The following is a 72,089-nucleotide window of genomic DNA, read 5'->3' as shown; positions in this document are numbered from 1 at the left end:
TATTTAGAAAATACTCAAAATAAGTTTTTCAAGGAAGTATGGAAGCACTGCAAAAACTTTTAAGCACTTTTATCCCAAACATTTAGCCTATTAAAACTATATGTTAGTAAAAAACAATGTATTCTTTCCTAGCGTTCATGGGCTTCGGAAAAACCTTTTTCCCAGTGAAAACATCATCATTCCGCGTCATTCACGTCACGTAATGTGTGAGTCAGAGGTCGGAAACTGGGGCTAGATTTTGCTAACCGAGAGTTGCCCAGTTAGGGGCTCGTCATCACTTTTGTCGTCACGTTGTAGTTCGTTTGTAGTCCATGTGGCCTTTCATGTCCAAAAGTTTTAATGTGAACTTGGGAATTTGCCGTTTTTGTCACTTGAAAGCTGCATATCTTTCTTTCACAAGCGTCTTACACCATATTTTAAGCAAATACAGTTGTTTATTTAGGATTAGTGAGTGTATGTTTTAACCTTTGTTGTGGCATCCGTGTTTGTCACACATTCCGACGGCAAAGCACATGAACACTTGCTGTGGGAAAGACAAAGTAGCCATGGGGACAGTCCTTGTCATTCCAAAGTGCCCTGAATGCACCATTTCACACAAACATAGGGGTATTTGTGGCCGTTTAACAGCGTTTTTGGAAGGTAACCAGGTAGGCTACGCCATGCTTTTGGAGGTGCAAACAAACGCTGCATTGCCATTGAGATCACATAGTAAGGAGCTGGCTCAAGGGCTATAAAAGTATTTTCTCGTGTTTAGTTGTAAAATGAAGGCACAGTTTTTATAGCCATACATGCATGTTCACTTCTGGCTCCTTGGCTATCAATTTGGTAACGATAACGGGCTATTTGACATCTTTAGAACACTAAACATATCGGAGGCGTCATATGTTGAGTTCTTCCAGTCTACATTTTTTGATGTTAATCACTCCTATGATGTATTGCTATTGTCTATCCAAAGTAAAATGGCTGTGTTAAAGTTAACTGATGGTTAAATAACCAAAAATCTGATTGTTTGCACCTCCAAGTGGTGTGTGACGTAGGTCTGTGACCAGTGTTGGGAGTGATGCATTAAAAAAGTAATGTAATTACAGTAATGCATTGCTTTTTGCTGTAATTAGTAATGTAAGGCATTACCAATACAATTTCAGTAATATTTTACTCAGTACAATTCTCAGTAACAGAAGTTACTTTGCTTTTTAATCCAAAATTGAGAAATGCTCAATTGGCACCAGAGAAGATTATCCAAGAATAAAAAAAAAAGTCATCTATGCTGGTCCTGGAATTTGATTGCCTTGTTTAGATGACTGTAGAAAGGGAATTTGAGTTATCTCTGCCATTCATGCAACAGATCTAACATGGTTAGGCTATACTTCTCATTTCAAGCAGTGAGAATAACTAAAATGTTGCTTTTACAGACAAAGATCATAGCCATTATTCTCAAACTATTTGCAAGTCTACACCACTGTAAGTGAAAGGAAAGGCAACCACCAATGATGAGAACCATTTAAAGTCAACATACAATTTCACTATGGCTATATTTTACTATATTAAAGGAGAATTCCGGTGTGATATTGACCTAAAGTGTATTGAAACATGATACCGAGTGTGAACGTATGTCTCATAGCCCATCTCGGCTTGTCCCCCTGCACTCCAAAATCTGGCACTAGTTAGCCGATGCTACCAACAGCTTTTTCAATAGTGGTGCTTCGGCATCGGGCTAGGCATGCAAATAAATCACTGTTTTACACCCATTTAAGAGGCTCAATGTATCTCCACACTTCATTGGTAGACTTCCGAGGGCCCTGACATTTAAAACGAGACATTGAGAACTTTGAAAAAGCACTGGTAGTTTACTTACAAGACAATTTATACAGACAGTATCTTCACGAAGTTTAGCGTTTGCAGCCATCTTGAATTTAGTCACGATAAGTCGAGTAAAAATAATTCAGTGGAAATGCATGGATTCCAGTTTCTTCCAGTAGCAGCAACTGGAATCCATGCATTTCCACAGAATTTTTTTTGGAATCTGATCCCTTATCATACCTTTTCATTCATACTCGTCGCTCGACTTATCGTGACTAAATTCAAGATGGCTGCAAACGCTAAACTTTGAAGATACTGTCTGTATAAATCGTCTTGTAAGTAAACTACCAGTGCTTTTTCAAAGTTCTCAATGTCTCGTTTTAAATGTCAGGGCCCTCGGAAGTCTACCAATGAAGTGTGGAGATACATTGAGCCTCGTAAATGGTGTAAAACAGTGATTTATTTGCATGGCTAGGCCGATGCCGAGGCAACCCTATTGAAAAAGCTTTTGGTAGCATCGGCTAACTAGCACCAGATTTTGGAGTGCAGGGGACAAGCCGAGATGGGCTATGAGACATACGTTCACACTCGGTATCATGTTTCAACACACTTTAGGTCAATATCACAACGGAATTCTCCTTTAATGTCCACTGAATTATTTAATTGTGCTTTTGACATTAATAGTACAGCGGTTAAGGCCAGATTTTTACCCGAATCGTTCAGTTTTTGCAGAAAGCACGAAACTTGGTACAGGTATAGTACTACCCCTAGTGATCAAAAATTGAAATGGACCCCAACACATAGCGCCCCCTAGTGGCCCCTGTCTTGACTTCAAATATGGCCACCAAAATATGCCCTTTTTTTCTACATTTATAATGCTATGCTGCTTTTAATACATAATATGACGTGTCTATAGCCATCTTTCAGCATTATGAAATACATAATGAGACAATCATGCATAATTAAACTGGGGTGCATTTAGGCTATGTGTGAAGTTTCGACTGTGTGACTAAACTCTGCACTTGGCTGGGCTCAATCCTTCTAATTTGCCCCCTAGAGGCTGGCATGCTAGCAAGGAGGCTAAAACCCATGAATGCTAGCGTCTGTCAAGTCTCTTAAACAAGGATACAAGGATACAAGGAAGTTTATTGTCACATGCATATAGTTACTGGAAGGAAGAAATGCAGTGAAATTATGTCTGGTGTCAGCCTATTTGTGCAAAGTGGGGGGGTAAAAAGTGCAGTAGAAGTGGGGTTTAGTAGATTAAGTGGCAAGGGCTGCATAAGAAAGGTGGGGGAGGATTGGAATTGGGGGGGGGGGGCACCAACAAGGAGCACCCAAGAGCAACAGGGGCAAGGAAAAACTCCCTTACCAAGGAAGAAACCTTGGGCAGATCCACGGCTCAAGGGGCTAACCCAACTGCCAGGGGTCTTGGTGTGTGTGTTGGGGGGATGACAAGGGAGATGGGATAGTGTGCTGTGTATGTGGGGAGAGGGCAGTGTGCAATATGTGTGTTGGAGAAGCTTCCTCATGAGACAACGTGCTGTGTATTGGGGGGGGGGGGGGGCAGTGTGCTGTAAGTATGTTGGGGATGTGTGTTGGAGAAGCTTCCTGATGAAATAATGTGCTGTGTATGTAGGGGAGAGGGGGGGGGGCAGTGTACTGCAAGTATGGTGAAGGGACTTACTATTGCAAGCAGATTACTGTATGTATGATGTATGTGAGTGATGAAGATGTGTGTGTGGGCGGGAGGGGAGTGTAGCAGTGACTGTGTGTGTGTGGGTAGGTGGGGGCAGTGTGCTGTAAGTATGTAGAGGATGTGTGTTGAAGAAGATCCTGAAGACAATGTGCTGTGTATGTAGGGAGGGGGGGGGGGCAGTGTGCAGCAAGTAGAGGAGGCTTACTGTAGCAAGCAGTGTGCTGTATGTATGTGAGGTGAAGACAGTGATGATGTAAGTGTGTGTGTTTTTTGTGTGTGTGTTGGGGATAGGGGTGGGGGGGGCAGAAAGGCTAGGCAATCAAGGACATGGGTAGATGGAGGAGAAATCAAAAATAATAAGTAAAAAGTTCTATGGAGATGTGCAAAAGTCAGATATGTGTGTGTGTGTGTTTTGACGTGTGATGAAATAAGAAAATAAATAAAAGGTCTGTAGCATAGGGTGAGGGATGTAAAAGTGCTAAAAGTCTTGTAGGTGTGTGTGTGTGTGTGTGTGGGGGGGGGGGTCATGAGTGCTGAGGAGTGAATGAGTGCAAAGTCAGTATAGTGTGAGTTCAGAGTTGGGAAATGTTTGAGAGTGCTGAGGAGTGAATGTGTGCAAAGTCAGTATAGTGTGAGTTCAGAGTTCGGATGGCCTGGGGATAAAAACTTCTCCTGAGTCTCTCAGTTCTGGCTTTGTGACTACATAGGGGTCTTCTTGATTTCAGCGGTAGGAATAATCCATTGTTAGGATGAGAAGAGTCCTTCAGAATCTTTTGGGCTCTTAGGAGTACTCTTCTGGAATAGATATCTTGTAGAGCAGGGAGTTGAGTTCTTATAGTACGTTCAGCTGAGCGCACTACTCTCTGCAGAGTACTACAATCTCTAACTGTGGAGTTCCCATACCAGGTGATGATGCTACCAGTTAGAACACTCTCAACCGCTGACGTGTAGAAGGCCTTCATGATGGATGTAGAAACTTTGAATTTCCTTAGCTGACGAAGGAAGTAGAGTCGTTGTCTGGACTTCTTCAGAACATATTGAGTGTTAACAGTCCATGTTAGGTCTTCAGTAATGTGGACACCAAGGTATTTAAAACTTGTGACTCTCTCTACAGGTTGCCCGCTGATCATTAGTGGGGTGTAACTGTAGTTCTGCTGCTGCCTTCTGTAATTCACTACCATAAAGAAACATATGCTGCCATTTGGGAAATTAGCTATTTTGTCTTCTATCCTAGAGTTAGATAAATTAGTACATACACCCAGTCATAGTTAGATAAATTAGTACATAACCCAGTCCAACACATCCTACTGTTACTCCTAATTCAATTGAGGCGGGTGGGGCCAATTAGCATATGCTAAGTTTCTTTTAAGGCTTATAGTGATTGTTTGAAAAGGTCCATTTTGTTTTATTGTAGTTTAACATTTTGCATCCCATAAACTGATTATGCCTGTCAATGAAGCTAATTTAAATACGTAATACCTTATGAGTTTAGCTCCCTCCTGACACATTAGGGCTCGTGCTAGTCAGTGAACCAGCACTTTTAGGACACTGGCTAGTGTGTTCAGCGCCCAGTCCTTGGGTGTGCTTTGTGGTGGAAACACCAAAAGCTCAAGACAGGTTCAGTATCGTCCGCATAGCAGTGATAATCAAATTCATGGGAGCGAATGGTCTCACCCAAGGAAGTGAGTAAATAGAGAAAAGTAGGGGCCCTAATACTGATCCCTGAGGCCCACCTGTGGTGAGGTCATGTGCCCTTTAAGGTAGGATTTAAACCAGTCAAGGGCTTTCCTAGACATCCCAGTTCAGATAGTGTAGAAAGGAGAATGTCATGGGTAACAGTATCGAAGGCTGCAGATAAGTCTAGTAGAATGAATACTAATGACTTAGCAACTTAGATGAGGACTTAGCTACTCGCAATGCTTCGGTCACAGACAGAAAAGCAGTTTCAGTACAGACTGCATAGAGTCTAGCAGGTTGTTCTGATATAGTAAGTCCAAGACTTGCTTGAAGACCACTTTCTCCAAAAACTTTGACAAGAAAATAAGAAGGGAGATAGGTCTGTAAAAACAGGAATGGTTTTAGAGGTGGTGGCAAATGATACATTTTCCATCTTTATCCTCCTTGACTGAATTTTCACTAGTGTCACTACTGGTAGCATAAGCCAGTACCTGGAGCCTACAAACGTTGCACAGGTAGTCTAACTCCTCCAGAATGGCACACCAATACATTCCATTGCCAGAAGGATTGCTGTGTCTCCCAGCGCAGTCTCAAGAGCATGTAGAAGATTCCAGGAGACAGTTGCTCTAGGAGAGCTGGGCAGGATGGTAGAGGGTCCTTAACCCAGTTAACCCAGTATCTGCTCCTTTGTGCAACAACAAACAGTAAGAGCCCTGCCAGAGCCCTACAAAATTACCTCCTCCAGGCCGCTGGTGTGACTGTCTCTGACCACACTGTCAGACTTCATGAAGGTGGCCTGAGGGCCCGATGGCCTCTGGAAGGATGCTCACTGCCCAGCACCGTGCAGCTCAATTGGCATTTGCCATAGAATACAACATTGGCAGGTTCGTCATTGACGCCCTGTGCTTTTCACAAATGAGACCAGGCTCACCCTGAGCATGTAACATCTAAAGATGTCTTGGAGAATGTAATGCTGCCTGCAACATCATTCAGCATGACCAGTGATGGTCTGGGGAGGGATATCCTTGGAAGTACGCACACACCTCTATGGGCAAGGCAACTGCACCCTCACTACTCTTAGGCATCAGGATGAAAACTTCAGACCCATTGTCTGACCCTGTATTGGTGCAGTGGGCCCTGGGTTCCTCCTGGTGCACAACAATGGCTGGACACATGTAGCGAGAATGTGCAGGCAGTTCCTGGAGGATGAAGGCATTGATACCATTGACTGCCCCCCCTGACTTAAATCCGATTGAACACCTCTGGGACATTATATTTTGGTCCATACAACACTGCCAGGTTGTACCACCGACTGTCAAGGAGCTCAGTGATGGCCATGTCCACATCTGGGAGCAGATCCCCCAGGACACCATCCGCCGTTTCATTAGGAGCATGCCCCGATGCCATCAAGCATGTCGGGGCCATACGAACTACTGAGTACCATCATTAGTTGCTGCGCTGAAATTCAAGCAAAATGGACTAGCTTGCTGCGTCATTTTTTCCACTTAGATTTTCGGGGGGTCTTTGAATTCAGTCCTCTGTGGATTGATCATTTTCATTCCCAAATAACAAAGTGGCATCCTTTGGTTCCTAACATTTTACCCAGTCCATATCAGTTTGAATCCTACCTCATAGGTCGTTTACATTACATTACATTACATTACATTACATTACATTTGGCTGACGCTTTTTTAACCAAAGCGACTAACTCGTTACAAAGTTTAACGTATCATGGCTTGAACAGCTGTCCGCACCTCACCATCCCACCACAGGGGTCCCCCAGGGCTCAGTACTGGGCCCCCTTCTCTATGCTATCCACACCACTTCTTTGGGACAGATTATCTATTCGCACAGCTTCTCATACCACTGCTATGCAGATAACACACACAGCTTTATCTGTTCTTTCCACCTGATCACCCCTTTCAGCATGGACCTCGGGTTGCCTCCCAGACATATCTACATGGATGAAGGCACACCACCGCCAGCTAAACCTCTCAAAAACCAAACTGCTGGCTGACTGCCCAGCTAAACCTACTGCTCCCACCTACTCGAATGCCCTCATACAGGCATATGCTACCCCCCGACCGTTGCGCTCTTCAGACAAACTTCGTCTAGCTCTGCCACCGGTACGCTCAGGTCAATCCAAACTTTTCATCTGTTGTTCCTCATTGGTAGAACGCGATACCAGTTCTACTACAACTAGAGCAGGGACATCCCTCTCCATCTTCAAAAAACTCCTGAAGACCCAGCTCTTCAGAGAATATCTCCTCTCGTAGCACTACTTACAACTAGCTAATTTTAGCACTTACCACCTGACTTGACTGTATAAAAACAGCACTCACTGGTGCACTTTTCCCTATTGTACTCTACCTTTTTGAATTGTTTTAAATTGTTCTAGAATTGTTGAGAGAATTGTTTTAAAAGCGTTAAACTGTTTCCCAGGTTGTAAGTCGCTTTGGCTAAAAATACGTCAGCCAAATGTAATCTAATGTAGATATCCAGCATGATGTTTTTAGTTTTTGAATGATAGTTCTATCATGAATAACAATAGAGATGGTCTATATTTTCACATTTGGTATCCGCCATATTGGATTTCAAAATGGCCAACATTAAAGGGGTGGTTCAGGATTTTGGACATAGACCTCATTTCCAAGTAAGCAAGTGTGATATTTATCAGTGGAGACCGTTTTCAACACGTTTCATCCAGTCGTTCTAATTGCAGAGTTCGCAGGTGCTAGGCTAGCGCAAGTCAACGGTATGTGCTAGCCTGCCACTAAAAACAGTCTTACCTACTCCAAAGGACACTCGAGGCAAATTCCAGACAATCGATGTAAATGCCTGTGTTGATAGAATAGTGTAAGAAATACAACTACCCTCGCATCGCGTTGCAATAGTTATACTTAGTTCCCTGAAGTTGGTAGTAGTCATTTTGCATCTCAGCGGCGGACTGATATTACCAAGGCTACTACTAGGTATCCCCATTGGAGTGTGCTTTACTGTTTACTTTTTGGCACAGTACTACTAACTGGAGCAAGTATAATTCCGCCGCTGCTAAGACACTAGTCCCTCAAAATGTAATGCGATCGTTGAAATGCAAGGATAGAATAATGTTAGAAATAAACCTATCAATACAGACATTTACATCGATAGTCTGGCGTTATAATTTATTTGCCTTGGGTGTACTTTGGAGTGGGTAAGACTGTTTTTAGTGGCAGGCTAGCACATACCGTTGACTTGCACTAGCCTAGCACCTGCGAACTCTGCAATTAGAAGGACTGGATGAAACGTGTTGAAAACGGTCTCCACTGATAAATATCACACTTGCTTACTTGGAAATGAGGTCCTATGTCCAAAATCCTGAACCACCCCTTTAAGTTTGTTTGGAAATCATGTCAATAGCTTCCTTGATCCTAAAAATTAAGTGTTAGAACTTAAAAGACTTTTTTTATCTTGTTTAATTTTGAAGTTGTATCAACAATTCTATTAAGAATGGTAGCCATATTTGAATTCAAGATGGTGGCCACTAGGGGGCGCTATGTGTTGGGGTCCATTTCAATTTTTGATCACTAGGGGTATAGACAGGTCATCTGCTGGAAACATTAGACCTAGTTTTTGGTCAAAGTTTTCTCTATGGATTCCTGGTCAGAACCCCTATTGGAACAGATTAAAACTTGGGGCATGTTGAATTTTGTCCAAAAATCCAATATGGCCGCCGTATTCCAAAATGGCACATTTTTACATACTTTTTGCTATGCTATGGGTACCTTAACTTAAACGAATTAAAATATATGGCATTTAGACATTTTCCCAAACTCAATATGAATTCAATAATATCCCCAAAATGGCGAATTTTTGGGCCTACATTTTTGGCTAAGCTAGAGGTTTTTTCCCTATTAAAAACATTTTGACAAATGTTAATTGATATAAGAAACAAGATAGTTCCATAAAGGTGATGGAATTATAAAAAATCTATTTTATCACTCGACTAGATATATTGTTACTATTATTATATTATTAATAATAATAGTAATACTTAGAGCTGCTGAGAGAAAATGACGTAAATCCAGAGATGGAAATGATCTTAGTAACTACCAGTCTTTGCTATCACCTTTTCCATTCACTGTCATACACTTGCAAAAAAGACATTCAGAGCAAGATTGAGAGCGCAGCTGACAGTAGAAAACTTTTTTTAACTTTCAAGTCTCTTTTCAATCATCCACCAGTTATTCAGCTACTTCACTATCAGCAGATGACTTTGCAAAATGTTCACTTATAGTTGCTTAAATAAGTGCTCAGTTTGATGAGCCCATTAGGAGAGCTTTGCCCTATGAGTTGTTGGACTCTTTCTCTCCTCTTGATGAAGAAGAGGTTTCTCTACTGCTTCAGCGAAGTCATCCAACAACATGTTCCTTCTTTTAAAAAGGCAAGGCTAACAAAAAGTAAACTTCATACAATTGATGAAGAACTACAGACCGGTCTCCCTTCTTCCTTTTTTGTTGGCTTTGGAGGAAGTGTTCTTCAAGCAAGTCTATTACTTCCTGTATCAGAACAACCTGCTAGACCGTATGTAGTCTGGTTTCAAGAGTGGTCATTCTACTGAAATTGCTCTGTCTGTGACTGAAGCATTGAGAGTAGCTAATGTAACCTATGTTGTGTTTAACCTGCGTGGTTCAGCCCTGCACACGCCCGGACTCAAACCTGTAAAACAGTAGCACCTCAAATCAGGAGTCTTCTCAGTCATCAGTATTAATTCTACTAGACTTACCTGCAGCCTTTGATACTGTAAACCATGACATTCTCCTTTCTACACTGTCTGAACTGGGAATTTCTGGGAAAGATCTTGACTGGTTTGAATCCTACCTTAAAGGGCGTTCTTTCAGTGTGTCTTGTATCAAAGTATCATGACCTCACCACAGGTGTGCCTTAAGGATCAGTATTAGGGCACTATTTACACCACAGACAATTTGCTCCCATGGATTTGACTATCACTGCTATGCGAACGACTTTACCTGTCTTTACCACCTGAGGTCTGTTTCCCATCAGATTTTTGCATGCCTCATATTTCAGTCTGGATGACAGACCGACACCTTCAACTTAATCTCTCAAAAACTGAGCTTTTGGTGTTTCCAGCTAAAACAGCTATTCCCCAACAGATTACCATCCAGCTTGACTCCTCTTCACTGACCCCAACTAGATCGGCACGTAACTTTGGCGTCATAATTGATGACCAACTTAATTTCTTTGAGCATGTAGCCTGAATTGCAAAATCATGGTTAGTCCTTTACAACATTAGGAAGATCAGATCTTATCTGATACAAGATTCCACACAACTTCTTGTGCAGGACATGGTTATCTCCAAACTAGACTATTGTATTTCACTGTTAGCTGGCCTGCCTGATTGTGTAGTAAGATCGTTGCTACACAAAGAGGACACATGTAACTCCTCTCCTAGTTACTCTACATTGGCTCCCTATAATAGACCTTGGCCTATAGGACACTTACTGGATCTGCTTACGACTATCTCAATTCTATGATCCAGCTCTACATCCCCAACCACTCACTGCGGTCATCTGATGAGCATCTGTTATGTCGACCAGCCATAAACGCTAGATAAAATTCTAGACTCTTTTCCTCAGTGGTTCCTCGTTGGTGGAATGAGTAGCCCAGTGCTCTCCGTTCCTGTGATTGTTTAGGCCCAGAAATTCACCATTTTGGCGATATAATTGAATTTTTATTGATCGCTCCTAATAGGCTCATCAAACTGAGCACTTACTTAAGCAACTTTCGATAGATAGATACTTTATTGATCCTCAAGGGGAAATTCAAGACTTTCAGTGAAAATATTGCAGAATAATGACAGAATAATTGCTAATCTGCTGACAGTGAAGTAGCTGAATAACTGGTGGAGAATTAAGAAGAGACTTGAAAGTTGAAAAAAGTTTATTACTGTCAGCTGCGCTCTCAATCTTGCTCTGAATGTCTTTTTTGCAAGTGTAACAGTGAATGAAAAAGATGATAGCAAAGACTGGTAGTTACTAAGATAATTTCCATCTCTGGATTTACCTCATTTTCTCTCAGCAGCTCTATTTTTAATGCAGTATTACTATTATTAATATAAATATAACAGTGGTGATTTAATGGGGTCCGAGCAAAATGAACATGAGGTAGCATAGCTTTTTAGTTTACATATGCTTTGATTGTTTGGGCCCAATTGTTCAAAAAAACGTGATTGGATTTCGGTTATCGGATTTCAGTTACCGGATTTCGGCTATCGGATTTCAAATCTTGAAAATGGGTTGTTCAAAGGGAAACAAGGATCCTGAAATTGGATTAGATCACATAACCTATTCTTGGTTTTGATCTGGATAAAACCTTTGTGTTGTTCAAAACTTTTGAGTTGGATTGGAATAAATTTGATCCATAAAATTAGGATTACCCTGTGCTGTAACGTTATAGTGTGCTAACCTCCACAACCCAACAGTATTGTAACAGTACTGTATTCTAGTGTGCTAATCTCCACAACCCAATAGTATTCTAACAATACTCTATTCTAGTGTGCTAATCTCTACAACCCAATATTATTCTAACAATACTCTATTCTACAGGACTATGCATTTGTCGTGGATAAGATGAAGGGTCTGATAATGGAAGGCAGTCTTTCCCACAGAATTGAATTGTATTTGTGGTGGTAGGTGAAGGGGGGTGGGGGTGGGTTCTGTGTTGGAGTCAATAAGATGAACAGCCTATAATTATACAGTTATACTTGCCTTGCACGACAAGTCCTGACTAGTAGCTGTAACGTTATAGTGTGCTAACCTCCACAACCCAACAGTATTCTATTCTAGTATGCTAACCTCCACAACCCAACTAAAGGAACTGTAGGGGGCGATGTGGGTTGAGGTAGAGTGAGTATGTGGCGAGCAGGCAGAGCCTCGGTCAGAAGGCTCAATGGTATGGAGTGATGACACGGAGATGGCAGCCCAGTAAACAAAATAAAGTCCTGGCGACGTCCCCTAAAGGTCCTCTGGCGAACGCCACCTCCTCGACATTGTGTAGGGTTACCTTGACGTCCCGCGGACCTCTGTTCGGGAGGTCTAAAAGACGCCCCCGAGACTTTGAGGGGACGTCCTGTAAGGTCACCGCGACGTTATGTGCGCAACGTTTATATTTCCGCGATCGTAAAAAAAAAAAAAAAAAACATGAATCGTGAAATATAGCGGTATATCAATCTATAGGTTTCACCGCTGCTAGGAGAGAAATTGTCGTAACATGAACACACAGTTATGATTTGTAGGGCAATTACTCAATCAATTACACTTACCTCATGTTTTCACGTCGTCAGTCATGTATGAAATCACGTCCTCCTTGTGCATTACACTAATGATGAGTAGACATGGACCTATACCGGGCTAGGATGTGTTGCTTTCACATCTACGGTGTCTTTTTCTTCATAAACTACGTAACTTTTTAATGAGCATATTCCGTAGCATATTGTTCAAAACATCATCAGAGTAGGCCTAGGCTAGCCTAAGCTAAATTGTTCAAACCATATTGTTTCAAAATAAAAACTAATAGCCAAAAATACGTAAATGAATCGCAATGCATGCTGGGAAGCAAAACTTGACGTTATATCCACTCTAAGGCGTTTTCTTGGACCTGTGATCAAACAGGGACAGACTAAAAATAGCCTATCTTCCTGGAACATTGCAGATTAGGGGTTTGCACGGACGTCACGTTCTGGCCGGTAACCATGGCAACCCAGCACGCGCGGCCATATTGGCGATACTCAGTGAATGAAGTACAATGGAGTATTATGCACTTTGGATATGTTACGTGATTGTAGCTGTGTCTAAACAACAGAAAAGCTCATCAAAATGTGTGTAAGATGCAAAGGCATATAGGGCAGGACTTGGACCACAAGAAAAGGCGCGATATTTAGAGAAATTACGGTTTATTGGCAGTGCAGATCCATATGAGTTGGGTGAGGGAGACAAAGTACCAAGTTCAACCACAAGCGCCCCCCTTCCTCTGATAACTTCTGTCATTATTCTCCTTTCTCCCTGGTTTTTTAATAACTTTTGGAAGTCGATACCTACACCAGATGTTTTTCTCAGTCTGACTTATTGGTACAACCTAAAACACGGCAATAATTAACAATTTTCCTTGACGATTTTAGGGATTTACTTCAGTGCCTAATGCTTTCTAATGAGGCGAGTATCTCCAATATGGCGACATCCAGATCTGATGACACGCCGTGCAAACCCCTAATAAAGAAAAATGTATCGTTTTCTCTAGGCTATGAATGCTCTTTGTAGCCAACTTTAAGATGAAATAAATAGATTCCAGATGTTTCTATTCCATATCATTTTTTATTCATAAACAGTAAGGCAGAGATCTCGGGTAAGGCAGAGATGTTCTGCTCCTCGTCAGAAATCTCATCGGATATGTGCACTCTTCTTTGCTGTTTCCACAAGGAGCTGCTGTGACATAGGGGACAGCTATGCGTGACACTTTTAAACGCGAGCCTGCGTCAAATAAATTACAATGACATTTAAACAAGTCACAAAGAAGCAGTATCCTTAATTCTTCTGCAATGTAGAGCTAGATCGTTTTGCTTTACAAATTAAGTAGTCACTTCTTTTGCTAGGCAACCCTAAACAAATGCTACGTGATCTGTTTTTAACATTTCTCTAGTTTTATTGCATCGTATTCAGCTCCAAAAGTCCTCGGTTCAGCCCCAATTCGGCCGTGTGTGTGTTTCTGAAAATAAAACAGATAATAAGTACGTGACTAGGTTAGATAAACCACTGCCTATTTAGAGCATGTTACATGCATCACGTAATGACAGTTATCTGAAGAAATGCGCATTGTAAGCTAGAAGCTAGAAGCTAAGAACAGCGACTTTGCTAACGTTACACCAAGCATCACATCAGCTAACATGAATTTGATAAATCCATTTCCTAGTTTGTAACGTTATACATTAACGTTAAACTCCAAATGTATGTGCTACATAATTTACATATCTGCAGTGAACCTAGCATACTTTGTTCATAGACCGCACAACTTCATAAACTGTATGATGTGTTGCCTTAGATTAGGCTACGGTAGGCTAATGCAGCTAGCCTACTGCTAGAGACGTTAGATAGATACTTCCTTCATCCCCAGAGGAAAATTACAGAACGTTACGTTATACGTTAGCAGCTGACATTATGACAACTTTTCATTCAGTTATTGAAAACTTTATCAGCTACATACACAGCCAAAAATGTTACTTACTTTCATCTGTGGCCACCAATGGTGCATTTCTTCCGAATGCTGTGGAGTTGACCCTCAACCTCAATGTTGCTAGGTAATGACGTGTAACGTGAAGTCGCGCATGGATGTGATGTCTCCGTCCTGCAGGCTGTAGCCAGAGCCAGAGTACTTATTAGACATTCTCTGCTAGAGCGCGCTCAACTCCACTGCCATGTGTGAATAAACAAACGTCCCCTTGATGTCCCCGGTATAACGTTAATGTCGGGTCCTTAGGACGTCTTTGAAATGACCAAATGCAAATGTCATCCGAGGGACCTGACGGTGACGTCCCCAGAAAGTCCTGCAACGGACGTCACGCAATAACCAAAGGATAACTTGCTCCGGACGTCAATAAGGTCACCGGAACGTCCGCTAGAGAACATGACATTCGGGACCAATCGGGGACGTCGTGAATGTCCGCATAAGGTCCGGGGGACGTCCCGTGTTTGTCGGGAGGTTTCGGTGCAACAGAAGTGAACTTTATTTGAGTTTCAATTCATTTGTTCTTTACTTGTATGTGTGCTGCATCAAAGAGGAAACAAACAGAAAATGGAGTAATCAGTGAAATGGGGTAAATCAGTACAGATCAACTCACAACAATAAACTGAAATCATATGGCTATATAAGGTACAACTAAACAATACTTGACATCCCAAGTCAACCAACATCATCTAATCATCTCTCACATGGGACTCCAACACACCAAACCAACAAACAAAGACCTTAACTTTACACATGATGGCAGAGCTACTCTACAAACTGATAAACATCACAAAAGTCATAGTGAGGGTCATTAAAGTGATGACTTACGTTAACTCAAAGACGCACACAAAGCAGGACACACTGGAGTGCTGGGTTGAGATGAACAAAAGAGTGAACTGAGGGCGAGCAAACAATTTATCCTGGTCTGAGCCCCTGCTCCGGAGCTACAGGGTTTTCCAGCAGGTAAACTGGGCGTGGTTAGATGGCAGAGCCAAACAATCCTGCAATTTCTCTACAGCACTTTCACCTCAAGGACTTTGTGCAGATTTAAGTGTACATTCGAAAATGAGAAACAATATATACCCAGATAGCAAACATACACTGGGACGGAACTGGACCACACCTACCACAACGTCCGGCACGGATCTGCATAATGGACCTGATCCGGAGTCCAAACGCACATCGGTCCAAAACTGGTCTGGATTCGTTTGACGGATCTGGTTCCAATAAGGGCTAAGACTGGCCCAGTTCCGTATGATAGTCTGTGTTACTGACGTGTTCCAGATCTGCTTATCATATGCAATACGGATTCGCTTATTGTGTGTGGTACGGACCTGTTTATCAGATATCAGCTGGCTTTATTTGACATGTGAAATGTGATTGGTAATTAATTATCCTGAAAAATCTGTTTGCTACACATTTGCTAACAGGTTCGTTATAGGTTCACCCAGGCTAAAGTTCGTAAGGTTTTCCCAACAGCTCAAATAATAAACATAAGCTAGGCTACAAACACAATAACGTTAGGGGGGTAAAAAAAACTTTACACATAAGTGTCTTATTATTTTTTTTATTCAACAACCTGGCTGTAGAAGTGCAATCCCAGACAAAGTTTAAGTCGTGTTAATTCCACTGTTCCCATCGATATTCAGGCTGTCTTCCTCAGTCATCTCCATGGTCAATCTGAAACAACAAAAAATAAACATTAGCCATTTATTCCTTTTTGAAAATAGGTTAAGTCACAATTACACTCGTTTTTTTATCATCAGTGATCCTGTTAGTGTTAGCTGTTACCAAAATAGGCTAGTTATAGTGATGGCTGTTTTGCTCAAGCTAAGCTAGTAGCCTAGCCTATAGATTAACGTTACTGCTTGGACTTCTGCATGCGTGGCAAGAATATGGGGTTGTCTCATAGCACTGTTTGATCTGACACAAACAACAATTGACTACTTTTACCACTGCTGGGTAATAATAAAAATAATGCAACGAGCATATGATCAATATTGAGCCAACTATATATTCGAAAATGAGAAACAATATATACCCAGATAGCAAACATACACTGGGACGGAACTGGACCACACCTACCACAACGTCCGGCACGGATCTGCATAATGGACCTGATCCGGAGTCCAAACGCACATCGGTCCAAAACTGGTCTGGATTCGTTTGACGGATCTGGTTCCAATAAGGGCTAAGACTGGCCCAGTTCCGTATGATAGTCTGTGTTACTGATAGTCCAGCCTTACTGTAGAAATGAAGTGGCCATGGGAACATAGTGCACCCCCATAGTTTCTAAATTTGTGCCATTCCAAAATACCTTTTTTTTTCTTTAGCAGCCAGTTGACAATGAAGTAGGGAAAGGACAGTCAATTTAGCAGAATCAGCACCTTAATTAATATCATTACCACCTGGGTCTGCTGTGAAAAAAATGGTCCTTCGGCTCATATCCGTATCACAGGTTTGGGCCAAATCAGTGTTTTGTATGTTAAACGCATTTCCTGACTTCCAGTTGAGTTGCGGAAATCGGACCTGGGACAAATCTGTAAACCAGGGATAAAACAGCATTACTAGCAGAGCTGAAACCTCTATCAGGAGCAGATCTGGCCCACAGTCAGATACCGTATGTCCGCTACAGGCGGATCTAAAGGCTTTTATGCGGATCCGGCCCAAAGGAAATTGCTATCTGGGTATATATATATATATAAACTTAGGGAGTTTTTTCACCAACTGTATTCTAACAATACTCTATTGTAGTATGCTAACCACCACAACCCAACAGTATTCTAACAGTACTCTATTCTAGTGTGCTAATCTCTACAACCCAATAGTATTCTAACAATACTTGATTCTACAGGACTATTTATTTGTCGTGGATAAGATGAAGGGTTTGATAATGGAAGGCAGTGTTTCCCAGATAATTGAATTGTATTTGTGGTGGTAGGTGGGTTCTGTGTTGGAGTCAATAAGATAAACAGCCTATAATTATACAGTTATACTTGCCTTGCACTACAAGTCCATATTGACAAGTAGCTGTAATGTTATAGTGTGCTAACCTCCACAACCCAACAGCATTCTATTCTAGTATGCTAACCTCCACAACCCAACAGCATTCGAACACTAATGCTTTAAGTGGGATTTGAACTCTCAACCTAAGGATCACCAGTACAAGGCCAGTCGGCCAGTTGGCCAGTCACATTCACATGGTGAAAATGTGTATTGGTAAACACACAACAACAAAAACTCCAAGCATACATTTGACAATAAAATGAAGGGCTTTCCTAAAAGAGTACACCTGAAAACTTTTTGAAATTCTGGGGCAATTAGACATTTGTAGAGATGAACACTAATGGATGAAATATAAATATGATAGACGTAATGATGAAGGAAAAATAGTAAACAAAGAAGTTCCCCTAAATGTAATAGATAGTCCTGGCATTCTGATTCCTGGCGAACTGATGAGTGTGAATGTTGATTGGCTGATGTCATTCAGGTGCTGTTAAATGGTGTGAATCTTCAATAACCAATAGCATTCGAGCATGAGCCTAAAGCTCTACCAGAGGGGTATTTCACAAAGGCAGAATTAAGACATCCAAGATAAGTGATAAAGCGAGGTTTGACATAGCGTTGTCTGGTCATCCTAGCTCAACTTGTTTCACTAATGCCAATCCAGGATGAGTAGGAGCGACTATGTCAAGCCAGGTGTAAGTAAATCAGGATGTGTGCGCGTTCTCGTTTCTGCTCCAAAGTGCCCACGGTTGGAATAAAAAAGACGCGGAAAATAGTGTCATTCACACAAAGTGAACAACCGCTTTTGATATAGACTAACAATGAAGTAAAGTTGTCCTTTGTGGAATGAGGAATCACGGCTATTTCTGTAAAACAGCAGGAGTAGGCGTGGTAGACCAACTGAATGCAAATTTACGTATGCACCCACGTGTGAGTGCTTCCTTGTCTCGGCACGCAACGTCATTAAGAAATCGCTTGCCATTGCAAATATGCACATAGTATGATATACCTTAATATTATAGTTGAAAATACCTTCGAAAACTTGCCCCTCCACTTCCAATCAACTACAGTAGGCTATTCATCAAACGTCTATCAATAAAATAAGCAAACAATGAGTACCTAGGCCTATGTTAATAATTATAAGGCTATCACAATTAAAACTAGAAATGCAATTCCAAGGAATTACCAGTGCATGAAAATGCTAAAGTTGTGATGTAAAATATCATACAGAATAAAAACAAACTATATTGGTTGCTTGGTAGATGAGGTTTAATATAGTTGGAATGACTGAACAGTTAAATAGATAGGTAGATAGTGTAAGGTTAAATTATTTAGGTAGATAGTTGACGATAACTGACAGGTGGAATGGCTCTAATGTTTTCTAGCAGTTATGCTAACTATGTTAACAAAGATAATAATGCTAACCAAGTTACTTAACTTAGTTAATTTAGCTAATGTTTTCTAGCAGTTTTTTTATGTTAATAATGCTAATGCTGTTAACTATGTTAACAATGCTAACTATGTAACTTAACTAATAATTTATAACATTTATGCTAAAATATTAAGAATGCTAACCATGTGACTTAGCTATTCATTTTTAGCAGTTATGCTAACTATGCTAAACATATTACTTAGCTAACTTAGCTAATGTTTTCTAATAGTTTAGTCAAAACTATAATGATAACTATGCTAACAATGCCAACTAACATGCTAATTATGCTAACCATGTGACCTAGCTAATCATATTTAGCAGTCATGCTAACAATGTGACTTAGCTAACCTAGCTAATCATTTTTAGCAGTTATGCTAACTAGCACGCTAACATGCTAACTATGCTAACCATGTGACTTAGCTAACCTAGCTAATCATTTTTAGCAGTTTTGTAAAAAATGCTAACTAGCATGCTAACAATGCTAACATGCTGTTTAATAATAGTATAGTTGTATAGCTGTATAGTTTAAAAGTTGAATGTAGATAGTTTAAAAGTTGTTGATGGACAGCTAGTTTAATAGATAGATAGTTTAATGATAGTTTAAAAGTAGACCGTTTAAAAGTTGAATGTAAAAAGTTCAGTAGTTTAATGGGTTACATTGTTTAACAGTGGATTATTGTAGTGAGGACTTTTATTTTGAAACAGTTTTGGGCAGAGGAAGCAGTTGAACAGGATGTGTAGTCTTAATAGGGCCAGTTTGTATGCTTAAAGCCTGAGACTGGCAGTTGATCCAGGTGGCCTGAACACCTGCCATAGGATTCTAATTGCTTAACGGCCGTATTATGATGTCACAATCGCCAATGTTAAGTCTATGGGGATTTTTAAAAAGTTTTAAAGTTGAAAAGACATAGCAGCTTGGTCCGTTTGAAGACCTACGTTACAAAGTTTGAACAAAGTTTCAAAGTTAAACTGTTCAAGAGAAATTGCGTACGGAAAAAGTGGTAAGCGGAATAATAATAAGAAGTTGTTGTTGATGTTGTTGCCTTGGAAGAACAGTACAGTGCATTTTCATGCACTGTAAAAAGTTGTTGTTGCCTAGGAAGAACAGTACAGTGCATTTTCATGCACTGTAATAATAATAAGAAGTTGTTGTTGTTGCCTAGGAAGAACAGTACAGTGCATTTTCATGCACTGTAAAATTAACCATATGGTAGTAGGCAGACTATCTGTTTTGTTTTCCGAGCAAATAGTTTATAAATGGAATAAAGCTCCTTAAAAATTAGCACAGAGGTCTGATGTGAATGACAGCTAGCTGAACCAGTAAGACGACATAATTACTATTAGAATTAACTTAGCTTGGCTGTTAGCCTGGTCGGGACCAGGCTAGGTGCAGAGAATAAATCCCCATGGTAACTTATGTGCCATCTCTTTTGTGAAACCAAGTCAAGGCTAAATTCATCCAGGATAACCTAAAAATCCCAGCTTAATCCCTTATCTAGGTTTTGTGAAATACCCCTCTGGGATTCAAACTCTCAACCTAACAAACACCAGCACTAGGCATTATCCCACTGAGCCACTACCAATACTAAATAAAGGGCAGTCACATTCACATGGTGAAACAACATCAAGAAAATTCCTAGCATACATTTGACAATAGAATTAAGGGCTTTATAAAAAAGAGTAGAGATCTGAAAATGTGCAGTGTTAATGGTATCCACCTAATGATGGTTGTATGGTTGTTATCCAAGGAAAAAAAATACTCATATAGGAATATAGGTGATATAGGAGAAATGGGCTGAGAGAGACACCTCTCTCTCTCACACACACACACATACAGCTAAAAGAGGGAAGAACCTGCAGACACACACACACAAGCCAGAGAGAGAGAGGCACACACACCTGTCTTACCAGTGGGGTGTACTACGAATCTCGATTAGTGGGTTAGCGAGGTATGTTGTGCTCAAAGCCAGGCTATGCTGTGACACGAAAGTGGATCTGTTTTAGTGTCGCTATATCACCATGGTATCTTATGCTGTCAACCAAACCTGGTTGTGAGGAGGTTATGTGCTAAGTTATAGCTCAAATCATGTAATCTACCGCACACTGACCAATCAATTGTCTTAAAAACGAAGTTATCTCACATGTAGGATTCTGTCATATATTTTACAGGTGGAGCTCCGCCTCTACTAACATTTTGGATCTCGAATGCGCTTTAATAGTGCTGTGCGTGCAAATATCCCACTATGGACGTGCATACCATACAACAACTGATGACAATTGATTTATTTGATGTTATAAGTTAGACACAAAAAAAGACCGCAGTGTAGATTAAGCTATCGCTCATGAATGCGGAAGTAATTGTTTTTAAATAGAGGTGGTCTTGTGCGTCTCCACGTTTCACGATTGGCCAACGTCATCCCAACACCGAGAACACGCACAGATCTGAGCTGAAAGCCTAGTTTGACAAATATATCACATAACTGCTATCGTAGTATCACTTAACGTATACCCCTGAGTCAAGGCTTTGTCAAGCCTCGATATGTCTACATAGCCTAGATATGTCTAACGTGCTTCGTAGTATACCCCACTGGTGACAATGTGTGCCTTACCTGTGGCATATTGTGTGTGTGTCTTACCTGGCATTCTTGCTCCAGATGTGGATGAGTTTGAGCAGAGTGCGTAAACAAACACACACACACACACACACCTTGATCTAGCCTAATTTGGCTATTTAAAGGCAATTTATTGTCAAAACACAACACACAATGTAAATTAACTATAACAAACATTAAAGGACTTGATCACACACAAACTACTATTTTATTGACTAAAAAATAATAATTATGTAGGAAGTTTAGAACCTAGAATTGACCTTCACACTAAAGTGCACCAAATTCAACACAAATGACTCAATACAATTGCAGGAGGTCTGCGTCCTTTCTTTTCCAGATATTTTAGGATTTCGCCGTGGTATCGTTGCAGTATCGAGCATCGAGATATTTATGGCAGGTGTTGTATCAAAGTCATAATTTTGGTATCTATCACTAACACACACACACACCTGAGGCCAGATGACTGCGTTGAAGATGGCATCGATCTGGTCTGCAGTGAAGTTGTAGGACTCGAAGCTGCTGAAGAAGTCTTGCACCCGCAGCAGCCCCAAGCGCCTCAGGTTCTTCAGAGGGGCAATGCAGCCTGGCTTCAACTGCAGCAGAGAGAGACACGAGTCAGAACACACACACACACACACAGTGTGGTCGAACTTTATTGGCCTATATCTGTGAAATGGAACAACATATCCAAATTATTTTGATAACTTGTGTGAGGCTTGGTCTAAACATTGTCTGTGAGAATTTTGGTGAAGATGTGATCATTTTTGAAGCCTGTGAAACTTTTTATGATGTTTGGCTTTTCTCTGAAATTGTGGCAAAAGTAAACATTTTTAGAGCATAAGACCAGGGTGAAAAAGATGCATCTGAATTTAGAAATTAATATGATGAAATAATTTTGAGTCTAGGTCAATTTGGTAAGGAGAAATAAGCGTTTTTGACAAGAGCGCCACCTTTGGGTGCAGTACCCCAAATTTTGGTTATGGGTAGTGGGGGGTACTGGTAACAATACTTGAAAATGTCAAGTTTCTAGGACTTACGGTTTATAGGAATATAGGTGATCTAGGAAAAAAGGCCTAAGTGGTCTAACTCACTGGTTCTCAACCTTTTTTCAGTGATGTACCCCCTGTAAAATATTTTTTCAGCCAAGTACCCCCTAACCACAAGAATTACAGACATATGTGGTATGCGCCTTACAGAAATAAGTGCCATTTTTTTATTTAGTGATTAAAAATGACCTTTCTGCGACTATCTGTGACAGAACTGATCTGACCTGACTGAACCCGAGTTTGCGTGTTAGCCAATGTGTCTATGGTGTCTGCACCTATGATTCTCTACAACTTTTTACTGCATTGCCATGAACAAAGTAAAGGCAAAGGTGTTTCTTTGTCGAACAAATTGGGATGCAATGTGAGCCTTGAATTGGATGCCATGCAAGAATTTGCTAGGATCCCAAAACCGGATTATTAACATTCTTTGCCATAGAGAAACAATAGCGTTGGATAATAAACATGCTTTGCCACAAAAACAGACAAAAACGTGAGGTAAGTCGAGCTATATGAAGTTATTATTTTGCTGTCACTTCGTCTGTTTTATAACCCAAAAGGATGTACTTGGTATCAAATGATAGCTCTGTGTCTCCTCTTTCATCAGACATGCGTGGCATATCTATGCGATCACAGGTCCGCGAGTAATTCTAACGAGAGTAATGGGTGTGCAGCATTGTTTTTTGTACATGATCGTTATTATTTTGCAGACACTTTGTCTGTTTTCATAAGCCAGAAAGATCGACATACTTGGTGCCAATGGATAGCCCCGTGTCTCCTCTTTCATCTGATATGCTTGCCATATCTATGCGTTCATGGGTTCGCGAGTAACGGCTCCTATACACACAATTGCGTTCCGTCAACGCATGCCAGAGGGTGTTCCCGACGGTAGCTATGCAAATGACTTGAAGTATAACCGTAATTTGATTGGTTGGTGCTGTCAGTCGATTGGCTTGATTGGCCGGTGCCGTCTGTCAGTGCAGCAACAGCTGAACTTCTCAACGCGAGCGGCGGGAGAAACGCAACGCAACATACCCACAATTCAGTTCGGCAACGGATGACGTGAGCCTATGTAAAGTGAATGGCATGCGTCTCCAGCAACGCAACGCACGCAGCTGTGTGTAGGAGCCGTAATTCAAACGAGAGTATGGGTGCGCAGGTGAATGCAGAGAAGAGAAGTGTAGACTGTAAATATGATGCAATTTGATTTAATTTCATGATTTTTGTTTTTTTTATTTTCATACTTTGACGTACAGACAAATGCGTGGTCTAGTTGGAAAGCCCCACTTTTGCTCTGTCACACAATAACGGTTTCATCTCGCTGTGATGAACAGTTGCGGAGTAATGTAACAGAGAAGAAAGGGTTTGTTTTTTGACAGACTTTGCGTCAATTGGGTCTGGGTTAAAATCTCACGTAGGCTACCCCCTGGAGTGCCTTCTCGTACCCCCATTTGAGAACCACTGTAGTAGTAGTATAACTGTGCCAAGATTCATGTTTTCTGCAAAAACGATTCCGGTGCTTAGCCGCTGTATTATAATAGGCTATCCTAAACTTACGCATACAGTTAGGAAATTCTCTGCCAAGCAAGGTCCTTTAGCAGACGCGCGCTCAAGTAGGCTATTACTCTTTTTTGTTATTACAGTTCTCTCCTCGTATACGAAGAGAGCTTGCTACTTCGCCTCTAAAAAATACGGTGCTGTCTAGGTTAACTGTTGATTGAAACAGAGAATGTCTAATAAGGCCTCTGATTGAACTAGCTGAAGGAAAAGGTGTGCGTGGCTGTCAGATTGGAAGAGGCGCGGTAGTTTATGGGATGAGTAGTTCCTTCGCTCGACATGAAAATATGTACATACTTACAACCGGACCCGCGTCACACAGAGCAGGTTGTTTGCGCCATGCCCCTTTTGAGGGGAAAAGATTCCCTCAGAACAAGCCAGAGTGAACCGGTAGACATGTACCAACCACACAGCTAAGAACCCCTCCCTGAGTTTCTTTTGCCTACCATGTCCTCAGAAAAAATCCTGACAGAAGAAAATTATGGCTACAAGCCATAAGAAGAGAAGACCGTATGACACTTCTGGTCACTGAGTGGGGTTGTTGCACCACTTCGTACTCGGGAGACTGTAGGGACATGTTTTTATATTAATTGAATTAAGCTTTTGTAGGTATCTTTCACGGTCAACGACCGGCAAAGTGGTTATGTATTGAGTGGTCATATTGATTTGTGGTATTTTTTGTTATTATTTACTCCTGCGATTTCTGTACGAATTACGTTTATTGACCCTAATTTGCGTTGGAGTTAATGAGAGGGGTTGTTTGTTTTCCCCCCGAAAGGGGCGGGAACGTTTGTCACGAGTCAAGTTCCCGGATGTGCCGGTCTAACGTATAGTCTTATATTTTTGGGGGATTTTCTGTTCGTTTTTTCACTCGAAATGATATGTTGTATCCTTATTAGACATTCTCTGGTTGTATGCTCATGAGTTACGTCGTAGCTCGTTAGCTCATGGTCTAAAACTCTTTAATACGGATTTTCCCAGACGTCGATGGGATAAATGAATGGGAAACTTACTTCCGGAAACTACGCCCTCCCGGAGGAGGGGCGGGGAAGTGAACAGGCCATAGTAAACCTGGCAGTAAGTTCATACCACTGACGTTGCAGTAGTAGTCAGCTGTCCTTTAGCAGTCTGAAAGTCTGAAAAAGAACTAGCTACCTGTTATTACCACTATTGTTTTCTGTGTTTACGTCCAGAGCAAGGTAAGAGTATGCGGATAAAGCTGCATTAAAAGTTTCTTGCTGTATAATCCCAGCCTTCATTTTGTCAGTAGCAAACGATATGCTAACTTGGTTAGCTATTATGAATGGTCAATGAAGAAATAACGCTTAATAACTTCTATAAAGTCTGTGAGTCTAAGTATAACGTTACGAAAATGTTCGAGCAATTGACTAGCCTACTGCAGGACATGTCGTGACCGGAATAGAAATATGTGGCATCAGTGAATTCTGTCTTAGAAAGGGACTGTTTTGTGCATTGTCTAGCTTCCATACACTTGTTATTCAGCAGACATATGAGATACATTCTTGATGTTTTTCCTTCCCTCCGTGTCATGCATATTATCCTCCATTCGTGTTTCGAAATGTTTGATTGTCCTCCGGTAGTTTGGTGCTTATGCTTTTTCACTGATGTAGGCTACACATGATTACCAACATAGCACAATGACAATGGACTATTTCTCTTTATTGACACAGGTTTTGAAATGTCAAAGAAAATCAAGGCAGGACCTGTGGTTGAAATGCAAGGAGATGAAATGACCAGAATTATTTGGGAGCTGATCAAAGAAAAGCTAATCTTTCCCTACGTTGACATGGAGTTACATTGGTGAGATGTCTGTGTCAGACAAACATGCCATCTCAATTCTGGTTTAACAAGCTTGCTTGCTCTTTAGATATTAGACCTGCCAGTTCTGGCCACGTGATATGTCAATGACCTTTTGCACAGAAAATTGTTAGAGCCTGGCCAAAGTGCATTATATCATGGCATAACTCCAGACTAGCATTTCAGGCTTTTAGCACAAATCTCTGCAAGTATTTGCATCACCTTATTTACATATAGGCATGGCATTTTGAGCACTGCATTTAACAACAATCTGAATATGAAACAATCAAATACAGCATCTGATCATTTGTACAGCTTGCCAGATCAGCAACAACTTCCATAACATTTTATAATCTTGTGTAGATGTGCACACAATGTTGAAGCACAGTGAGGTACATACACAACAAAATTGACAAAAAAATAAATAAAATAAAAACATTTGTTAAAGAATAGCCACAAGTAGTGTGGATCTGACATGAACATCCAGATCAGTGTTTCCCAACTTTTTCAGACCAAGGACCACTTACAGTAACCAATAAAAAAAACCCTCACGGACCACCTAGCTAAAAAAAACAAACAAAAAAAGTTGATCTACTTCAACAGTATATTACACAATAGGCCTACTCACTGAACCACCTTGCCTATTGTCTTTACACCTTGCTTATTGTGTCAGAGAATTCAATACGATTTAAATTGGCGTAGCTTACATAGGCAGTGTTGCAGAACTGTTTGGATTTACATACAAGTTGGTTCAATATTGCAAACAACTCCTCTATATTATATTTTACCATGTCTGCTCGCGGACCACTTGAGAGCTTGCGAACCACCCATTAAGAAACACTGACTTGGGTAATCCAAACTGTGGACTTCTTATCTCTCATACATGCCTTTGAGCTACAACGGGTCCACAGCCCTCGGACTCGCATAGCAAGCAAAGAGCTTGATCTCATTATCGCTCAAAACTGTGACACAGATGACGTAACAATTACATCGCTGCATCTCTCACATTAATTAATTTGGTTCAATCTGTGCCTCACGGAACGGCCCTCTGTTCTTCCATCCATGGTCTTCCAACACAACCTCTGCAACCTGTCACCTCTCCATTTCTCCTCTCTATTAGCCTCTGGGGAAGATCACATGCATGTTAAGATCTAGGGTAAAAAATAAAACTTTATACATCTCTACAAAACACATCTGAGGGGTATTTCACAAAACCTAGATAAGGGATTAAGCTGGGATTTTTAGGTTATCCTGGATGAATTTAGCCTTGACTTGGTTTCACAAAAGAGATGGCACATAAGTTACCATGGGGATTTATTCTCTGCACCTAGCCTGGTCCCGACCAGGCTAACAGCCAAGCTAAGTTAATTCTAATGGTAATTATGTCGTCTTATTGGTTCAGCTAGCTGTCATTCACATTAGACCTCCGTGCTAATTTTTAAGGAGCTTTATTACAGTGCATGAAAATGCACTGTTCTGTTATCCGAAGTCTTCTTCTTCTTCTTATTACAGTGCATGAAAATGCACTGTACTGTTCTTCCTAGGCAACTTCTTATTATTACAGTGCATGAAAATGCACTGTACTGTTCTTCCTAGGCAACTTCTTCTTATTATTATTCCGCTTACCACTTTTTCCGTACGCTATTTCTCTTGAACAGTTTAACTTAGAAACTTCATTCAAACTTTGTAACGTAGGTATTCAAACGGATGAAGCTGCTATGTCTTTTCAACTTTGAAACTTTTATACTTTTTAAACTATTAAAGAAAAACTTTTTAAAAATCCCCATAGACTTAACATTTGCCGATTGTGACATCATAATACGGCCGTTAAGCAATTAGAATCATATGGCAGGTGTTCAGGCCACCTGGATCAACTGCCAGTCTCAGGCTTTAAGCATACAAACTGGCCCTATTAAGACTACACATCCTGTTCAACTGCTTCTTCAAAACTGCTTTCAAAATAAAAGTCCTCACTACAATATTTCACTGTTAAACAATTTAACCCTTTAAACTACTGAACTTTTCAACTGTTCAGCCATTGTAACTGTTACTTGTCATCAACTATGACTCCTACCCACTGTAGCTAGTTAGCATGGTTAACATAGTTAACATGTTAGTTAGCATTTTTAACAAAACTGTTAAAAATGATTAGCTAAGTTAGCTAAGTAACATGGTTAGCATAGTTAACATTGTTAGCATGCTAGTTAACATTGTTAGCATAGTTATTATTATAGTTTTGACTAAACTATTAGAAAACATTAGCTAAGTTAGCTAAGTAATATGGTTAGCATAGTTAGTATAACTGCTAAAAAGGAATAGCTAAGTAATATGGTTAGCATAGTTAGTATAACTGCTAAAAAGGAATAGCTAAGTAATATGGTTAACATGTTAGCATTCTTAGTTTTTTAGCATAACTGTTATAGATTATTAGCTAAGTTATATAGTTAACATACTTAACAGCATTAGCATTATTAACATTTAAAAAAAAACTGCTAGAAAACATTAGCTAAATTAACTAAGTTAAGTAACTTGGTTAGCATTATTATCTTTGTTAACATAGCATAACTGCTAGAAAACATTAGAGCCATTCCACCTGTCAGTTATCGTCAACTATCTACCTAAATAATTTAACCTTACACTATCTACCTATCTATTTAACTGTTCAGTCATTCCAACTATATTAAACCTCTTCTACCAAGCAACCAATATAGTTTGTTTTTACTCTGTATGATACATCACAACTTTAGCATTTTCATGCACTGGTAATTCCTTGGAATTGCATTTCTAGTTATTCTTCCCACCAAATTTCTGCGTCTAATTCAGCTTTAACCGTTTAACGTAGAAACTTCGTTCAAACTTTGTAACGTAGGTCTTGAAAAGGACACGTGGGGAATGTATTTTTCACTTTTGTAAACTTTATACTTTTTGAGATGTTACTAAAAAACAAGCTTATTTTTCCCCATAGACTTTGTATTAGCACTATGACATCACAATGGACTAATGAACTTGATTTGCACCTGTATCATCTTCCAGCTGCTCACTACTAGGACCCATCAAAGGACCAGTTAAACTGATTGCACCTGTATCAACTGCTTACTGCTTAACTAGGCCAACTCTCTCTGTGTCTCTCCATTCTACAAGGATATAAGGCACATTCCATCCAACTTTCTATCCATTCATCCTCTTCAAACCATTCACTCATCCACCTATCTACATTCAACTTTTAAACTATATACTCTGTCTTTAAGCATACAATCTGGCTCTCTTACCACAACTGTTTCAAAATACATGTCCTCACTACAATAATTCACTATTGAATAATTTAACTATTTAAACTACTCAACTATTTAACTGTTCAGCCATTTCAACTGTCAGTTATCAACTATGACTCCTGCCAATTGTTTCCAAATAAAAGTTTGTTTGGCATTTTATGTTAATATACAGTATGTTTATATTTTCATGCACTGGTAATTTCCTCGAAATTATATTTTCTAGTTCCATTTATAAACTACTTGCTAAATGTATTTGCTCGCAAAACAAAACAGATTGTCTGCCTACTACCATATGGTTATTGTTTTAATTGTGATATCCTTATAATTATTAACATAGGCCTACTCATTGTTTGCTTATTTTATTGATAGACGTTTGATGAATAGCCTACTGTAGTTGATTGGAAGTGGAGGGGCAAGTTTTCGAAGGTATTTTCAACTATAATATTAAGGTATATCATATGTGCATCTTTGCAGTGGCAAGCACTTTCTTAATGATGTTGCGTGCCGAGACAAGGAAGCACTCACACGTGGGTGCATATGTAAATTTGCATTCAGTTGGTTTACCACAGTGGTTCTCAAATGGGGGTACGCGTACCCCTGGGGGTACGTGAAGGCACTCCAGGGGGTACGTGAGATTTTAACCCTTAGAACCCAATTGACGCAAAGTCTGTCAAAAAACAAACCCTTTCTTCTCTGTTACATTACTCCGCAACTGTTCATCACAGCGAGATGAAACCGTTATTGTGTGACAGAGCAAAAGTGGGGCTTTCCAACTAGACCACGCATTTGTCTGTACGTCAAAGTATGAAAATAAAAAAAACAAAAATCATGAAATTAAATCAAATTGCATCATATTTACAGTCTACACTTCTCTGCGTTCACCTGCGCACCCATTATACTCTCGTTTGAATTACTCGCGAACCCGTGAACGCATAGATATGGCAAGCATATCAGATGAAAGAGGAGACACCGGGCTATCCATTGGTACCAAGTATGTCGATCTTTCTGGCTTATGAAAACAGACGAAGTGTCTGCAAAATAATAACGTCATGTACAAAAAACAACGCCGCACACCTATTACTCTCGTTAGAATTACTCACGGACCTGTGATCGCATAGATATGCCACGCATGTCTGAAAGAGGAGACACAGAGCTATCATTTGATACCAAGTACATCCTTCTGGGTTATAAAACAGATGAAGTGACGGCAAAATAATAACTTCATATAGCTCGACTTACCTCACGTTTTTGTCTGTTTTTGTGGCAAAGCATGTTTATTATCCAAAGCTATTGTGTGTTTCTCTGTGGCAAAGAATGTTAATAATCCGGTTTTGGGATTCTAGCAAATTCTTGCATGGCATCCAATTCAAGGCTCGAGCCCTACATTGCATCCCAATTTGTTCGACAAAGAAACACCTTTGCCTTTACTTTGTTCATGGCAATGCAGTAAAAAGTTGTAGAGAGTCATAGGTGCAGACACCATAGACACATTGGCTAACAAGCAAACTCGGGTTCAGTCAGGTCAGATCAGTTCTGTCACAGATAGTCGCAGAAAGGTCATTTTTAATCACTAAATAAAAAAAAATGGCACTTATTTCTGTAAGGCGCACACCACATGTCTGTAAATTGCTCAGCCCCAGAGAATCCCTCCATCATGGTAATGATATTGCCATATTCATGACGGTCTGCCCTACACACATGAAATGCATGTAGAGCTATGAGCTTGCTGTGGTGTAAGTCAAAATATAAGAATTTGTATAAAACGCTTTTTATATTTTTAATTCTTTAAATATCAAAATAAAATGCTAGTACTAATACATGAAAAATTAAAATATACATATATTTGAAAAGTAGAATCCATGCAAAAATACTTTAAAAACAATTATTTAATAAATATTTCAGGAAAATATAAGTTCATAAAATTAATTTTATATTTCAGTAGGCTATTCAATTTCATTATCCTGAAAAACCCAGAGTCACCCCCATACCAGGATGGTTCGACCCAACCTGTCACATGCAACCCGCCATCACCTGTCATTCACTGTCAAAACTCAAACGATGGCGTCGTGGTTGAAGTGTAGCGGTAATTCTTGTGCGCTGGTTAGGGGGTACTTGGCTGAAAAAATATTTCACAGGGGGTACATCACTGAAAAAAGGTTGAGAACCACTGGTCTACAGTATATCAAAAGCGGTTGTTCACTTTGTGTGAACGACGCTATTTTCCGCGTCTTTTTTATTCCAACCGTGGGCAGTTTGGAGCAGAAGCGAGAAGGCGCACACATCCTGAATTACTTACACCTGGCTTGACATAGTCGCTCCTACTCATCCTGGATTGGCATTAGTGAAGCGAGTTGAGCTAGGATGACCAGACAACGCTATGTCAGACCTCGCTTTATCACTTATCTTGGATGTCTTAATTCTGCCTTTGTGAAATACCCCTCTGGTATTTCACAAAGGCAGAATTAAGACATTGGGGTATTTCAATTACTCTGCTCTTAACCCTTAAAGGTGTAGGTTTTTGAACGTTCTAAGTTCCGCAACAATTGAAGGTTCTAAAATTCTATGTTGAATTCAATGAACCCAGATATTCTTTAGAACGTTCATTTCTCAACATTCCCGTCACACCAGTGTGACGGTACTCCTTTAAGGGTTAAGAGGTGACTACTGCCTCTGGCCACTGACCACCACAACAATACTCCCGTGGAACCTTACGGTGTTGCCGAAAGCTCTCTCCAGTGTACCCTCCGAGCCTCTGGAAGAAATTCAGCTGAATTTACCATCACTCAAAACCGCCCTCGTCCTTGCCCTGACTGTGGTCAAGTGGGTGAGTGATTGAACATTGGATTTCACATCAGGTGTTACATGGTCGCGAATCCATTTTACCAGCCCAAGGCACTGGCCTTAGCCCTTAACCCTTAAAGGAGTACCGTCACACTGGTGTGACGGGAATGTTGAGAAATGAACGTTCTAAAGAATATCTGGGTTCATTGAATTCAACATAGAATTTTAGAACCTTCAATTGTTGCGGAACTTAGAACGTTCAAAAACCTACACCTTTAAGGGTTAAGAGCAGAGTAATTGAAATACCCCAATGTTCATCAGGGAGAGAAATGGCTACTTCGAGCGCTTTGTGCATACACCGATCTTTCGCAGGACTGACAAGCTGTTCATCTGCTATAAGGGTCAGGCAACTGGCCGTACAAGATCAAAGCAGAGCCTTCCTCACTGGCTGGTCGAGACCATCACTCTGGCATACGAAGCCTCGGGTGTAGCCACTCTTGAGTGATCGAGAGCCCACACCACTGAGTGTGGCTCCCTTTGCGGTAACAATGGCACAGACATGTTAAAGCTCTATCTGCCTCCAGGCAGTGCTTTGCCTGCTTTTACAATCTGGATGTCAACAGTTCGTCTGTAGCCTGCTCTGAGCCTCAGCTTCACACATGTGAGAATTGTCTTGCGCCAGCAAGTTGCCGCTGTCCACTGAGGATTAGAATCGGCCGATGGGAATTTGTCTAGCCAATGTTATCGTTGGCTATACAAATTGAAGAAAACCCAGCGTCAGCGAGCTACCACTGTTCATTGAGCCTTAAAACTTTGTGCTGAATGTGTATGCAAACCAACCAGTCGCTGTAGAGTAGAGTTTTTGTAGTACATTTCGCCTGTATTGCTGCTGAAACAGACGTTCGAGGAACCCGCTATCGGCTCTAATGCCATATGCAGCAGTGTTTCCCATACGTTGACTAATCTGTGGTAGGGTGCTACGAAATCAAAACAGGCCGCCACACATTAATTTTGTATGTTGTACTATTTAAATTAAAGATAAGAGAAAATCCTTTCATTGAGCTGCGCTTTTTATGCTGCAGCCTTTCCTTGCCCCGTCCCGCTCTCTCTCATAACGAGCCCGTTGACCCTACTCTACATGTGCATTTAACAAAACATTAACAATTGGTGAAGAATTGTTGTTGCCACATAGATAGATAGATACTTTATTGATCCCCCCCTGGGGATCAATAAAGAACCATTGCATAGAAGACGGCGGGCTAAATTGTTATTAAATCCGCTTAGCATCGTGACAATGCTGAGCAAATTTGTTCAAAACTGCTGATTTTAAAGTTAACTCTGCTAAGGTCTTATCACAACATAGTACATTGAGGAGACTAAGTTAAGTTATGCAATCAAGCAGTATCTCAACTAACGTTAGAATACTGTTTGGATGTCGAGTTTAGCATGCTTACTTATAGCTGCTTGTCAATTTCGTTACTCATGCAGGGCTCATTTTATTGACTCTGACACTGTGAATGTTTGCAAAATCCCGATGTAAATGGAAAAGTGTTTTCCAAGACTCAAAAGTGCTTGTCCCAAGGAGAAGTATGAACCTTTATTTTAACCCCCCCCCCCCGTTGTCAAAGTCATGCTACCGCCACAAATGCAATCAAATTCTGTGGGAAACACTGTGCTGACATGGGAGCCTCGTCCTGCTGATGGTGTCACTGTGTCAAACTCAGCTTAATACCACTGACTCACTGCTTAAGCAGAGGTCATTGGGAACCTGCCATTTGCCAGTGTAAATGTGGACGTGAAGCCTCAATCCGCTGATAATTCTCTTTGTGTCACAATGTATGCACCAGCTCTGCTTGTGCTGTATTGTTGGCTTATTACCTGCCAATGCGGAAGTGTAGGAGAACACTCTGCCATTGGTGGTAATGTCAGAATGTATATGTGACTCCACTGATGACTTATTAAGCCAGAGGCAAAGGTGTATACTACCTTGATTATTGGTTCCAGGTGAACTATGTGGCCACAGCTGCAATGAGGGCTATGGTATACGTGTTTTTCCATTGGTTGACAATCTCCTTGTCGAGGAGGCCCTAAGCCTGCAGATCATAGACAGAGAAAGCATGCTCTGGGAACAGAACACAGTTGCCTGTCTAGTGTAGCCATGGGCCTGTCTACAAGGAAAATGACAAGTGTCTTAGTGTGCTTCGCGGGTGGGGGTGCGACCGCACGCACTGCAACCCCACTTCCAACGTCACTGCACATTATATGTCTCTTTACATTTATTTGTTACCGTTTCATTGTGGCTTTACTGAGAAACAAATAGTTCGCAACACATACTGAACTTAAATCAAACATTCTTTAGAACACAGCTGATCAACCGTCTGTTTTAACGTTTGAATGAAGTTCCATTACAAGAAGTGACCAGACTACTTCCGGAGTGATATGAAAGACGTAAATCAGAAGCACAAAACCCGTTGCCATTGACAGCGGTAATTATATGATTCAGTGGTAATTACATGAATATATTTGACCGTAGAACGATGGGAAATCCCATTTAAAGTCAATAGAGCGTTCTACTAGCATTGTGAAGAGCCGTATAATAAGTGCTATTAAATCTGAAATTATGTTTTCTTTACTTGCTGGTGGTCCATAACTATGTATACACAACATTTCATTGTGGAAATCACACTTTTTTTATTATTTGATGGTGTTCCTTAGGTAGCTTCCTCAGTACCTGTCACAATCACCTGATCTAATCTAAAGTGTTACCGTCTTACCCATTATTTGCAGCTATGACCTGGGAATCGAGAATCGTGATGCAACTAACGATCAGGTGACCGTGGATGCAGCTGAGGCTGTTCAGAAATACAATGTGGGCATCAAATGTGCCACCATTACTCCAGATGAGAAGCGTGTGGAGGAATTCAAGCTGAAACAAATGTGGCGATCACCCAATGGCACTATCCGCAACATCCTGGGCGGCACAGTGTTCCGTGAGGCCATCATCTGTCAAAACATCCCACGGCTAGTTCCTGGCTGGATCAAGCCAATCATCATAGGTAGACATGCTCATGGTGATCAGGTATCACGGGTCTATTTTTCTCCTCCGTCTTTAAAAAAGCAATGAATAAAATCCTTACATTACACCATCAGTGATCAACATAGTCCTCACGTCGGTAACGTAACGTCATTGTCATTCATGTCAGATGTTTGACAAGCTAGAGTTTAAAGTGTCAGTCTTAGTAGGTCTCTAATCTTGATTGACATATAGTAACCCCCCAAAAATTACTAAAAATAATAAGTTCACTAAAGGTTACGGTGTGCTAAAATGCCAGCTATCATTATCAGCTGAAATTAACTCACACAGGCATTATGTTACGGCCATACATACTGTACACAGTGTTATTACCTGCAAAAATAACTTTTAAAAATGATTTTAATAAAGTAATAACATGGATAACAAGTAATAATAACATAAAAGACTTGTTTTTACCTTAGTTGATCCAGCTGTTTCTCCTTCAGATGATGTGAAGATGAACGATCATAGCATAGTGCTGCTTGCTCCTCTAGTGGAAGGAGACATTAACTCTTGATTTTATCTTCACGTAGTAAAAGAAATTCACGCCACAAATCCCATAACCAATCATATCCCCAGAAAGCTTATGATGTGACATTTATAAGGAAGTTTCCATTAAGAAAATCGGTTGGGGCATGGCGGAGCTATTAGACTTAACGTCTCCGGTATTGGGGTACCGAATTTAGAATGAGCCGTCTGCAAAGGGTTAATATCATAAAAGCTTGACCTTAACCTCGTAACATTTCAACCTTTATAGTGTATGGCTGTAACTCCGCGGAATTCTACTTTTGACTTTGGACGAATGAGGTGGCGACATGTCATTCCATTATGATGTACCTAGCAGATATGATACCCACACTTACAACCATATGTCTGATGTAATAGCCTCAAGTTGCCATGGCAACTCTGGGCCTGCTGGCTGCTTGACCCCCTCATTGCTACTTGCAGCTATATTTATTCATCTTCTTTCCACTGTATTGAGAGTTTACACCGTATGGTAAAAAGTTGTAACATTTGCTAGACTGATTGGGGACGGTCACTCGATTAATTTAATGTGTATTCATTTCAAGTGTCATGTCTGAACCTGAAGTGCTGTAGTGCCAGCAGTGGGTCAAATCTGGAGTTCCATCCATGTCCGTAACTTTTGAACCATATGCCCTAGGTTCAAATAAAATTACGGTGACGTTAACACACCAAAATCAATTACAAGTTTTCACAGGTCACAGAGTTTGTACACTGCACTGATGATCTTCAGACCAATCCTCACATACGTTTCCTATTGTCAACATTTTTTAGGCCACAATTTCTGTCCAGTGTTTAGAAAATTAGTTTTATGATAAGTCTTGTGCTCTGAAGTAAACATAGTAAACATACCATCCACAATTTAGGCTCAATAAGGCCTTTAGAATGTCATGAATAAAGATTATTTTTTTTTAATTTGAGAAGTACGAGAAGTTTACATCTAGATATCTCCTGTGATTTGTTCATGGTATTTTATGAAGTTATTAATGTATTCCTTTAACTTTCACCTCTTTCTACAGTACAAAGCAACAGACTTTGTGGTTTCTGGACCTGGAAAGGTTGAGATGAAATACACACCATTGAATGGGCCCCCAGTGACTTTTGTTATACATGATTTTGAAGGTAGGCAAATACCTATATGTTGATGAATCCACAATTGATTATGTTGGTTGACATTTTCTTGTGTCGGATTATTCAGTATTGGAGGAATGAACAATACCATGATATAAGTACAAGTAGAAATCTAATTCCTGTCAAGTAGCAACCTAGTAACTACCACTCAGAACAGACAATTATATTTCAGAATATAGGACAGTTGGCTGAAGAATTGGTTACTGGTTTAATAAATTAAAATACAGAGATGTCTAAACATTAGGGATTATTGTTACTATTACTAGTGCAGTGCCCGTTCAAACATGCTATTCCTGTAGAAAACGTGTAGCCCAATTGCATGCCGCAGGTAGGCCTGCTTTAAAAATAGGATGATGGGGGGGGGGGGGGTACTGAATATTGTATTATAATACATTATAATAAATATGCATGTGAGCAGAATTTAAGCATGGTTGGAATGTGACATTTCTTTCAGATTAAAATGACATAGCCTTAACTCAAAACAGCTGTTAGGCTTATATGTGAGGAGCTCTTTTCCAAAACGCTATAAATCCATTTCAATAGTTTTCAGGAAAATTCAATTTTTTTACCTAGACCCACACATAATTTTTTTTCCACACATTTTTTTCAAAACGGTATAAATCTATCCCAAGTCTTCAATCCCATCCCATCTTCAAAAGTGACCTCACTGCTAATAGATTATTTAGAGGGCATGCCAGGTAAAAGCCTGTCCAGTCATTTAATTACCAATGTAAATGACTGGAGTTACTGAATGGTACAGTGTCTTTGTCTGGAAGTGTGGTCTATTGTCAGATGACATGAAAATTGCTCTCTTTGGGTAGAAACACTTTAGGTGTGTTTGGCGTACATAGACGAAAAGAAGCCCATGCCTAATGAGAATTATGGCAGAGGTGCTGTGCTATACTGAATACACAGACACGTCCTGGCATTTCTCAACATTTACTGCAATATTACAACAATAAAAATAGCTTGTATACTGTCTTAATTGAAACATGCTTTGCGCACAAATGATAGCCTAGGGCATAGATAATGGACATCTCAACATAAGGATACATTAGAAGATGATTGGTGTAAACTTTGTCACGACGTGATAAGCAGTTCTGGCGCTTAAAAACGCAACGTTCCATTCAGTCTTCAATCATTTAAGCCGTAGTGCTCGTCATGAAAAGAAAACAGCAGCTTAATATTTTTCAGGTGTTTAACAGTAATAGGCGCACTGTTAGCAGTTATGCCGAAGGCAGTGAGATTAGGCATTGCATCCTACAGTCACTCTGTTTGTAACATCGCAGTTCGTGTTGATAAGATTCAGTTAATGCGAGTATGGATCGTCAAAGTTTAGGACGACCAAACAGCAGTGTAAGCAAATCCTAATTGTTAGGTTACCATAGCTGTCTCTTCTCTAGGCCTAGACCTATTGGAAATCACGACATACGCTCATTGGTTTCTTTTTTCTTTTCTTTCTTGTTCGCGTGTTGGGTAGTAAAGCGATAATGCATTTACGTACATCATGTGAGCCAGAGCCGATATGGCCAGAGCTGCTTGCTCTGTAAAGGTATTTCTGTCCCACCCAAATTTCGTTAAAATGGTTTGTTTAGAAGCCAGAATTTAAAAAAAAATCTCGGGGTGAAATCTCCCTCATCCCAGAACTTTGAAAAAGCTTGAAACAGCGCAAATTAATTTAGTCTTTTATGCAGTGGAGAAAGTGACAGCGCACAAAAAGAGAGTGCGTCCAAATTCACCCATTCTTTGCTGAACTACTTGCGAAGTAGCCAACTCATCACAGACATCACATCTATCACATGAAATAGCTTTTTCTTAGCTTTTAAACAATGTTAGTCATTAGTTGTTGTGGTAAACAGTTCGCGAGAAAAGTAACTTTAATTTAATCATATAACATTCTGCGCCCGTCTTCCTACCCATTCATCTTGGTGGAATACTTCACGAACTTTCCCTCAACACATGACAAACCATATATCAGAATAAACACAGAAGGATCAGGATGCTCTCTGTCTTGGATGCGCTCAGGCACACACGCACCACCCCTCTCTCTCTCTCTCCCGTCGTGTGCGGTGCGTGCTACACTCACATGCACACGCGCTCTCGCATGCGCTCTCTTAATCGCTCACTCTAGATTTCGGGAGATTTTATCTAATTTGTGGGTGTCCAGGTACGGTGGCGCATTGCATTCACATCACAAAAAAAAAATCAGATTATCTCGTAATTATGAGGTAATTATCTCGTATCTCATAATTACAATCAATATCAATTCTGCCCCCAGTACACTTGTGTGAGGCAATGACATGGTCTATTAGAGAAGACCTAAGCTTCCCAAGAGAAAGTCTGAAGCTGAAGTTCCTTTCAAACCTTTACTTAGGATTCACTGTAAAACTATGCAGACCAACAGAGTACATCTCAGTTATTTCCTTCGATGTTTTGTTTAAGAGCAATCATGAAGACTAGCATTTCAAGTTACAGAATAGAAACTAATGTGTTAGCTTATGGCTAATGTATATGAGAAATCCCATAGAGATGCTAACGGTTAGCATAATCAATAAAAGTAGATATGTAGATCCAACTTCAGTCCATTTACGAAAGGGTTACATAAGAAGAGTTCTTTGTTTACAACTGACTATTTTCTCTCAATATAATACGTGTAGGAAAAATGTGACTGTTTAACTCATCAATGCCACTTGAACAAGTAGCCTAGCTGCACAAAATAAACAATAGGCGTGCGTGTGACAACGTGGATGGAGGTAGCCCTAAGCGTAGTAGTACCTCCACCTACTGGTTAGGTGGAGGTAGCCCTAAGCGTAGTAGTACCTCCACCTCCTGGTTAGGACTGTAACGTGCAACATTGTATTGCCTTTGGGCAAAGAGTAGCCTATAGAAGCTTACTCTTTGCTTTGGGGTTGTTGGCGATTTGACAGGCTTATTTTTCATGCTACTTAAAGACATGTTAATCTGAACTCACACTATACTGACTTTGCACACATTCACTCCTCAGCACTCTCAAACATTTCCCAACTCTGAACTCACACTACAGTATACTGACTTTGCACTCATTCACTCCTCAGCACTCATGACCCCCCCCCCCCACACACACACACACACACACACACACACACACCTACAAGACTTTTAGCACTTTTACATCCCTCACCCTATGCTACAGACCTTATTTCATCACACGTTATTTATTTTCTTATTTCATCACACGTCAAAACACACACACACACACACACACACACACATACATATCTGACTTTCTCCAACTTTTGCACATCTCCATAGAACTTTTTATTTATTATTTTTGATTTCTCCTCCATCTACCCATGTCCTTGATTGCCTAGCCTTTCTGCCACCCCCCCCACCCCACCCCCATCCCCAACACACAAACAAAAAACACACACACTTACATCATCACTGTCATCACCTCATACATCATACAGCACACCTCCCTACATACACAGCACATTGTCTTCAGGATCTTCTTCAACACACATCCTCTACATACTTACAGCACACTGCCCCCACCTACCCACACACACACACAGTCACTGCTACACTGCCCTCCCGCCCACACACACATCTTCATCACCCCCCCCCCCCCCCCCCAATACACAGCACATTGTCTCATGAGGAAGCTTCTCCAACACACATATTGCACACTACCCTCTCCCCACATACACAGCACACTATCCCATCTCCCCTGTCACCCCCCCAACACACACACCAAGACCCCTGGCAGTTGGGTTAGCCCCTTGAGCCGTGGATCTGCCCAAGGTTTCTTCCTTGGTAAGGGAGTTTTTCCTTGCCCCTGTTGCTCTTGGGTGCTCCTTGTTGGTGCCCCCCCCCCCCCCCCCAATTCCAATCCTCCCCCACCTTTCTTATGCAGCCCTTGCCACTTAATCTACTAAACCCCTCTTCTACTGCACTTTTTACCCCCCCACTTTGCACAAATAGGCTGACACCAGACATAATTTCACTGCATTTCTTACTTCCAGTAACTATATGCATGTGACAAACTTCCTTGTATCCTTGTATCCTTGTAATCTCTCAAAGTACGAAAGTCATTCAAAGCAGGAAATCAGTAGGAAATATGTGCTTTCTTTTATTGAAAGGCTGTTTAGATCCTCGGCATGGATCCTATCCTTATCTCATAATTACGAGACAGTCTCTTCCGGGAGTCTCCAGCATATTGATAGTGGCTCCCTGATACGGTGGCGCATTGCATTAACATCACAAAAAAAAAAAAAATCAGGTTATCTCATAATTACGAGATCTATACTATTCTTGCACGCTGCACTGTTTGTAACAGTGACTTTAGCATTGCCCATGGCGGGTTAAATGATTTCAAAAGACATGTTGAGGTGAGTTTAACAAGTGTCAATTCATGTGCATTATTCATGCCTATAGTCTACTAGATGGCTAGTTGCCAAGGCTACATGAAAAGACCAAACTGGGGGGGGGGCGGCGTGATGCCTCCCTGAAATGACTTTTTGCCTGTTGGGATGTCTGTAAACAGCAGACCTTACCGGACACAAAGGTGTAAAGCATTCCCCTGTACAGTTTGCCATTCCAGAGTAATCCGGTTTTATATTTGCAGCAATGTCTATATTATGCATGTCTCCAACTTTGGGGTTCACAATGTGTTTAAATTGTTCAATACATGATTTTATAACAGGCCAAATACAAAATAAATGTTACAAATATTGCCTAGATATCTGTAAACATTAAAATCAGAGGATATACAGTACATATAGGGCAGACAGACGCTCATGAGTTCATGCTTTTTTTTATCGCTGGATTTTAGGATGGCCTATGGCAACCGATTGCATTCTGAGCTACAGTCAACTCTAGCAGGTGTTAAATGACTGGAGACTTTGTGAATTTAAAGATTGTCATAATGTGCTGTCTCTGCTGCTTTTGATCAGTTAGATTTATTTGCAATCTCCTGTGGGATTCCAAAAATAATTCAGTGGAAATGCATGGATTCCAGTTTCTTTCAGTAGCAGCAACTGGAATCCATGCATTTCCACTGAATTATTTTTGGAATCTGATCCCTTATCATACCTGTTCATTCTTACTCGTTGCTCGACTTATCGTGACTAAATTCAAGATGGCTGCAAACGCTAAACTTCGTGAAGATACTGTCTGTATAAATCGTCTTTGTAAATAAACTACCAGTGCTTTTTCAAAGTTCTCAATGTCTCGTTTTAAATGTCAGGGCCCTCAGAAGTCTGCCAATGAAGTGTGGAGATACATTGAGCCTCGTAAATGGGTGTAAAACAGTGATTTATTTGCATGGCTAGCCCGATGCCGAAGCACCACTATTGAAAAAGCTGTTGGTAGCATCGGCTAACTAGCGCCAGATTTTGGAGTGCAGGGGACAAGCCGAGATGGGCTATGAGACATACGTTCACACTCGTTATCATGTTTCAATACACTTTAGGTCAATATCACACCGGAATTCTCCTTTAACACAGTCTTTTGTGGCTGACCTGCAATCAAACACCTCCCAGTCTGTGCCATAAACATGAACGTTGCCGAATTGCTGCAGGATGGCTTGGTATTCCCGTGGTAGCAGAATTGTGTCCATTTTCCTGATCTTCTGCTCAATTCTGCCAAAGACTCGGTCTGAGAGATAACATTATCTTTTGCCTGGTAACTGTTGTCCCCATGGTGCACAACCACACCAAACAAGTACAGATACATCTGGCGTAAATAATAGGCCTGTCCACCAGGTTTTGCATCATATCAAAAGGTCGCATGACCTTCAGCAACCTTGCCTAACATGTCATAAAAAACGCGTGCTCTGCGACAATGCAAGATGAATTATGCCGATTACATCCTCTTCTCTTTGTCAGTAAGGTTTGGGTCTGTAATCCTGATCTTGTACTTGGCATAGTCAGCGCATGTATCTGTAGCTGGGTGACCGAAGCCAAGATTGAATTCCTTGGAAAACACTTGAGTAATAGAGGGGATAGCTGGTTTGAGCATGGCTCTGAGCCTCAAAGAGCTCATGCATCTTGAGCACATTTAGGTCACTGGGGAGCTAACCGCTGATCATTTTGCTCCCATACGAAAGTTTGAACTCGCTATCATCAATAAATAGACCCCAGCTTGTTTTAACTCCGGATCATCCCTTTAATAAGTGTTACACTTGTGAAGGAGACGTTGGAAATGTTTCTCCCTTGTGTTCCCTGTCCATTAAAATGTTTCAGAACCCCAGGTCTAAAGCTCATGATATACCAACGTATATGATTTGTGTGCATATTCATATATATTTAGCATTGTGTGTGTGTGTGTTTGTTTGTTTGTTTGTTTGTTTGTTTGTTTTGTTTATGTCTGCAGGTACTGGTGGAGTTGCAATGGGAATGTACAACACAGACAAGTCCATTCATGATTTTGCCCATAGTTCCTTCCAGATGGGCCTGACCAAAGGAATGGCAGTTTACCTCAGTACCAAGAACACAATTCTGAAGAAGTATGATGGCCGCTTTAAGGACATATTCCAAGAAATTTATGAGAAGTAAGATAAGACCTCATCATGGCTTAAAGCTTTAATTTCTCGAAATCAGCTCACCAGTAAAATGGATTCTCTTTAAATGGTTCATAATGATCGCAACCAATTGTAGATGGCATTCAATGGTTTCACATAGACATCATGCAATCTTGAGAAAAATAATGAGTCAAGAGTCAAGTGGTTGAAGGGGGGAGAAGTCCCACAACACAATGTCTGTTTGACTAATTATTTACACCTTTTTAAAACTAAGGCTTAGACTCATAGGACCTAGGTATAGCCTATAGCTTAATTTGGACCAATAGCCTAATAATAACTAGATGTACCGCATAGCGGTACAAAATATGACCGCCGCTCAGTCCTGTACATCCGTTCCGCGAAAATAAATCACACTTCAATTTGTCTCCATATTTTACTCCATCCCCCACTCTTGAAACTTTTGTGTATGCTTGTTTGGCATGCCTGAGTGTGTGTGTGCGGCTGCACAGAAAGTAGCCTACTGGTGCTGAAAAGGTGAATAGATTGTAGAATAGCCAAAGAAGATGTAGCATTGTTATAAAACCTTTAAAATCTCTAAACAATCACAAGTAGGGCAGTTAATCACAGTTCATCCATTGCAACTGGATTGATGAAAGGTCACTTACACCTGTAGGCTACATTGTATTTGGGAAAAGCAAAAGGTATCAGCATAATGTTATTTATTTATTTATTTATTTATTTATTTATATATTTATTTTTTATGTATTTATAAACAAAAACATCTCTGTCAGTTCCATGCCGTTTTCAACAGCTATCAAAAACAACTTCTACAGCTACTTCCTCCGATATAGCCTATAATAAGAGTTGAGCTAACGACGGGATCCGTGAATTATATTCATGTATTTTATAAGATACATGTGCAACCTACAATGCATGCGTTTCAAGACACAGCCTACTGAAAACGAGTGAACAATAATGAAAATGTAGCCTACACGTCAGTGTTTTACATATCAACGAATGACTAAACCAGGGGCATCCAAACTGCGGCCCGCCACGCACTTTAATCCGGCCCGCCGAGCATTTATTTATCATAGATCCGGCCCGTCACACTTTAATCCGGCCTGCCAAGCATTTAATTAGGTTATCATAGGCCGCTCGCTATTTTTTTTTCCAGCGACAGACGACATTGTGGTTAACTTTAGGCTACTGCAAACTGCTTTACACTCTTCCTAAAGAACGTTTACAATTGTCAATGTCACGTTGTTGTGACAATGAACGTTGTCAATGTCAAAACAGCTTGTTACATCGAGATACATAGCATCTCCATTGCAGCAGATCTAACTACCTTATGCTACTCCATTTAATTGGGAACGCATTTGAGCACAACAGGGAGAGAGCGCAATTGCAACTATTTGAGTGGAGCTGGCAAAGGGTCTTAAAGTGCAGTGCACCATTTATAAATGAATTAAAAAACATCAAATTAACAGTATTTCTAAAGAAATTAATTTTCTACAACAAAATTACTTTGTTGTAATTACTGTGCCGTTAACGTTTCCCCAAATATTAACAAAGTAGCACACTCCAAAAATTTGTTTGGAAGTTGTTTGGATGTCGCAGTCAATCTATATTTGCTGTAATTTTGGGGAGTAAATGTGAGGGGAAGAATTTGGGTGAGCCAGATAGCAAGTCCAATATGTTTAAGGGAAAAAATATTTTTGTCTCTAAAATTAATTAATAATCGTGATCTCAATATTGATCAAAATAATCGTGATTATCATTTTGGCCATAATCGTGCAGCCCTAAGCGCAGGTATGGCCAGTGACCACCATCGCACCATCGGGGTGCCAGTCACACGAGGACTCAGCAGGGTGGTCCATTCCAAAAATCCCTGAGGTGGGTGAAGTTCCACACCGCACCATACCTAACTATGGGAGGCAGTAAAGAGGTATGTTTTAAGTCTAGACTTAAAAATAGGGAGGGTGTCTGCTAGTCGAATTGAGGAAGGAAGATTATTATTATTATTATTATTATTATTATTATTATTATTATTATGCCAGGATAGGGGAAATATGTTAATATTTTTTAGTTCTAGTGAGTGTGCGAGCAGCTGCATTTTGTATAAGCTGTAGGCTCTTTAGACAGGTGTTATTGCAGCCAGCGTATAGAGCATTGCAATAATCAATCCTTGAGGTGACAAAAGCATGGATTAATTTCTCAGCGTCTGGTAAGGATAAAGACTTCCTTATCTTTGAAATGTTCCTTAAGTGATAAAATGAAGTTTTGGTAATCTGTGTTATGTGATTACTTAGTGATAGGTCTTGGTCAATTGTAACTCCTAGATTTTTAACACTTGTGGATGAGGATAGTCGAAGATCAGTAAATGTAGCCTGTGATGAGGATAGGATATCCCTCGTCTTTTTAGGACCTAAAACCATGACTTCTGTTTTATCGGAGTTCAAAAGCAGGAAATTATTTGTCATCCATGTCTTTATGTTTCTTATACATGTGTCAAGTTTGGCTAACGGAGTTAATTCGTCAGGTTTCCTTCTTGTCAAGGGTTGAGCGTAATGAGTTCATCACATTATCAGTTAACAAGTCGACCTTGGCTGGATTAAGGAAAGGGCCTTCTGATAGGCCTACCACATGAGTCCGGAATGGGGCAGGCGTAAGCGAAATTTTTTCTAGAAAGTCTGCATTAGTTTTTTCAGATAAGCCTGTAGTATTCAGCTAAATTACGTACTGCATGTTGTAATGTCATTGTAAAAGTAATTAGATGGTGGTCAGTTAAGGTGTTGTGGCAAGATTGTTAACTGCTCTATGCTTATGCCGTATGACAAGACTAGATCAATAGTATGGTCATCTCGGTGCGTGGGTGACCACAGCCTTGATGGCCACCTCCTTGTTGTCCCTATCAAAGCGGCCATAGAAGTGGTTCAGCTCATCAGACAGGGAGGTGTCGGTGACGGGGGGGTGGGGGGTTTGTAATCTGTGATGGCCTGGATGCCTTGCCACATGTGTCGGGGGTCAGAGTTGTTCTTGAAATGATCCTCAATCTTGATCTTGTGGTTGTGCTTGGCCTTTTTGATGCCACTTTTCAGATTAGCCCTGGATGAGCTATAGTATTGAGCATCACCAGATCTGAATGCGTTGTCTCGTGCCTTCAGCAGAAGTCTGACCTCACTGTTCATCCATGGCTTCTGATTAGGGAAAGTCGTAATCCGTTTGAGGGTGGTGACACTGTTGATGTTGGAGTTGATACAGTCCAAAACAGAGGAGGCATATGAATCAATGTCCGTGTGGAGGTCATGGGTGGCCTGAGTTGCGAACACATTCCAGTCAGTGTTTTCAAAACGCTGCTGAAGTGCAGTCAGCTCCCTCTGTCCACACTTTGACTGTTCTTACTGTTGGTTTCACACATTTGATGAGTGCTGAATACTTGGGCAGTAGAAACAATGAGAGGTGATCTGAGTGTCCTAGGTGGGGGAGGGGAGCGGCTTTGTAGGCATCAGCTATGTTTGTGTAGAGATGGTCTAAAATATTATCTTCTTGTGGGGCATGATGCATTTTGATTAAATTTGGGCAGTACAGTTTTTAAATTTGAGTGGTTGGTCACCCACGACAATGAAGGCTGTCTTGGGATGCAGAGTTTGTTGTTTACTGATAGCATAATGCAGTTCTTTCATGGCAAGCTTAGCATTAGCATCCGGTGGTATATAGGTTACTTTTACTACAGTTGATGTAAACTCTCTGGGCAGATAGAAAGGTCTACAGTTAACCATGAGATACTCTAGGTTAGCTGAGCCGTGACGCTCGGTGATGGTGGTGTCCATGCACCACGTTTTGTTAACATAAATGCACAAACCCCCACCTCTGGTCTTACCGGAGTCAGCTGTTCTGTCAGCACGGAGAATGCAGCGTCCAGCTAGCTTGATGGCGTTGTGGGGTATTTTGCTGTTAAGCCAAGTTTCTGTGAAAATCATGATGTTGCAGTCCATAATCATTGGAATCATTGGAACCCAGAAGGTTGTAGTTTTCTATACATACCATAAATGTTAAACACTAAGGCCTTAATACAGTAATACACACAGATCAATCTAGAATAGCTAATTAAAATAACTGCTAGCATTTGTTGTTTTGGAGAGTCTCAAAATGGATGACGAATTTGTGCATCTCTACTTGTCTGTGTTTGCAATAATAAAGGGGCTTTTGTGTTAAAGGACAATTCCGGCGCAAAATAAACCTAGGGGTTAATAACATGTGTGTTGAGTTCGACTGTTCTCTGGGACATGTTTTCATGCTAATCGAATGAGACCACTTTTATTGCAAACCGCTAATTAGCTTATAACACATGACAGTTCAGCTTACGTTGCACGGCATTCAACTTATGCATTCAGCCAGTCCAATGTCGTGCAACGTGAGCTGAACTGTCACGTGACTTTTTCCAAGATGGCGCCCGCCTGCATTGCCTGTATACGTGAGCGGTACTGTCTTGCTAAACTATATCTTTTATAATAAACTGTCTGTACACTTACAAAGTTCACAATGCTTCGGTTTACATGTAGGGACCCACATTATGTTACCGTTGAAGTGTGGTACTATTTTGAGCTATAACGTCTTTCATGAAATATGAAGTGTTGCCTATAAACTTTCCGGGAAGTGATCAGCGAGACCTGGCGAGACTGCCACCTAGTGATAGACCCACGAATATGGCCTGGTTTTGAGATGACGTGCATGCGTCACTGATTCGACCCAAAGCGGCAACCGAGTTTTGATAAAATGTCCAGATAAAAATGTCCAGATTGTGCGTTTTCATGAGTTTTCGATCGTCATATATTTAACTTCCATTCACCACAGAGTTCCCAAAATCACATATAAGGTGTGTTAGAGTGTCTAGTTTCGTAATTTAAAAAAAAAGCTAAAAACATAATATTACGTTTTTGGCACTCAACGCATGGGAAGGAAAAACGTAATATTACGTTTTTGCCACTCAGTGACCCCTATGTTCATTTTGTGCCGGACTTGTCCTTTAAGGATTGTTCAGAAGAACCAACTTTTAAATGATTTCTGAATTTTTGAATATATGTTTTAAATTTCAGTTCTGGTTATTGATTCCTGAATGCGATGACCCTGACCAGTTCTGATTATTTATTATCAATTCAGCTATGCCATTTCCAACTAAATTGTTTTGTGCATGTGTGCAGTTTTGTCAGTTTCTTTAGTTGCAAATGACCAAGTCATTCATCAATTTCACAGTGAGTACAAATCCCAGTATGAGGCCAGGGGTATCTGGTATGAACACCGACTCATAGATGACATGGTGGCACAAGCAATGAAGTCAGAGGGTGGTTTCATCTGGGCCTGCAAGAACTATGACGGAGATGTCCAGTCAGATTCAGTGGCTCAAGGTAGGAAAACAATAATGCTCACTTTTCTGAAAGCATTTAGCATCATATGGTTTCATTTATGTACTCAATTTATATCCCTCTCTTGTTCTTCCTGATCTTAGGCTACGGTTCTCTGGGCATGATGACCAGTGTCCTGATATGTCCCGATGGCCGCACTGTTGAAGCCGAAGCTGCCCATGGAACAGTAACACGACACTACCGTCAGCACCAGCAGGGCAAAGAGACCTCCACTAATCCCATTGGTGAGAGACACACTTTCCAGGCATTGGTTATGGAATAAGCTAGCTAAGGGCCTCACTGAAGGTGCTTTGTGGCAGAACATCAGTGTTGTTTTGCACTTACTAGCCATGTATTACAACCCCAAAACAGAAGAAGTTGGGACATTGTGTAAAATGCAAAATAAAAACAGAATGTGATAATACAGTGGGCATTACTTTCAAATGGCCACTTCAGTTGTGCATTACGCTGCGTGAAACTTTAGTACCACTTTCAGCCACTGTGCGTCGCTCTGCTACTGTACATCCCTCTGTCAGTAGCCTGCCTGCCGCCCCTTCTGAAAAAGCAGGAGGCTACCTTTAAACATAATTGTTGCCGAGAGGAATCCCAGCATACGAATTCAATAACAAAATAAATCCTGCATAATTAAACATTACCTTGATTTAGGCTACTTGGGTATGGTTTAAGGCTTGGCTACACAGTGGTAACGAAAATCGAAATCTGCTTTTGATAGCCTGCCGGTGCCGCTCCACAAAACAAACAAATATCTTAATTTGCTGTCTACGTTATTGTCAGTGTTGGGGGTAACACAACTACGCAAATCAAAACAGTGTCTTGTGCAAGAACTGTTCATGCAGACTACAACTGGCACAGTGTAGCCTACACAACTTTGTTCAAAACTGATGCATTCAAGTTAACTTTGACAACGTTGTGATAAGTAGGCTATAACACTAACTTTGCAATCACAAACGCTAATTTATTCTAACGTCTCTATACGGAACTACCTGCTTCATTTGCAGAGGACGAAGAGAAAGCACCTTTTTGATAATTGAACCAGTAGAGAAATAACTGTTTTAATTAATTAATCTGTAGCCTTGGGTAGGCTTCTGCAGAAAACAATGTTGTTGGCGATTTAATACTATCTAGCAACGTTTTTATGTGTGTTTAATTTACAATGGCACATTATGTATTTATTTATTATTATATCTGCTGCACCAGCTGATTTTAACTCTGCTGAAGAGGATATATTCAGAACTTGTCATTATTTCTATAAATTTGACAATTTTAAGCTTGACCTACCACTTTCTTAGAGCGATGAGGGACAGGTGGGGCTCGAAAGGACAATGCCCCCTTGATCAAAGTGGGGAATGAAAGAAAAAGTTTGAGAACCACTGGCTTAACAAGTTACCTGCAGTCCAGAGCACACAGAATATTGCAACAGAAAGTTGCCTTTATAATCAATTACTATTTGTTCCAACAGCATTCAAACAAAGCCTTTATAAAAGTGAAAAAAAAAATATTCCATAAGAAGTAAAATAAAATACTGTTACTGTAGTAACTGTACCACATTATCCCAAGCTTCAAAGAGCTCCCCACGTCTGTGACAGGCAGACGTGACACCGCTAAATTCTCAACTTGTTTATACCCCACACTGAATGCGTAAGACTGCTGGGGGGGGCCATCAGACATTTGTGCCCAGTTAATCCGGCCCTGCCCCCAACAAATCACACCTTCCCACCTCTGTGACAGCTTAAAAGAAGTCGAGAGGACTCCTAACTCACAGACCTATTCACAAACCGGTTTTGTGGCATTTCGCCATGTTTTGAAATCCTATGCGGCTACAGGAGCTTCCAATCGTGAGGAAGCAATTTTGCATTGTACGCATAACTAACATGCAATAACGCCACCAACAACAACCAAAACTAGGCTACTCATTGTCAACATGTAAATTAAATGTAACATTATTGTGAATCAAATTTAAATGTTCTCTTTTGCAAATGTAGGCATAGGCATAGTAACAGATTAATTTAATAATGTTACAAAGATACTACATCAATCCGTATATGTTTCATTAGGCTACTAGGCTATTTGTTTTGCCTTACTCTTGATTCATTTAGGCTAGACCTTTTTATTCAGTTATTCATCATCTTCAGTCCTTGTGTAGCGCACGCATTCTCAGACCTGTCACCTGCCACTCATCATCGTAAGGGAGGTGTTTGGAATCATTCACGCGTTACAATCATCAGCCAATCAAGGTGGTCACTTCAGTCAAGGTCGTGCATGAGTAATAACGTCATCCATAGCAACGAAGACTCACTCACTCTTAGTCAAAGATTCTAGAGCGCTCCGCTCCAGAATCTGTTCAGGAGTTATCATTTTTCCTTACTAAGAGTAGGTCTGAAAGGCTTTGTGAATAACTTTAATAAGAGAAACTCCTAGCTAAAATATTCTATTGCTATTTAGGAGTAGCCTACTCCTAGTGGTAAGATAAAAGGCTTTGTGAATATGGCCCCTGGTGTCTAACCCAATGCATAGCCCATTTACACAAAATAATGGTCGATATTAGGCTACTGATGATCATTGTTATTTAACACATTGAGTGCCTTTCCTTCCCATGCGTTGAGTGCCAAAAACATAATATTACGTTTTTAGCTTTTTTTTAAATTACGAAACTAGACACTCTAACACACCTTATATGTGATTTTGGGAACTCTGTGATGAATGGAAATGAAATATATGACGATCGAAAACTCATGAAAACGCAAGATCTGGACATTTTATCTGGACGTTTGATCTTAACTCGGCTTTTGATGGTTGCCGCTTTGTTTCGAATCAGTCACTGATTAGCAGTGACATGCACGCCAGGTCAAAATCAGGTCATTTATTTGGGTTATCGTGGGTTTATCACTAGGTGGCAGGTCTCGTTAGATCTCTTCCCAGAAACTTTGCAGGCAACACTTCTCAGGTGCTTAAGGGAGAAATGGTCGAAAAAGTTGAAGAAAAGGATATTGCAGCAGTTGCGTTTTCGCCAGACAATGCTGGATGAGTCCACCTTTCTACTAAGACAAGATGACTCTGACCACGACAAGTCGAAAACATTACAAGGAGTGACTGAACACCGTGCTGAGGAGGGAGTTCCATCTCCACCACGAGCCGGGCCTAGCGGACTGGGTGGTAGGCCGAGTCGCGCTTGTCCCCCGCTGACATGACACAATGCCAATGCCATAAAATGCCAGTTTTTAGGACACAGAATAATGTTTGTAATGATACCAGTTAGGCCTATGTTTAACAATAACATAAGTGTAATGAGCTATTCATTGTCGAAGGTGCATGGTGAAGTGAAATTCTTACTTTGGAAAACAAACATTTGCCGATATCATTGGATAGGGGATAGGCCTACTTGTTTATTTTTTACGTAGCCTACAATGGCCAGTTCAGACAAAGCCGAAATTACTCATTTTGAAACATTTGTATGGTTATATTGCTTGCCTTAAATCCCAGAGAGTAGGCTACCGCACCCCACAGTGATGGGCCTAGCGGTCTTACGCGTTCAGTGTGTATAAACAAGCTGAGAATTTAGCGGTGTCACTGAGTCAGATTTTGTTTACCTTGATCAGAGGTTAGTGCTGATGCCTATTCCGTCGGCACATCAACGGCTAGACCGAAAATTCACGTTGTGAAATCAAAATTCCACTGGAGCTCCAAGCGGTTTTGTACACGCAGATTTAAGTTACAACACTGTTTACAGCTCTTCGACTCATGGTAAAATGTCATTTTTGGTACATAGCCTAGCTAATTTAAATACACTGATGAATTTGATGTCAATTCAACATCAATATGACGTCAAAATTACGTCAAAAAACAGGTCTAGAATGAAAGTTGTATTGACGTCAATGTACTGATGTCAATTTGATGTCAACATTTTTCAGCGCTGTTTTCCCTTGATGAAAGTGAAACCACCAGTTTTCGCACATCTCAACTTTGGCCAAAGTTTTCAGAAATAATCGTTTTCAGTGATACAAACTCATTAAATAATATGAATTTTCCATATGGGGTCTTAAAAGCCATGTATCCTTCTAGCCACAGCGTTTTTGTTTCAAACATAAGCCTAATCTAAGCGTGCTCAGATGACGTGATAGACCAAGCGCTGTTGCTCACCTGTCCATCATCGTAAAGCCTGATTTGATTGGTCCGCCTGATTTAAGGCGAGCATATTTGCCCCACAATGGAGCAATGCCAGACCGAACTTCCCGTGGGGCGGGACTAAGTTCGGAATGGCACCCAGGCTAGAATACAAGTACAAAGACAACAAAATGCAGTTTGTGTCTAACCAGAAGTGCAAAAAAGCAGAAAAGTGATATACAAAGTATAGACAGGTGGTGCATAGACAGGACAAGACATAGTGCCGTGTAGACAGTAGTATACAGTTGGTTTATAGAAGGTGGTTTAGAGTAATATAAAGGAAATATGTGCAGTGTATTAGTAGTTATCTTATAAGGGCAGAATAAATATGGCTAAATATGAACAATGTATGACAACATGTACAATGTAGTAACAAGTAATGGAATTTTGGAGAACAATGAGAACATTGAGAGATCCAGTTGAATGGAGATAGAGACAGAGAAAAGGTTTCTTTTAACAGGGTTCCTACACATTTTCTATTTCAAAATCCCATACTTTTTCCATCCTTTAATTTACAAACTTCTTGGTAGATTTTTCTGACCATTCTCGACAATGCCACTACAAAACCAAACGTTTGTCTCAGCATCCAGGAATCGTTGAGCACCTACATTTGTGCTTTAACATTGATGGTGTGCCACTTTTTAAATCCTCCAACTTCCAAATGTGTCCCATACTCTGCAACTTTCACAACTTTGCTCCTTTCATTGTGGCCATCTACTGTGGAGTTGCTAAACCAAATTTGGTGGAAGAGTACTTAAGTGACTTTCTCCAGGAGTTGCAGCAGTTACAGCAAGATGGCATTGTTCATGGAGGCAAAGCACTTCAACTGTCTGTGAAAGCATTCATATGTGATGCTCCTGCCAGGGCATTCTTTAAGTGCATTCTTGTTACCATTCTTGTGAGTGATGCACTATCAGAGGCACCTATGACGGAAGGTTTGTTCTTGGGGCCAAAGAGCCAGGTGCGGTTCCAAGGACTGAAGACTGTTTTGTTTAGGCCAGCTCTGCTGCCACACTGCCTCCACCGCACTGCTGCCACCTGTGGACAAGGAGGAGTGAGAGTTATACAACAAAATTAGTTATTAGTTGTTAGTGGCAGCACTAGTATAAAACCTCTAAAATCTAATACGAGAAAATGAATGTCTAAATCCCAGACCCTATCTCAATGAGGTCTGACGTTAGCCAGGCTAATAGCGGCTATTCATGGAAGAGGCATGCGTGTTGGAAGTAGTTTTCAGCTAAAGAGACACTGAAAACATGTTTTAATCTGTATACCATTAACATTGCATAACAAATAGTCTTTTGAGTGTAATCAGATTATGGCAATCATTTTTACAATTGTTTACAACTTAACTCTATGTCCTCACTTGAACCCATTTGCAAGGATGGACGACGCTGAGTATAGAACGTGCTGGCAGCGACAGATAACATGTAAACGCGCCATATGTAAACACGCCATAGCAGTGACGGGACGCACACACCATACAATCGGCCTGACATTTTGAGTGAACTTAAATGAACTACCTAGCAACAATTCCAACACCCACAAGTTAAGGATGTCTTCAGAGAGTTACACTTGATAAGCATGATAGGTCTACTTTCGGCGCATCAACAATTGAAATGGAGGGGCAGCGTGACTATTTCGGGAAAGGCTACAATCTTTGATAGGTGTCATCTCAAAAGAAAGTTCACTTTCTCCATCATCGAACTCTTGAATACTGTGATGGTACAAACCAATATCTGTAATGCAGTGGGTAAATTAATGTTACGTTAGCAGTAGTTTTTATGTTTTATGCATAAAATATATGGTTTATGTAACAAACCCTTCAAATTTGAGAGAGACTGAACAAAAATATGAGTTTATTGTATAGTTTTTGATGGGGAATTCAGAGAAACCCATGTAAAAAAAAAAAAAAACGAAAAACTGATGCATTTAGTCCAAATTAACTGTGCTAAAAAAGTAAAGTGAATGGGTGTCCAACTCTTGAAATAGCATGCATCCCTTCCATGCAATCCCCGCCCCACCCCCACCTTTTTCCCATGCATAACGGTAGTGTTAGATAAATTACAATACTTACAGTATTTGAAGTAGCTGCACATTGTGCACAACCATGCTAAATAGTATAGTTTTGGCACACAGTACACAAAGACAATTCTGCCATCATACCGGAATGTAAACTATACTCGTAAACGTGCTAATTACCAACCATTTTGTTCGAAAATTCTAAAACAACAATGTTTTTTAATACTTCAAAATAACATTGTGGGTGTGTTTGTGTCTTTACATGGTGAGTGAACTCTCTTACGAGCTTGGACGTGGCACACATTTGGAATATTCCAGAATGCACTCAGTGTTCTTAGGGCAGCAGTCCTCACAACACACCACCTGCAAACAGAGGGAGACTAAGATTAATACGTTGCAAAACACACAAAACATGAAAAGACCATCACTGAAGCACTACTACACTCACATGCATCTTAACACATGCCTCAGAGCAAGTCAGGTACATCAAACAAGGGGCAAATAAGGGCTATGAAATGAAGAATATGTAGCCTAACACTACCCTTCACAAACTAAAGATCCCTTTACTTGTAGCAGTTCTAGGCATGATATTAAGGTGCCACCCACCCATCACACTTGCCCCATTCACATCCATTAAATGACAGGTAAATCAGTGGGTAGATAACTGATATATTACTTCATTCATACTGGACCTCTTTGCAGTTATAGCAACACTACATGTATATTATGTATCAACACTAGCACTACATGTATTAAGTTTAAATAATGTGACCTACCTATGTCCCATGGAAGTTCGCAAGGTAACTTTAACCGTTATTAATTTTAACGTTAACAACTTTCATCTGTGTCTGCTAGCCTGCATGGTAACAGCCACTTTAAATGTAGCTAACGTTACTTTAAATGTATAACGTTAGCTAACTTACTTGCGGCTGATATTTCATTCTAAAACTAACAAACAGACAAACTTCAAACAAACAGATATTTCACATAATAGTGAAGTTAGTTACTGGAAAAGTTAACATTAACAGCTAACATCGCTAGCGTTATCTCACTAGCTAATTCTAAACATGACTAACGGCTTTGATTAACATTCCATTATGAAAACAATATATTTCGAATAAATTCACGTTTTCAATTGGCATACAAAAGTACTGTAATTCTTACCTGGGATATGATGTCGGCAGAGTTTGAACAGCTTACACATTCAGTCAGAGGCATGACAGAAAGTGACGGTTGAAGTCACTGGTGACTGCAGTTGAAAAGGAGCAAACTCAGCAAAGATTCTAGAGTGCTACGCGAATTTGAATTTGATCAGGGGTGGGGGATGGGAATTGCTGTGTGTGCGCGCATGCGCTTATCAAGTGGCGATAAGCATCCGTTAAAAACAATCGTGAAAATGATTACTGTTGGCATTTTAGTCTGTTATATTACCAGACTGGTTGGTAGAAGTGTCAAAACAATAGTAACATTAGCCTAGTGGGCTATTATTACTACTATTATGATTATTAACATTATTGGTTCTCATATGGTGGTCAATTCAATGACGTCAATTCCATATCATTTTGACGCCCTTTTGCTTGATATCAAATCAACGTTGATTTAACATCAATCATATTGACCCAAGTTTTATAGACCAGTGACTACATGTTAGATTGATCCCTTGTTGGACCTCTTTACAAACACAAGCAAGCCATAGCTTGTAATGCTAAAATAGTATGAAATTATAGATGCTCAACATGGTGGTCAAAACCTTGACTAATTCTTGACATCAAATTGACATCACGGTGCCCGCTGGGGCTTGCGTTTAGCGATATACAGTAGCAGATCTCGGGGACTCGCGAGCAGTTAGGGGCATCATTTTTTATGACTCCTGAAACCCCATTCAATCGTGCATAGGGATTTTTCTTACGAACCGGAACATGCAAAAATGAACGCATACAAAACGACGGTAGCGTCCATCACACTCTTGATGAGTGACTCAGTTACGCTGTTTAAGTAGCCTAATTGTTTAAAACAATTTTTGTTGTTGATCGCAACATGTCTAGGCCATCATAGGCTACATTTGCCTGTCATCTAGGCCAGGGGTTCCCAAACTTTTCCACGACAAGGCCCCCCAAATACCACTAAGTTCTGGCCAAGGACCCCCTTGATGTGTTATTAAACCCATCGACAATACTACGGCAAATGTAAAAATACATTAAGCTAATCCTAATAATTATTTTAGCCACAAGCACTATGCGATAGAGCATACAGTGTGTAAAAATTGTATTTGGGGCTTTCTGCTATATGAGACCTATCACTCTACTATTATTAGAGTTCATTATCATGGAAAATATAATGTCCAGATATGCGACACAATATTATAATGACGTTGTATAACAACCCTCATAGTAATAGGTATATTTCAAATTTTCAAATGTGTTTATTTGTTCCTTTTATTTTTCCTTCCAACTTGCTGAGGCCCCCCTGGCGGCCCCCACTTTGAAAACCACTGATCTAGGCCCTATCAAACCCTTACGGGTAAAAAAACTGCATTGTGTGACAAAACTGCAGGTTTTTCAATATTTTTGTCCCCAAAATATTGCATTGTGCAGTACAATGTAGGCTTGCGTTGTCAGTCAGGGTCAACTTTTGGTCTTTTGTTATTTGCACAGCTTTATCAGAGCAACTGTAGCCTATGCCTATTGTAGGTCTATGTTATTGTTTACACTTTTTTGCACAGCTGTGTTAGAGCAGTCTGAAATCATTCTAATTAAAGCTGGTTGAGTGAATACAAAACACTTAGCTCTTTCTGTTTAAAATATCGATATATATCGTATATCGCCAATCAGCTCCAAAATATATTGGGATATCAGTGTTGGTCCATATCGCCCAGCCCTACTCCTTGTGCAGTTAAATATTTACAAACAGGTATGTGCTGTGTAGCCTACTTTTTTCTTATTTGCACAGCTCTATCTGTATGCCAATTGGTTTATTATATTGGCTTTTAACGGTAGCCTATGTTTTGTGTTACCTTTATTGTAAAGCTGTAGGCCTGTGTTGCCAATCAGGGTCGACCGAATATTGTTATTTGCACAGCCCTCAGAGCAACTGTATGCCTATTGGTATATGTTATTGTTTACACCTTTTTGCACAGCTCTGTTAGAGCAGTCTGAAATGAATATAATTAAAACCGGCTGTGTTGTTATAATTGTTGTGTTGAGTGAATATATGAAGCACTTCGCTCTTTCTGTTTGAAATATCAATATCGTATCGATATCGTATATCGCCAATCAGCCCCAAAATATCGGGATATCAGTTTTGGTCCATATCGCCCAGCCCTAGTATGTCTCAATTAAGTTTAGTTAATAGCCTAATGCCCTCCTCCTCTCCTTTGGTGTTTGGTGTTTCCCATAACTTCTAGCTGCAGTGTAGCCTATATCCTTAGCAATAAGTAGGCTAGATGCAGCCTTGGGTCTTGAACAGGGATGTAGGCTAGTGGAGGCCGCTAAACGCAAGCAGACTAAACGCAGTTTACCCACCACTGAAATTTCAGAAATAGTTTCTCCACCTCTTATTAGAGTTTATCCACCTCTCAAAAGACTTTATTCACCAATTACAACTGTTAGCATTTAAAAATCACACTGTATTTATCCGCAATAACAATATGTACACTCATCAACACTCTATGAACCACTTAATGCCATTTGTATTGTTATAAACATTTGACAATAACCGCACCATCATCAAACATGTTCTGAATGCCTTTGCTAAAAATCTGATACCTTACTGTGATCACAGAATTCATAGTTTACCCACCTCTTATTTTACCACTACATTCCTGGTCTTGAAATATTCACAGGAATCCATAGGAATTAAATATTCATGTTGTTTTATCCAATATTAGTTGTGCAGATGTAGTCCATCTTATACACACGCATGAAGCCAACAAAGAAAATGCAAAAATAGAGCCTTTTGTGTAATTTTTCCATTTTGTGTAGTAATTCTATATCAGAATCTGACACAATCCAAATGGTCTACAAGAAACCTCAGAAATGCAGAATTTTATTTCAGTATGCATTTTGGGTAACCAAAAGCCATTACAAAACGCATGAGCATACCTTGGCAAATAATGGTCTAAAATACTGATTTTTCATTTTTATATTGATCTACTTTTGCACACAGCTTCGCAAGACCTGGTGCTAGGGCTCAATTGTGTTTCTAAAATCATATCAAGTGACCTAGAGGGCTGAAATGTAGTCAGTTCAGAGATGCTTGTTATCTCGCAGAAAGAAAAAAAACAATAGTCTAGGCTCTGTAACTCTGTGCCAGTGCTTCCTAAGAAACTACAGGATCTTAGCTTTCTAAAGATGTCCAGCATTTGATGGTAGGCCAAAAGAACACACTGCCCTCTGAAGTAGGCAGTGCAATGTTGGGGGAGAAAGCCAATAAATGGCCAAACAGGTTATGGGAAGATTTATAAAGAGAGACTGGCCCTCTTGCACTCTGGTAACATTTGTGTGGTCCAGGTGCTGAAAAATGGTTGTCATTTACAAGACTACTTTTACTTTTATACTTTAAGTAAATGTCCAAGCCTGTACTTTGTTACTTTTACTTGAGTAAAGAAGTTAAACCAGTACTTTTACTTTTACCAAGTTAGAGTTAGAGTATTTTTTAACAAAAGTATTTGTACTTCTACTTGAGGATGGAAAGTGAGTAATTTTGCCATCTCTGACTGACATACACAGTGAGGTAGTGGGGATTTTTAAAGTGGGGGGACGCTATTTTAATGACATCATTGCAAAAACTGTCACGCACCTCCACATACATCGGTGCGTAAGGCCAAGGCCAAAATTACCAGCTTTCGTGAACATGAAATCGAATTCAAAAAAACAATTAAATTATATGGATTAGCGTCAAAATGTAGCATATAATGTCTTCACCTAAACTACACTTTTCCACCAAAGTCTATGAATATGGTCTGTAGCTTTTACTTTTGTTGTATCATACAATAAACAAACAAACCATAATGTAGAGTAATCTAGCGTAGTCAATCTCCTTGACACATAACATGCCGCGGCATGGCTTCATTCATTGCCACACGTAAACCATAGCAATAACAATAGCACAAGCAGGATTCACGCATTCAACAGGCTGTGTGGTCAGCTTAGCTCAATTTGAGGGGGCGTCATATGAATGTTATTGCGAATGATTAAAATACAGAGGTGCACAGTCAATAAAACAAAAAAAAATAACAGAAAGAACATTGGGCAGGCAATTGTGCCAGTCATTTGAAAAGTTTTTGTTTGGATGAAGTAGCTGCACGCTGCACCAATCGTAAGTTTTTCCTAAAGTTGTTCAGGTTCACTGTTGGGTCATTACTTATGGTAAAATAGCCTTATCGCTTATATTGGAGCTCCCTCGTTAAAAATCACTCGTATTACTCACACATGCTTCGTGTCATTTTGACCACTGGATTAGCCTACCTGCTTTCTGCAAAACACAAACGAAGGAATTGCAATAGTGGGCCATGAAGATGCTTGCTAGATTCGGATACAGGCAGTTGTATAATCTATGATTTTCTAGTCACTTTCTAGCTACTTTCGGGTAACGCGGAGTGACGAGCTGCGCAGTTTTTAATGTCTTTACGTATGGTGGAGTGCTACAGCATGACGGTCATTCTTGAATTTTATGACAAAGAGGCCTAATTGGAGACGTTTGCGTGATGCGTTGTTATCACTGGTAACAACAGTTGTTATAAATTAATGCTTATTAAAATGCTCAAAACAATGCTCCATGAAGTGGGGGGATGGCGTTCCCCCGCGTCCAACGCCCACTACACCCCTGGACATACAATCATACTGTTGAAAATAACTGTTTTGTGAACTTTATTGAACATAGCCAGTGATTTAGGCGAAATTTATGGTGTTAATTACAGTGAAATATACAATAAAAAAAATAGGGTTTGAAACAGGTAAAAAAATGGAGTCATATTTTTTCTCCATGTTCAATGACTTTTAAAGACAGTCCAACCACTCTCAAAAAATTATGTGTACTCAATGTACTTGAGTAAAGTCATGAATACTCCCCAAAAATGATACTCGAGTAAAGTCCAGATCCCTCAAAATTGTACTCAAGTACTGTACTCAAGTAAATGTACTCCGTTACTGTCCGGCTCTGTATGGATGCTTGTCACATGTTCTCTATCATTCTCTCTATTCAGCCTCTATTTTTGCATGGACACGAGGTCTGGCCCATCGTGCGGAGCTGGACAAGAATACTGAGCTGCGTGTATTCGCAGAGGCACTGGAAGCTGTTTGCATTGAAACAATTGAAGCTGGATTCATGACCAAGGACTTGGCAGCTTGCATCAAGGGGTTACCAAAGTGAGTGAACTCATAAAAACATCTCAATAAACTGTGTTCATTCTTGCTGAATAACCGCTACTGTATGTATCTTATATCGTTTTCTGTTCTTTATGCAGTGTCCAGCGCTCAGATTTTCTCAACACCTTTGAGTTCCTAGATAAACTGGCAGAGAACCTAAAGACCAAGATGTCCAATCAGCCTAAACTCTGAATCTTCTCAGTACTCAGAAGATATACACACAAAGATGCATGAAGAAATATTAGAAACTTGTACGCCTTTTAATTTTGAAATTTGGAGATATATCCAGTGATAAGTACATTCACAGATTTGGTTAGACCATCCACATATTATCTGCCCATATGAGGCACTGCATTCCAGTGGATGGACTTAAGTGCCTTTTCATGGCTCATGCTAAATTAAAATAAGACACCTATTGTCTAGCAGAAGTTTAAACAGAAACTGAAAGAAACCGCTTACAGCATTGACTGCACTTGTGTATGTATGGTTCATAACACTTTTTTTAATTGATGTACTAATAGTGAAATAGTTTTGTCTTTGTAAGGTATGTTATAGAATCTCTGAAATGCTGAAATATTTTAATAAAGTTGCACATCATATTTACTTTCAGAAGTCTCATTCAAGTCTTCAGTATTCAGTATAGATAGTATAACAAAGTGACTGTCAACACTTCTAGCATCGTAACAGAAATGTCTTTCAAGTCTCCCAACAGTGTAATGTTAATAAAAGAAAACATTCCACAAAGTTTCTGTTCTTGATGTATTGCTTTTCCTTGAATGGTGATGTTACCGACACCAACAATGTGGAAACAATGATTTGAATTATTAGCAGTATACAAGTTAGCCTAAAAATCTAGATGCACCCAAGCGGCAGCAAATGTAATTTGCAGTCAGGGTAGTCTAGCAACTCTCTGTTGACTTGCGAGCTCGAAAAATTAAACTTAGATCAGGCCAATCACATCGTGTATAGAGTTGGTGGGCGGGCTTAACATAATGATGATAAATGAGTTGCGACGGTTCCGCGTGAATTCCCTGCTACTTGAAAACAAAGAAGATGGATGCTGCTACTGGTGAACAGCGCGACACAAGTTAAGCTTTTTTTAAGTTGGCAAAAGTTTGATCAACTAGCCAACTAGCTCCGCTGATGGGAAAACGCATGGGACACATGAGTTGCAGTGCTATCCTATTGTGTGCAGAGGGAATTTGAAAGACAACCGTTTATCCTGCCCCTCGGATTGAGCACTGCGAATGGTGAGTTCCCAGACCCTACATCTTGATGTGGCTCTGGCTCGTCAGACTAAGTTAAGTATTACCGGCCTCCAAGTCTAGGGAAGCTTGGGGCACGGCACAACCACGTTTCCTTACAGAATTATTGGTACCTCTACTAAAGTTGACTAAAAACCGGAATAAAAAATAATCTGTTGGTGATTTATTGTAATCTCACAATGAAAAAAATAGGAAAAATCCAACCTTGAAGGGAAGCAAATTTATTTTGCCGTAGCACTATAGAGAAGACGTTGCTGTGCCGAGCACATGGAGAATTGTGCCAGTAGCATCGCCGGTTCGAATCCGGCTCAATTTTACGAAAAGGAGGACGCCACTGTGCGGCGGACTTCGACCTACACACAATAGCCAGCGTCACGAGACTCTAATAATGTATATAATGCAGAGCACTACATTAAGCATCGCCCCCGTAGCACTGTTCAGAAGACGTTGCTGTGCCGAGCACATGATGAATTGTGCCAGTAGCATCGCCGGCTCGATGCTTCGTTGTCACGCGGTCTCCCGTTATATTACGCTATGCGGTCTGCCCGTGGTCAGCGCATTCCCGAGTGCAGGCGGGCACGCGAACTCTTATGCCAGCCAAGTGCGTGACTGTTTGCTTTCTGTTTGTTGTGCTTTTTACTGAGGGCATTCATATTAAAAAGTATATTTTTTGGGCTTTTTATGGCTTTAATTAAATAGGATAGTGGAGATTGACAGGAAGTGAGTGGGAGAGAGAGTCGGGGTGGGATCCGGAAAGGACCATGGGGCGGGAATCGAACCCGGGTCGCCGGCGTACGGTGCAGGTGCCCCAGCCAGTCGCACCACTGCTGGGGCCGGGCATTCATATTAATCATTGATATCAATTGCAATAGCCAGAGAAATAAAAATCAATTTTACGAAAAGGAGGGCGCCGCTGTGCGGCGGACTTTGACCTACACGCAATAGCCAGCGTCGGCAGAAAGTGAAGTACTGAAAGGTTTCGGCACTAATTTATGTTCAAATTAAGTTTTAGATTGAAAAGTTGTGTTATATTTTCATAATCTTCATTCAGTGAACACATACAACCGTCAGTTTGTTAATTAACAGAGATTTCGTGAATATGACGCTCAGGCCCATAAACTATAAGTTTACCTGCAAACACCCATCTAAATGTGGAAGTAGATAGTGCAGTGGTCATGGACACAGTTTAGTACGTGGGAGACTGGTGTTCGATTCCCGCACAATGCGGTTAGGCAGATTGAGCGCGCACGTGTACCAATGTCTCTGGAGAGAAGGTGCGCAATTTGAACAAGAAATCGGTTCTCAAAAGGAAGTTTTGATTGCAACAATTAGCTAGTTCATGCACCAGGGTGTAAATAGCATACATTAATATATACACCAGGGTACGAATAGCATCCACTTCTAACTATACATAGATGCAAACAGCATACCTTATTCATAGTGTATATTACACAGCTGAGCTATTCACACCCTGTGACGTAACAACAAAACATTTTTTTCGTTCGTTTTTTCGTTTTTTTTATTTTTTTATTACATTGTGTGATCAATATGCCAGAATAAATGCACAGGGGTGCAAATAGCATACACTGATATTTGTACCAGACAAGGTATTAATAGAACACATTGCTGTGTGCACCAGGGTACGAATAGCATACATTGATATTTGTACCAGACGGGGGGTACGAATAGAATTCACATCTAATTGCACCAGGGTACGAATAGCATACACTGCTAATTGTACCAGGGTTGCAAATAGCCTCACCCTTTAAACTTTCTATAATCTCCTCCACTGAACCTGAAGTTGGGATTCCGGATATTACTCCTCTGCAGTGCTCGAATTACGACTGGCTCCCATGAAAGCAACCAAAGTCAAAAATCTAAGGGGGTTTCTCATATCTGAAGGTGTCTGGCATTGTAGTTAGGGAAAATTAGGCTTTTTTTTCACCAATCTGCAAAATGAAAACATTTTTTTTTACCAATATTAGCTTTTGAGATGTTTAACTAGAGGTTTTTAGGGGTGCTGAATCTATCCCATCCATTAGTTTTGAGTAAAAATGACTCCAGGTCCATAAAAAAATCCATAACAAGTGGTTTTATTGAACAATTACAAAACAAAACTTACTTAATCGGTTTAAAATTTAACAAACCTCATCCAACTCCCCTGCACTCCCTCACTCCTGTTATTATCTGGCTTGTTGAGTTGAGCAAGAGTTACCATGACAGTTCCCACAAGCAGAAATACATTTGACTCCTTGCTTTTTACTGCACCTGAGAGTGTCACAGTCTCCTGCACAGTTACAGCTGACAAACTTCAGAAGGTAGTCCGGGATCTGGTGTAGGGACTGGTGCATTATCGTGTTGTCCTTGTTTCCATCCATACTCAAGGACATCCAGTGATGGACTTTGTATCAGTAGCCAATCTCTGGTCTGGAGATATACCCACAAAGAGTGCTATGCTGCAGCTCCTGTAGTCTGAGGCAGTTGCTCAGGCTTGATACTAGTTATATAGTTACATTACATTACATTTGGCTGACGCTTTTTTTAGCCAAAGCGACTAACAACATGGTAAACAGTTTAAGTTTTAGAGCAATTCTCAACAATTTTAGGACAATTTAAAAACATTAGAGTACAGTAAGAATAAGTGCATCAGTGAGTGCTGTTTTTAACAGTTACTTGTCAGTTTAAGACGGCTGGTGAGTGCTAGGATCAGTAAGACTTGTTGTAAGTGTTGCTATGAGAGGAGATGTTCTCTAAAGAGCTGGATCTTCAGGAGTTTTTTGAAAATGGAGAAGGATGTCCCTGCCCTTGTAGGAACTGGCAGTGTGTTCCACCAACGAGGAACAACAGATGAGAAAAGTTTGGATTGGCTTGAGCGTACCGGTGGTAGAGCTAGACGTCGTTCGTCTGAGGAGCGCAGCGGTCTGGAGGTAGCGTATGTCTGTATGAGGGCATTCAAGTAGGTGGGAGCAGAACCTGAGACTACTTTGTAGGCAAGCGTTAGAGCCTTGAATTTGATGCGGGCCGCCATAGGTAGCCAGTGTAGCTGGATGAGCAGCGGGGTAACGTGCCCTTTTGGGTTGGTTGTAGACCAGGCGCGCCGCCGCGTTCTGGATCATCTGAAGTGGTTTCACTGCGCAGGCTGGGAGACCTGTCAGGAGGGCATTGCAGTAGTCGAGTCGTGAGATGACTATTGCCTGAACCAGAAGTTGGGTAGCATCTTGAGTCAAGTAAGTCCTGATTTTCTGTATGTTGTAGAGTGCGAAGCGGCATGACCGGGCGACTGAGGCAACATGATCTGAGAAGTTTAGTTGGTTGTCGAGAACAACTCCTAGATTTCTTGCAGTCCTGGTAAGTGAAACAGACAGGGAGTCAAATTTGATGTTGATGTCGTGGTGTATGGTAGGTTTAGCTGGGAGGACCAGCAGTTCAGTCTTTGAGAGGTTCAGCTGGAGGTGGTGTGCCTTCAACAATGTAGCTATGTCTGAGAGGCAATCCGAGATCCGTGCTGAAACCAAGGGGTCATCAGGTGGAAAGGACAGATAGAGCTGTGTGTCGTCTGCATAGCAGTGGTATGAGAAGCCATGTGAACGGATAATCTGTCCCAAGGAGGTGGTGTAGATAGCAAAGAGAAGGGGGCCCAGCACTGAGCCCTGGGGGACCCCTGTGGTGAGATGGTGAGGTGCAGATAGCTGACCAAGAGAGCAGAACCGGAGATTCTCATGTTAGCGAGTATAGAGAGAAGGATGCGGTGATTAACCGTGTCAAAGGCAGCCGATAAGTCAAGCAGAATGAGTACTGATGACCGAGTGGTCGCCCTGGCTTCTTTTAAGGCTTCTGTTACAGACAGCAGAGCCGTTTCGGTAGAGTGGCCGCTTTTGAACCCAGACTGATTTGGATCCAGAAGGTTGTTCTGTGAAAGGAAGTCAGAGACCTGTTTGGAGACTGCTCGTTCAATGCCTTTGGATAGGAAAGGCAGGAGTGAGACAGGGCGGTAGTTCTCGACTTGAGCAGGGTTGAGAGAAGCTTTCTTAAGTAACGGTGTTACCCGGGCCACTTTGAACGCTGTTGGAAATGTGCCGGAGGTTAGCGAGGCATTGATCACATGTGTGATAGCTGGAGCGATGGTCGGGCTGATGGACTGAAGTAGGCTCGTAGGTATAGGGTCCAGCGAGCATGTGGTAGGACGGCTGCATGTCAGGAGTCTAGATACTTCACTCTCGGAGAGAGGCGTGAATGCTGAAAAAGATGTACCAGCAGTCCCTAGAGGTTGTAGGAGTGCGGTATCTGAGTCAGATGCGTTGAGTGGGCATGTAGAGAATTGACTGCGAAATGAGGCGAGGGTATCTGCAGTAAGGCTGGATGGAGGAGGAGGCAGCTGAGGGTTGAGTAGCGATTTGAAGGTTGAGAAGAGTTTTCGAGTGTCTGTAGCGCTGTTGATTTTGTCATTGTAGAAAGCCGTCTTAGCAGCAGTGATGCTGGCTGAGAAGGAGGTCAGGAGTGTCTGGTAGTTTTTGAGGTCATCAGTTAGTTTGGATTTGTGCCATTTCCTCTCCGCGGCTCTGAGTTTGGTGCGCTGCGATCGGAGGGTATCATTTAGCCATGGATGAGAGTGTTTGGATCGAGCTGGCCTTGTGGTAAGAGGGCACAGCTCGTCTAGACACGAGGTCAGTGTGGAGCAGAGCGAGTCTGTGGCCTCATTAACCTCCAGAGAGGAGAAGGTGTTGAGTGGAGGTAGACCAGATGCAACCACAGAGGAGAAGTGCGTTGGAGACAGGTTCCGGATGTTGCGGCGGAACCTGACCATCGGCTGAGGAGCCGGAGGCTGTTCTGTCAGGCTGACGTTGAACTGGATGAAGAAGTGGTCAGAAAGATGGAGAGGCGTCACCATGAGGGTGTCTGTGCTGCAGTTCCGAGTGAAGATCAAGTCAAGCTCTTTGCAAGCTTTGTGAGTCGGTGGGCTTTGAACCAGTTTGAGGTCAAAGGAGTGGATCAGGGCCAGAAAGTCCGCTGAGCCTGGGGCATCTAAGTGAATGTTCATATCACCGAGAACAAGAAGCGGACAGTCATGCTCAGGGATGGAGGACAGCAGAGTGTCAAGATCGTCCATAAAGTCACCTAGTTGGCCTGGAGGGCGGTAGATGACCAGCACGTAGAGTTTTGCTGGGGCGGTCACTGTGATGGCATGGAATTCGAATGAGACATATTTGTTTGAAGGCAGTAGCGGGGTGAATTTCCATTTGTTGGAGATCAGCAGGCCCGTCCCGCCTCCTCGTCCAGATAGGCGAGGGGTGTGGGATAGTGTAAGGTTAGTGGAGAGTGCAGCCGGGGTGGCAGTGTTCTCTGGTTTGATCCAAGTCTCAGTGAGAGCAAGGAGTTCCAATGAAAGGTGGTTGGCATAGCCAGCTATGAAGTCCGTTTTGTTGACTGCGGATTGACAGTTCCACAAGCCCATGGAGAAGGAGGTTTCTGTAGGTAAGGACCGCTTAAGTTGCTGGAGGTTAAGGTGATTTCTGGCCCTTTTGGCATGATGCCGTTTTCTGCGATGGCCGATGATAACAGATATGGTGGAATGGCACATTTTTGCCTTTGTCGGCGCCTGTGCTCGGTGAACTTGCACAGGTAAACTTGTCTTGACCGCGTCCGTCTTAAACGAGTACGGCTGAAACGAGGGCTGCCGCTTACGCTGACGCTTCATATAGTATCTTACAAAACTGAGTACACCCTTCACATTTTTGTAAATATTTTATTATATCTTTTCATGGTTTCTATTCAGCTTGGATAACAGCTTGGTGTAAATCTACTGTTTGCTCAAAACAACACAACACACAGCCATTAATGTCTAAACCGCTGGCGACACAAGTGAGTACACCCCTGAAGTGAAAGTGAAAATGTCCAAATTGGGCGCAATTAGTCATGTGTCATGTGACTTGTTAGTGTTACAAAGTCTCAGGTGTGAAAGGGGAGCAGGTGTGTTGGTGGTGTTATCACTCTCACACTCTCATACTGGTCACTGGAAATTCAACATGGCACCTCATGGCAAAGAACTCTCTGAGGTTCTGAAAAAAAATTGTTGCTCTACATAAAGATGGCTAGGCTACAAAAAGATTGCCAACACCCTGAAACTGAGCTGCAGCATGGTGGCCATGACCATACAGCGGTTTAACAGGACAGGTTACACTCAGAACAGGCTTCGCCATGGTTGACCAAAGAAGTTGAGTGTGCAGCGTCGTATCCCGATGTTGTCTTTGGAAAATAAGCATATGAGTGCTGCCAATATTGCTGCAGAGGTTGAAGGGGTTGGGGGTCAGCCTGTCAGTGCTCAGACTATACGCCGCACACTGCATCAAATTGGTCTGCATGGCTTTCGTCCCAGAAGGAAGCCTCTTCTAAAGATGATGCCCGCAAACAGTTTGCTGAAGACAAGCAGACTAAGGACATGGATAACTGGAACCATGTCCTGTGGTCTGATAAGACCAAGTGTAGTAACCGAGTCCATGTTTGATGCTTGATTGATTGGTAAGACAATGTAACCAAGAACAGTATCATCATGCAGCTTTTAGCTACTTTCTTACTGCATTCTGAAACACAGCCGTAAGGTTACCACACCCAATAACTAGCGCCATCTAGTGGACAACAAAACATTGCAAAGAAACCCCACTTTCCCCCCTCTTAAGCATAAACATATTACCTAGGCAAAATTACAACCTCCTCTAACCCACCACCCACACTGATCAGTATTAAACTGCATTAAACTTCAAGTTCAATATAAAGTCCATGGGTATTCCTTTTTTTATTTTATTTTTTTAGTTAATCTCAAAATCTCTCAAATGTGCAGGTGGTCTTCTCAAACGGTTTGAGTGTCTTTCCACCTCCCAAGGTTTTTCCATCTCCACCTCCTGAGGTCTCTCCATCCCCGTTACGCGTGGCACCGGCTCTGTCCCTGAGGTCTCTTCTGGATTTGCGGTGTGTTCTGGTGAGACGGGCTCAGGTAAAGGTGCTGATGGGACAGTGACTAGACCAGAAGAGGCAAAGCTGCCGACATCTGCATGCTGGATCTCTTCAGGTGACTCTGTCCGCTAATGAATCTGGTCCACATGCCTTCTAACTATTCGCCCATCTGCCAGCATCACCTTGTAGGCAGTCACTGCCAGGATGTTTCCTGGAACCCACCTCGGCCCCAGACCAAAATTCTTTGTGAGGACTGGATCATCATATACCATATGGAGAAGCATCACACGACAGCACAATCTCTTTTTCTGGGTCATAACGAACTAAGACCTCAGCAGACTGCAACAGTCTCTTTGATTCTTGAAATGCAGCTTGCTGCTCTGTTCCCCATGTCCATTTTGTGTCTTTACACAGCAACTTGTGCACCGGAGCCAAAATAGTGGCTAAGTTGGGCAGGAACTTATTATAGTAATTTAACAGTCCCAAATAAGCCTTAAGCTCTGTCACATTTGATGGTGGTGGGGCATTCTCGATGGCTTGTAATTTCTCTGAGACTGGATGTAGGCCCATGGCGTCCACCTTGTGCCCGAGGAAGACCACTTCACTCGCCATGAAAGAGCACTTGCTTCTTTTGAGCCGCAGCCCCGCATCCTGTAATCGCTGCAACACCAACTGTAGTGTGTCAAGGTGCTCTTGGTCATTCCGACCTGTCAGGAGAATGTCATCCAAAAAAATGGCTACATGGGGGATGCCCTGCAAAACCCCCTCAATCGTGCGCTGATAAATCGCTGGACTGGATGATATTCCAAAAGCTAGGACTTTATAGGTGAATAACCCTTTGTGAGTGTTCACCGTCACATACTTCTTTGACTCCTCATCCAAAGCAATTTGGTGATATGCATGACTCATGTCCAACTTGCTACATTTTTCTCCCCCTGACAGGTTTGCAAACAAGTCCTCTAGTCTGGGAATAGGGTATTGCTCAATTTTTGACACTCTGTTGACAGTCAATTTATAATCCCCACACAACCTTACTGAATTATCTGGTTTCAGTACTGGTACTATAGGAGCTGCCATTTCTGAATATTCAAACTCAGCCTCCACTTTAGCCCGCATGGCATATGGGGCTGGTCGTGGTTTAAAAAATCTGGGTGTTGCGTCTTTATCCACATATATCTTTGCAGGTGGTCGCCTCAGCTTACCTAATTCTTCTTTAAAGACCTCCTCGTTTTGTGTAAGGACCTCCTGTAATGTTCGCATTGTTGTGCCAGTCATGTGATTAATTGCTCCCCATTCCATTCCCAGTTCTTTTATCCAGCCTCTCCCAAAATTTATTTTTGTTTCATTCACTGTCAAAGTCATTGTGAGGGGTGCTACTTTTGGAATTCCAGTGTCCAGTATGCTATTCATCACAAACATGACATCCTCATCCTCCGAATCATGTTCCTCTCTCCCACCTATATGGTGAGTTTTCTGTGTTTGCCCCCATCTACTAGTCTTTTTCCTTTCACTTTTTCCCTGTGACGACCCCAATGAGACTGTAGATCTACACATCTTTTTAATATGCCCCTTCTTGCCGCAGTTACGACCTTTTTCAGATATGAATCTACACTCATTTGCTCATTACCGCACCTGTAGCATGCTCTACTGCGCTCACCACTCGCCTCTGATCGTGCAGTAGCCATCTTGTGCACCTCCTGATGCCTTGCAGACCAAGACGACTCCGAAAATTGGTAAATGGTGTAAAACAGTGATTTATTTGCATGACTAGGCCGATGCCCGAGGCACCCCCATCAAAAAACTGTTGGTAGCATCGGCTAACTAGCGCCAGATTTCTAAGTGCAGGGGACAAGCCGAGATGAGCTATGAGACATACGTTCACACTCGGTATCATGTTTCAACACACTTTAGGTCAATATCACACCGGAATTCTCCTTTAATACTGGTTTTACTTGACTTTTCTCTGTTGTTCTTGGTCTTAGTATTCTATCTACTTTTGGTTTGGAGCTCAGTTTCTCTTTTGGTGCACAGACAGGGGTTCTCCCAACATCCAGGTCAGTTTCAGAGTCAGAGTGTTCTGTATCTGTAACTTCATGACTTTCTGTGTCATTTCTGTCTGGCTCACACTCATCTGCTGGACATGTTCATCACCTGAGCTCACGGAAATTCTGTCAGAAACTTCTTTCCTGCTCAGTAGACGTTCCACGTAATCCTTGTATGTCCTGTGTGGTCTGTCGTACTCCACATCGGATGAAGAATCGGTCATTTCTTTCACCTCTTCACAGTGTGTTGACATCTTCGGTCTTTGTTTCTTTCTTGTTGAACGTGTTCTCGGTCTAGCAGGAGCCTCTTCACATGCTTGATCCTCTGGCATCCTCACTGCATGCCCAATAGGTAACAGGTGATCGCGATGGATGGTCCTTACACTTCTGCCTCCCTCAGGTCTTACACGGTACACAGGTAAGTTTGGTAGCTTTCCTACGACCACATGTGGTAGTGAACTCCATCTGCTCAAGCTTGTGTTTCCCTTTTAATCCCAAATTTCTCAGCAGAACCCGATCTCCCTCTTGTAAGTTTTGAAAACTAACTCTCTTGTCATAGGCTCTCTTGTTGTGTAGGTGGGTCTTGTCTGCAGCTTGACTTGCCAGTTAGTAAGCTCTTTGCAGGTCACGCTTCAAGTTTGCCACATGCTAAAAAGTGGTTT

At 41.1% G+C, this 72,089-nt stretch overlaps 1 protein-coding gene and 1 long non-coding RNA gene across 2 annotated transcripts; one reads left to right on the top strand and one right to left on the bottom strand.

Moving 5' to 3' along the window:
- Window positions 1-21,972: 21,972 nt before the first annotated feature.
- LOC121685738 lies at window positions 21,973-50,958 on the bottom strand. Its single transcript, XR_006023424.1, has 4 exons — window positions 50,925-50,958; window positions 47,082-47,168; window positions 26,927-27,043; window positions 21,973-22,095 (listed from the first exon to the last, which is right to left on the bottom strand). It is a non-coding gene; the product is annotated as an uncharacterized LOC121685738 (long non-coding RNA).
- On the top strand, window positions 25,147-61,916 carry idh1 (isocitrate dehydrogenase (NADP(+)) 1). The gene is made up of 9 exons (XM_042066253.1): window positions 25,147-25,301; window positions 25,794-25,923; window positions 34,761-35,052; window positions 36,588-36,690; window positions 43,054-43,231; window positions 48,455-48,606; window positions 48,708-48,848; window positions 61,010-61,172; window positions 61,271-61,916. Exons 2-9 carry the CDS (start codon window positions 25,802-25,804, stop codon window positions 61,362-61,364), a joined length of 1,245 nt encoding a protein of 414 aa, XP_041922187.1. The 5' UTR covers window positions 25,147-25,301; window positions 25,794-25,801; the 3' UTR covers window positions 61,365-61,916.
- The last annotated feature ends 10,173 nt before the right edge of the window (window positions 61,917-72,089 follow it).

This window comes from Alosa sapidissima, chromosome 2 (assembly GCF_018492685.1).
Source record: "Alosa sapidissima isolate fAloSap1 chromosome 2, fAloSap1.pri, whole genome shotgun sequence".
Lineage (NCBI taxonomy): Eukaryota > Metazoa > Chordata > Actinopteri > Clupeiformes > Clupeidae > Alosa > Alosa sapidissima.
The sequence above is the reverse complement of the archived record's forward strand: the minus strand, read 5'-3'. Positions and strand labels throughout refer to the sequence as shown.

Bases quoted from the DNA above. Each gene is read 5' to 3' on its own strand.
- idh1 (XM_042066253.1), top strand. From the start codon at position 25,802: ATGTCAAAGAAAATCAAGGCAGGACCTGTGGTTGAAATGCAAGGAGAT. The intron at 43,232-48,454 runs GTAAGATAAGAC...TCAATTTCACAG, and splicing joins TTCCAAGAAATTTATGAGAA to TGAGTACAAATCCCAGTATG. The intron at 61,173-61,270 runs GTGAGTGAACTC...TTCTTTATGCAG, and splicing joins TGCATCAAGGGGTTACCAAA to TGTCCAGCGCTCAGATTTTC.